General features: G+C 32.0%; 1 protein-coding gene across 1 annotated transcript; it reads right to left on the bottom strand.

Moving 5' to 3' along the window:
- Positions 1 to 24,675: 24,675 nt before the first annotated feature.
- LOC149478360 (cell adhesion molecule Dscam2-like) lies at positions 24,676 to 71,855 on the bottom strand. The gene is made up of 30 exons (XM_089709161.1): positions 71,723 to 71,855; positions 70,625 to 70,716; positions 67,460 to 67,551; positions 66,371 to 66,522; positions 64,786 to 64,876; positions 63,468 to 63,867; positions 62,093 to 62,228; positions 59,286 to 59,405; positions 57,781 to 57,957; positions 55,390 to 55,534; positions 54,720 to 54,868; positions 54,151 to 54,316; positions 53,251 to 53,387; positions 51,433 to 51,585; positions 50,976 to 51,066; positions 49,614 to 49,696; positions 45,932 to 46,066; positions 45,299 to 45,451; positions 44,250 to 44,379; positions 43,141 to 43,319; positions 38,997 to 39,176; positions 38,331 to 38,525; positions 37,608 to 37,808; positions 36,884 to 37,044; positions 35,602 to 35,776; positions 35,002 to 35,119; positions 33,316 to 33,470; positions 32,791 to 32,904; positions 25,397 to 25,474; positions 24,676 to 24,862 (listed from the first exon to the last, which is right to left on the bottom strand). Exons 1-30 carry the CDS (start codon positions 71,853 to 71,855, stop codon positions 24,834 to 24,836), a joined length of 4,320 nt encoding a protein of 1,439 aa, XP_089565287.1. The 3' UTR covers positions 24,676 to 24,833.
- Positions 71,856 to 72,089: the final 234 nt, after the last annotated feature.

The following is a 72,089-nucleotide window of genomic DNA, read 5'->3' as shown; positions in this document are numbered from 1 at the left end:
ATCTTGCAAGACTGATGAATTTCACGTAAAAATGCTTATTATACATTTTTAGCAGGCGATCGTTATTCAATCAGTTTTGTGGCTACCTCTAACTATTCCTTCACAACCTGTATGTATTTATTAAAGAAGGAGAAAGAGAATGTTGAAACAAATGTTGACATACATTCTAAAACGATTATTTATTCCATAGATTACGTGATGTAACAATTCAATAACCATATTAACATTAGCGTAGATATTTGATCAAAACTTTCAAAAACTGCCTGCATCCAAGAGCTGATTCTAATCATTAAAGTACGCTTACTTTACCAATTGGTTTTGATGTTTGCTCAAAATCTAGTAGGAAATCACGTAGTTCTGTCGATTTTAGTGTGGTAAATTAGTTGGATTTGTTATGCATGCAGAAAAACTAAAAATTTGTACCAATATATAACGAATTAAATCACACATATATATGAAAAAACATCCTATGTAATCCGTTATCGTAGGTCGTGGTGTGATCGTGCGGGTTTTGTTACAATAATTAAGAGGTTAGTCCTGTGAACAACCTGTATTTATTTATTTAAGAAAGAGAAAGAGATCAAATGTTGACATACATTCTAAAACGATTATTTATTCCATAGTAATCTATGATGTAACAATTCAATAACATTGAGGTATTATTACTACGTATAGAGAGGACACCACGAACAATAACTGAGCGACAATCGCGGCGGTGCGGGGCGCGCGTAGGGCGGCTAGTTAGTCATAGATATATAAGCGATGTTTGAGACGCTTGGCTCTAACTCGTGTTACAAATAGTGTAGTAGCGATTCCCTCTATATAATAGTACGTAGTACATAGTAACTCAATGTTCAATAACCATATTATTAACATTAGCGTAGATATTTGATCAAAACTTTCAAAAACTGCCTGCATCCAAGAGCTGATTCTAATCATTAAAGTACGCTTACTTTACCAATTGGTTTTGATGTTTGCTCAAAATCTAGTAGAAAATCACATAGTTCTGTCGATCTTAGTATGGTAACTTAGTTGGATTTGTTATGTATACAGCCAACATTAAAATTTGTACCAATATATCTATATTTAATATTATAAAGCTGAGGAATTTGTTTGTTTGTTTGAACGCGCTAATCTCAGAAACTACTGGTCCGACTTCAAAAATTCTTTCGGTGTTAGATAGCCAATTTATCGAGGCAGGCTATAGGCTATATATCATCACGCTAAGACCAACAGGAGCAGAGCACTGCGGGTGACACGCGTGGAGCGTAGCTACCGAATAAAATCACAAATAAATGTATCATAAATGTAAAATAATCAATAATAAAAAAACATCCTATAGTAATGTAAGCTCTGTTATCGTAGGTCGTGGTGGGATCGTGTGGGTTTTGGAACAATTAAGAGGTTACTCCTGTCAACATAGCACTCACAATTTTAATGATATAACAGTCTTAACAGCTTATAGAATAAAGTGAATAAAACACAATATGTTGTGATCATCTTGTAGGGGAAAAAGACACGCACATTACTAATAAGACTAATATAATTGTCAAATGAAAAGATAATAATTTATTAGTCAGTGTAAAAAGGGAGTAGACGCGTTATAATTTGCCCGGTTAAAATAAAATCTCTTTTTTACTCTGATCCTTTAAATATTACGCTTTACTATAATAATTATTTATTCGACCGCCTCCTTGGTACAGTGGTTGACGCGTGAGCGTAGAACCGAGGGGTCCTGGGTTCGATTCCCGGTGGAGACGAAGAAAAAAAAATGTCTCGGTCTGGCAGGACATAGAAGGCTGATCACCTACTTGTCCCTAAAGAAAATCGATCAGTGAAACAGATGTATGAATAATGCATCTGCCCCTTACCCCACTAGGGGACACGGGACTTCACTCACATAATAATTATTGTATCATAATAAACTCTAATCATTATAATTAATGAAATACGTATATTACATAAAGGAGAATATCTGCTTGTTAAGTTTCAAGTAGTTTATAATATATTAGCTAGTATACTAGAAATGGTTCCATTTCTCTGCAGCGTAAGTTTGTGAAGGGACTTTCCCTAATAAGACATGTGACGGTTGCATGGAGTTATAGGTAGGGTAAATTCAATCTTGTTACAAAGAAATGTGAATAATCGAATATTCCTAATAGGTTCGTTATTATAAATATTTGTTGAATCGAAAAAATATTTAAGTAATAATTTAATGTAATATAAACGTTGCGTGGCGTTTAGTAAATCAGATTGCTCTGTTTTTCGTTTTTTAAGTAAATTCATTTTTTAGTAATGCAATGAAACATTAAATTTTTTATCTTTGTTACCTCATATTTGATGTTACTGAAGGTACCGTATAAAGTCCTTTAAAATATTAATACTCACAGAAATACAGAAAATGATATTAAAAAGTAAACCTTAAAACAAAAGTGCACTGTTTTGTATACCGAGTTTGTTTTATTGTAACAGTACAATCTTGTCCATTGCCCTCAACAATTACCTACATATAAGAATTTCCTTTCTTTTAAAATTCTAAGGCGCACTCATTATCAAGAAAACAACAAATATCAAAAACAATGTAGGTATCTTGTCGGGGCCGGACTCTACACAACCAGGGATTATAGAAAAAATTAGAGAAAAAATAGTTAAATGTGTTATTTGCTTTGAACAAAATCTATACATATATTTATAGAACTATAACTAAAAAAGACGTGTGGCACTCGGGGACTGCCGCGGCAAAGCTATTGTATGCTATGCCTTCAAGCTTAGATCATTAAATAATGATCTAAGCCTTCAAGCCACACCTCCGCGCCCGTCGGTGTGGGGAGCGTGAGGTTTTTCGTTACTAAATTTCTGGATTCGGTCCCCACGCTCAAGGCCCGTGATAGAAGCTATGCAATAGCTTAAAAAAACTGCCAAAAGTTGTTAAAATGTACATATCCAAATAATTATTTCTAGTAAAGGTTTAGCTAACCTATTATTATCATTAATATTTTGAATTTCCAAAATCTTTTGACAGTTTTAATTAAGTAGGTATATCCACTCTGCACTTGTTTTGTACAAACTTATGTAATTCTATTCAATCAGACGTACCATATATAGTTTATTACTAAATATATCCTATAACCTAGTTGCGTGATTCAGAAAATGTATGTATGACAAAGGGCCCCCGCCACATATCCATGAGGCCCTGTTGAAACCAAGACGGTGCCTGTCTTAGTCCCTTTTTATATAGGCTTTTGTTTCATTGGAAAAGAGGAAGGCAATGAATGCAGCTATTCACGAATAGGCCCCAAGCCAGCAATTATTACTGTAGCGAGAGACAATGGCCATGTATTGTCTAAATTAAGCGCCGACTTTAGGGATTCAGTTTAATTTATTTATTGAAATTATCTTTTTAATTGTCATGATGTATGTGAGTCATAATTATACGATTCAGGAAGTAATTTAATACGAATGATATAAGTATTCATCATTAAGAGTAATTGTAGCTTAAATTTTTTTCCTAATTCCCTGATCATATTAATTAATTCAGCTGACAAAGATTTACATTCACGATAGCACCAGAGAATAGAAAGTTTTATTATTTGGGTATGTATTCAACCTTTCTTTAACGCTTCAAACCGTGAAAGATATCGGATCGATAGATATCTGTTGGAAATTAGTTTAACAGTTCACATTTCCCAATATCTATTACATTTCCAGTACTTTTAATTAAAAGAATCATATCTCGCAATTCCTATCATGAACAAATTCTTCAATCGTCTTTCAATCTACATGAATTGTTTAGAATGTTGAAGATAATTTCCACTTTCTGTGATATTATTAAACATAGATCTTGATGCTTTTTTTAATCAATCGTTCACCTAACTCTTCAGTCAGAGAAACATTATCCATACCTTATTATGGATAGTCGAGTTGTATTGTTGTTATTAGTAGTAGAGGTATGATTTCTTTATTTTTTTTTACTTTGAAGTTACATGATGTGCCTTATAATTTGTATCATGAATTCTCATTCAATATTTAAAACACTCTGTATAATCACAGAATATTAAGTACAACTGATTAAACACACAAACCTCTCTGCTCATTCCTATCCAACAATCCTACATTAGATACTCTAACTAAGCGTTTCCCAACCTGGGGTCCGCGAGCATATCCCAGGGGGTCCACAGACAAATCAAGAAAGTTACGAAAGCCTTAGTGACCAGATTATTCTGACGGCCGGACTTTGTATTTTTCAGTTTTAAGATGGAAAAATCTGTCAAGTGATGGGTGGCTAAGCTATTTCATACAAAACACTGCAAGAAATCAATCAATTTTTAAAATAATATAGATTGACTTATGCGAATAAGTTTTTTTGGGGGTCCGCGGATCATGATAAGGTGGCGCTAGGGGTCCGCGGATCATGGTAGTGTTCCGCCTTTGGAAAAGGTTGGGAAAGGCTGCTCTAAATGATTCCCAGTAGCACAATGTTCTAGTACCCATAGCGAATATTGCCTTTAAACGATCGTACACAAATGGCTTTGACTTTCTAAATCTGTGCGGAGTTTAGCTGAATTGTCGCCTGCAATGCTTTGAATTGCATCGTTAAACGGAATGTTTAACGGTTAACTATTGTTTAGGCGCTTTACTTTATTAATGCTACTGTTAGACTGGGAAGTTGGAGTTTGTGATATTACAACGTAAAATTATTATGGGAGGATGCAATTGTAGTACTATTGGTGTTTTATTCTTGCCTTGTTTTCGATACGTTAGGTTACATAGGAAAATATGATATTTTGGTTCGATCTTATGAATTGTGCTAACTTGAAATAGTATCAGCCCATATCGTCCCACAGCAGTCGACACTCGACATCTTATGAGGGTTCAGGCCACAATCCACCACACTGGCCAAGGGTTGTTAGATGATTCTGATTCTTCGACACTGTCGGTTTCCTCACGATGTTAATGATATTATAAAATACTTCAAAATGCTACTTTTGAATGTCTTAGTCGTATTAATTAAATATTGAATTGGAAATGAAATAACATCAGATATTCAATATTCTCACACAAGTATAAAATGATCAACTTATTCCACTTTTGGCCCTCCTTAGATCCTTCAGGCAGATAGTATGGAGCGATTTTATCTTACTTTTGCTATTCACTCTAAATGTGAAGAGATTTAAGTTTCATGCGTTTGAGAACAGATAACGGAAGTAAAATTGAATTCTGATTTCTGATTCTGATTTCCAATTGAATGGAAAGGAATTTTGGAATTTGTAAGGGTTAATTTGTATAAATTTATAAATATAAATTTATAAAGAATAGAAAAAATTCGATCACGAGGCGGGACTCGAACCCGCATCCTTTCGCGCCATTCCGGGGCGGATGCCTGACCAATTCAGCCACTCGTGACCCGCCAGAGCAATCGAATTTATTCTATTCTTTCAGTTTTATGTGTCTAGGGACACACCGCGCGCCATCTATTGAGATGATTAACAACCATCTCAACCAATATGAAACACTTTTCAGTGAATACAATATTGTAACGATGGAACACGACCTTTTTTGTTGAAATTGATATTTTTGGTTTTATGGCATTCAAATGCTTTATAAATATAAATTTATAAAGAATAGAAAAAATTCGATCACGAGGCGGGACTCGAACCCGCATCCTAGGGTTAATTTGTATAGGATTCGCATTTACATATTACATATTTCAGTTTCAAAGAAACTTCTTAGTATTTAATCCTTTGAGTGTCTCCTATCCGAAAGTCTAAAATGGCCGAATATAGTGCAAGTAAAATCACCTACGGTAAAATTCTGACATATTTAGACCAGTAGAAACAATAATTTTTACAGATTAATTTGCTTTGTAAAAGTAACATTAGTTAAAAAAATGGCATAGAAAAGAGAACCTATGAGAGTTTTTCTTAAGAGCGCATATTCTATTTAACGCAAGTCAAAAACTCCGCGATCTATTACGATAGATCGCGGCTTGCGCTATCCTTTTACTATCATGAACAGCATAGGTCCGCAGGAGAGCGCCGAGCAACATGTCCTCTCTCTGGAAAGGCTCGCTGCCGACTGATTTTAATCGGGTCGCGCGCAGTGTTTTATAGTACTTTAAAAAAAATTGTAGAAAAATAATAGAGGTACCTTAGTTGATTTTTTAAATTTTATCTTATAAGTAAGACATTCTTTTATTGCAATATGTATAAATTATATTCAATAAAGTCAAATATCTTGGTGAAAATAATCATTTTGTCGACTATAATTTCTAAAAAAATTCACATTGTTCGGATTTTAATTTCGTAAGTTAGGAGTCCAAAATAAAAAAATCTTTTAACTAACTATTTTAATAAGGATTTTTGCAGTTAGTTAAAAATAATTGTGTGTTAGATCTGTCAGCAATTTCAGATATTTTTAGCTTCGAAATTGACACTAAAAGTGAAATCAAGTAATCATCGGCTCAGTTATTTTGATGGTATTCACAAATACTGTATTAATTGAAAAAAACTCTTAACTAACTACACAGACAATAAAATTTCCTAAAATTATTAGTAATTCATATGTTTGTAAGATAAGTGGTTGATGGACAATCTGGTTTGAAAAATCACATATTTGAGCCAAACAGCGCACGGACCGCGTACACAGCCTTAAGTAATGAACTTCGAAAGGGGCTAGTACTGCGACTGTAGAATTTTTTTATTTCATAAAACTTATTTAAAAATTTAAGTCAATCGGTACGATCCTATGAGTTAGAGACAATTCAACACCTATTATAATATTAGTATTGGATCTATCATCTCTTTGTTGCCTGGAAGAGATTACTTGTTAGTAATAAGGCCGCCTTCTGTGTTGTTTGTACTAGTTTAAGTTTTATTGTACCTACTCTTGTTATGCTGGCAGCACAATAAAGTGTTTAAAATAAATAAAATATCACACAATTAACCCTACCGATACCCACAAAATTTTTACTACACCATTCAGAAACATCCGCTGCAAAATCCCGAAAACAAAATGAATATGTATGAAACCATAATGGAATAGGTACTTTTAAATTAATAAACGTGAACCGGTCATCAATATTCATGGAACTATCGAGACAGTCCGCCATCAATTACCTAATGCCTGAGCATGGTCGATGAATATGGGAGTCGGTCGTTAGTGCCCTGGATGTTTGGTTAGGTCAGGGTATATGACACTATAAATTACGAAGTTGTATTGAGAATAGAAGTCGCGAGGTTATACCTGAGGGGTGTCCACGAGAACTATAGTCAAAGTGTTCGTATCGTAATCAAGAGGAAATTTGATAGAAATAAACAAACTTTTCAGCTTTATAGCAGCATAGATAATGACGTCATGCTCTCTATGACGACACGAATACACTTTGACGATTTACTATGGTTTGTCGTGTCATATTCGTAGACATAATAGCTCTTACTTACAACAGTGATAAATAAAGCTCTACTTGTATATTCAATGAAATATTTGTTCTTAAATCAGCTGACATTAACGTGAATGCCGCTAAAGTACTTACGGCCCATCACGGACGAATTTTCTGCTTTTTTCCTCGTCTCAAAGTTTACTTCATTACTCTTTGCAGCCGTTTTGTTTCATTTCAAGATGGATTTAATTGGCATTACCCGGATAAGATAAGTAGTGACGTATTTGTTTTACACCATGTATTTGCTTAAGGTATAAGGAATAATATTGACAACTAGCAGTTCGTTTTATTTAATAAAACTACAGTTATACATGTCAATAGGTATTTATTATATTAATAAAAACTAATAAAACACTCTTATAGATTCATATACTACGCAAACTTATATTATAATGCAACAACTCATTATTTGGCGGCAAATCAAACAAAATGATACAAAACATGGGTAAAACTATATTTGAGAAAATTTATAACAACACAAAACTAAGGAGTTAAGGACAGTCTCAATTTATTTATTAAAATGCACTGTAACAACAAGCCAATCAATAAAAAAATAAACAGACTCTATTTTTGAGTGCATTTATAACAACACAAAACTTAGGACATAATATAACGCAATAACTTTTAGTCTCAATTTATTTATTAAAATGCACTGTGACATGTGACAACTTAAGACTCCTCTACACTCGACCACATGTCGTTTTTCCAGCCTAGTACTTATCTAAATTAGGTCCAGTGACTGAGCATGATGTAATGAATGAAAAGTGGTTAGAGAGGATCTGTAGGACTCTCTAGGCCTTGTTTTTTTACGCTCTAAATGGTAAATCAGGTCGGATTGATAGGTCAGAATGGAAGGGTGGTAAGCTGAAAATAATTTAGTTACCTACTTACTACATGAGATGTATATTTTTGTACTATTCGTAGTAAATGTTATAAAGACGAGGATTTTTATTGAAAACAGATTTCGAGATTCTTGCTTTTTTATGATACCTAGGTACTTTAATTTTCATATAAAGTAAAGAGCCCATTTTAGCGAATTACACAGAAATAAACTGTATTATACATGATTATACTTTATATACAAATAAGGTACGGGAGGCAACCCTATTAATATTTCTTTAAATAAGATGAGTTTTGACATACAATTTCAATGAAACCGTAGATATCGGACACTTAATAAATATGTAGAGTTAATAATAATTTCATTTCAAAGTTTAAAAATACATTAATTTTCCACTAATGATGCAAAAAGTGGTCGTTGTCTATTATAAATGACAGTACCTTCACAAAACATGCAATTATTATAAATCACTCACCACATTTCCCCAAAGTTTAATTAACATAGCATTTCTCTGCGTCTCGACTTTCATCAATCTCCAACTTTCCTATTTAAATCATTGAGTTACATTTACTACGTACTAGAGAGGACATCGCTACTACACTATTTGTAACACGAGTTAGAGTCAATCGTCTCAAACGTTTTTTTTGTTACATTGATTGGTTTTAATTGATAAGTTAATTCATATTTTTTAATATGATAAACAATATTGATTTGTTACATTGATTGTTTTTAATTTATAAGTAATAAGAGGCAGAATATCTACAAAGTGTATGACTCACTAGCAGCCCCGCGCCGGCGCCGCGGCCGCCGCGCTTATCGCACAGATTTTGTTCGTGGTGCTCTCTCTAGTAATAATACCTCAATGATTTAAATGGCTAATTTACAGAACCCTTCTAAATTTAACTTGAGACTCCGGAAGCTGTTTTTAAAGCGCGGGAACATTTTACGTAATTTCCGGTGTATTTACAAACTCATTATAATTGACATTTTGAATAGATTAGTCAATTTTGTAGTATAATTAATGTTCCTAGTAGGGAAAGTTGTTTGAAAACGAGCTTATTTTTAAGTGTGTTACTTGCGTTTTAATAGAATATGATTTGTTGCTGAAGTCGATTTACCATGTAGGTATGTACCTAATTATAATACAGGCCCCTTCTTGTATATTTTTTGTGCTTATAAAAACAATTGTACAAGCTTGCCTTCACTACTTTAAAGTTATAAACAGACGTTCGAACTGGTGCGACCGGACCACCGTACTCGTGCGGTGCGATTGACTCGCCACACGACCGCACCGCACCTAGGGTTGCCAGTATTTGATTTAAGGGTTAACAGCATCAAAAATAGTTTTAGTTATTTTTTACGGGAGACAATTAAAACAGCAATGTTAAATAGAGAAAATTTATTTTTGGCATTTATATTTGCTGTTGGAAGAAACAGCTTTTAATAGCTCTTCATTTTCTAAAGCGAATGTATAAAAATCTTTGCACGATAATTTAAAATTACATTTAATTAATTTGCAGCTTCGCCTTTACAGTTTCAATATGAATATTCAATCGGTTTCGGCTATCCGTCCAGGCATTGCCGCACAAAGAAAATATTCTTTGTTTAAAAATTACGATTAAATTTACGATTTTTAAAAAAACATTTAAAATATGTATTGGAATTTTCGCGGCCGACTAAGATAAATAAATTCGTATAAAAAAAAATAGATACACTAGATAATTTATTATGTTGCTAATATATGAAGTGATTAAAGGCGCAAATTATCCCTTTTTGAAATTTTCGATATTGTCGATAGAGGCGAAATTATTGTAATTTTTACTGATTTTCGTTTTTATTTTTTTATATTATATGCAGGCGTTAGTAGAAGCTCTGTTTAGTACCAAAAGAAACCTTGAACTGAGTTCTACATGTAACAAAAATACCACATTCTAGCCACGAAGTTTTTACAAGATATAGATTTCAAAGAATGTCAGGGTTGCCCCTAGTAAACAAAATTATATATATCATCTATCTATTACCAAGTTTTTGTTTATGTTTTAGTCGTTAGTTATAGTCGATATTTTAATATTATTCAATATATTATTATAGGTAGGTACTTGATCCTTATAATATGTAATAAATTAACTGAACAAAAAAAAATATCTTAGATTTTTAAGACAATTCAATAATATCAAATTAATACAAATTAATCTCCTTTTTTTGTGAATATTTCGAACATTGATCATAGTAATCTCATTAAAAGTCAAACCGAATTCTTTGAAAATCTATTTCACGTAATAAATTCGTGGTTAGAATGTTGTATTTTTTTCACATGTAGACCTCAGTTCAAGGCTTCTTTTGGTACAAGTACAAGTACAACCATTGAAAAGAAGAAAACGAAGAGAAAAGAATGGGCAAAATTATATTTAAAAGACAGGGATTCATTCAGACATATGCAGTCATATCATAAATCTTTGTAGAGTTCTAAAATTTATATTATTAATCTTTTTTCAGTAATAGCCACGTCATCCGACGCCATCGCCATTGATAACGATCGACCGACGTCCGTTTTGTTTGGCGGTAGAACTATGACTAAAGCTGTAATAAGTATATAGTCTATGACTAATGCGCTGTCCGGTGCGATCGCCCGTCCACACGCGCGAATTTGGTACGGTCCGCACCAAGTTCGGATGAAAAAACCATCGAACCAACCGTACCGTCAATAATAATAATTATGTCCGGCGGACCACTGTACACACGATCGAATATGGTCCGGAGCGCACCAAGGTCACGGTGCGGTCCGTACCAAATTCGAACGTCTGTTTATAACTTAATCTGGGTTTCTTACTTCGCACTTAGATGTTATAATAAATAATAATGAATGGTTACTAAATAATATGAAACCATTATGTATTTCTATTTTTATTTTAGTTTAGAAATTTATCTATCGTCTCAGAGAAAACACCTTACTTTGAATATTATTGATTACTTACTCCCGGTAAATATTTATCAAAATATGCCCAGAAGGCTGATGACCGAAGTTAGACAAAGAAATATCATTTATAAAGCACAACAACAACAACAACAGTCAAAACTTTTCTAACCTGATTTCATTTCTTAAACGTCGAGAAAAACAAATTAAACATTCCCAAGTGAATCCCGGTGAATTCTAATGGAAAACTGGAAAATTAACTTTCCAACGACAATATTGCTGGGTTAATTGAAGATTTCTTAATGAGAATAAAGAAAAAAATAACTAATTAGTCGCCTGTAGCTCTAGCCAAGTTCCATAGAAACCGTGTAAAAATATCTAGATTTTAAATTCATTTTAGAATGAAATTATGAACTTTTAAATTTGCTTGCATGTTTTACATTAAAATGTGTAGTGATGTGAAATTCTTATAACTTATTTTTTAATAAAAATATTTATAGAAATACTTAGTGGAAGGTTTTCAAAACATGATGCTTATGTAGGTATTTTTAAAATGAGTTTCAAGTTGGTTTAGTGAAGAAATCTAATTACGTAGTTTCTAACTCAGTTTTTGTAAAGAAAATTGCATTAATGTATGGGGTATAAAAATGTACGAGGTAGAGATTTTACGTAAAGTGCCTATTTTATATTTATATAATTATTTTCAAGGCACATATTTTTACACGCTTTTTATTAGCTTCAACTGTATGTTTGTATGTTTGTTTGTAACTGACTTCTTTGGGCGCGATTTTGACCCACTTTAAACGGCCAGATTTCGTTCAAACTTTGTAGATTTATTGAGAACCGATGAAAATACACCAATTTGATAAAATTATTCCATTTTTCAATTTGCAAAATATGATTTTTGTTAATTTATATAATTTTCATCTATAGTCGATAAGGTAAGAAGATAATTAAAATTTTCTATAATTTTTTTCTACAGTCGATAAGGTAGGACTCGATGTTAATTTTTATTTCCAATAACACGAACACGAACACGAACATGAACACGAACAAGAATACGAACACCGAAAAACGAACAACGAACAACGAACAACGAACACCGAACACCGAACAACGAACAACGAACAACGAACAACGAACAACGAACAACGAACAACGAACAACGAACACCGAACACCGAACACCGAACAACGAACACCGAACAACGAACAACGAACGACGAACAACGAACACCGAACAACGAACAACGAACAACGAACAACGAACAACGAACAACGAACAACGAACAACGAACAACGAACAACGAACAACGAACAACGAACAACGAACAACGAACAACGAACAACGAACAACGAACAACGAACAACGAACAACGAACAACGAACAACGAACAACGAACAACGAACAACGAACAACGAACAACGAACAACGAACAACGAACAACGAACAACGAACAACGAACAACGAACAACGAACAACGAACAACGAACAACGAACAACGAACAACGAACAACGAACAACGAACACGAACAACGAACAACGAACAACGAACAACGAACAACGAACAACGAACATCGAACATCGAACAACGAACACGAACACGAACACGAACACGAACACGAACAACGAACAACGAACAACGAACAACGAACAACGAACAACGAACAACGAACAACGAACAACGAACAACGAACAACGAACAACGAACAACGAACAACGAACAACGAACAACGAACACGAACACGAACACGAACAACGAACAACGAACAACGAACAACGAACAACGAACAACGAACAACGAACAACGAACAACGAACACGAACACGAACACGAACAACGAACAACGAACAACGAACATCGAACAACGAACACGAACAACGAACAACGAACAACGAACAACGAACAACGAACAACGAACAACGAACAACGAACAACGAACAACGAACAACGAACAACGAACAACGAACAACGAACAACGAACAACGAACAACGAACAACGAACAACGAACAACGAACACGAACAACGAACAACGAACAACGAACAACGAACAACGAACAACGAACAACGAACAACGAACAACGAACAACGAACAACGAACAACGAACAACGAACAACGAACAACGAACAACGAACAACGAACAACGAACAACGAACAACGAACAACGAACAACGAACAACGAACACGAACACGAACACGAACAACGAACAACGAACAACGAACAACGAACAACGAACAACGAACAACGAACAACGAACAACGAACAACGAACAACGAACAACGAACAACGAACAACGAACAACGAACAACGAACAACGAACAACGAACAACGAACAACGAACAACGAACAACGAACACGAACACGAACACGAACAACGAACAACGAACAACGAACAACGAACAACGAACAACGAACAACGAACAACGAACAACGAACAACGAACAACGAACAACGAACAACGAACAACGAACAACGAACAACGAACAACGAACAACGAACACGAACACGAACAACGAACAACGAACAACGAACAACGAACAACGAACAACGAACAACGAACAACGAACAACGAACAACGAACAACGAACAACGAACAACGAACACCGAACACCGAATAACGAACAACGAACAACGAACACGCTTTTTTTAAAATAAAATAATTTTTCTTTACTCACACTATTATTAATTTATATTCATTGAAATTTTTAACACTATTTTCTTAATTTAAATTTATTTAAATTTATTTTCTATTTTTTAGTTCGGTTTTCTATAAAAAGCGTGTTTTTTAGTTTTTTTTTAACTATTATTTATTATTATTCAATTACATAATATACTTACGTTCTATTATGTACTAACAGTGCCGAGCGGCAACCCGCGGTGCCGCGGTTTTACCGCACCGCGGACAAGCTTAAGTATTTCTAAAGCTCATGTGTTATGTAAAACCTATATTAACTGTAAAGTTTCATCCAAATCCGTTCAGTAGTTTTTGTTGAAAATGATACAAACATCCATCCTCACAAACTTTCGTATTCATAATATTAGTAGGATATATTATGCATTATTAAATAATTATAATAAACGGATGGTTAGTGATAAAAATAATAATAAAAAAACTATAAAACTGAGGAGTGAGAGTCGCTAGAAAATTTAAAATTCAAATTCGCTTAAAAGCTTTTTAAACAGTATGAAGTGGGGAATTGATAAATTATGCTGAAGTAGAAAATGTGCATTGTTTCAATATTTTGTTATAATTTAAGATCCCAAGTGAGCATTTTTTTAAATTATCTAGATCAGGTAAAAACTAAAAATGGTACAATAATGTGTTGGTATGTATGAAGATAATAAAAACTGAAAAAGAACTGAAAATAATGATTTCATTTTAATGTGATTTATCTGTTCCATATATTTTTTGATTTTTTAATTTACTAGCTTTCCGCCCGCGGCTTCGCCCGCGTTTTCAAAGAAAAACCCGCATAGTTCTCGTTCCAGTGGGATTTCCGGGATAAAACCTATCCTATGTGTTAATCCAAGTTACCTTTTATATGTGTGCTAAATTTCATTGTAATCGGATGAGTTGTATTCGCGTGAAAGAGTAACAAACACACACATACACATCCTCACAAACTTTCGCATTTATAATATTAGTAGGAAGGATAATTACTTAATGCTATTTCAAGTTATTATATTACTATCATATTATTTCAGGTTCAAGGAAGCAGAGTCAGTATCTATACAGTATACATTACATGCCATTAATTTAAATTATATAGTATATGTATATTATTATTATTTAGTTCTAAATATATATGAACAGTTCTAATATTACAAAAAAAAACAATCACAGTCTACTCGCGCCAACATAGGTATTTTTCTCTTAAATTTTCCACGCAAAAAACGCGGGAATCTCCCTAACATAAACGTGACCTTTTCAAGTACATCTTGATTAATTTCCCAGAATCTTCACCCTTTGATGAAGAGGGATATAAGGTTAATAAAGCCGCGGCTTGATACTTATCATTCACATCGATAAGAACTCAGAGGCTCATGAAAACCTAATCGCTGTGTGATCTCTCTCCCTTATGGACTTAGGGTAGGGCTGTCGCTTTATTGAAATTTGTAGGGAATTAATATCGTATATTGGCATCTAAAGGTTTTTCCCACCAATAATGTGCGAGGATGTGTATCGAGGAATGTGTTTGTAATAACCAATCATATCGCTTCATTTAGTTTGAAGTTTGAAGCGTTAAGCATTGGAAGCGATACTATTGGTTATTTAAAGTTGAATAAATATTTGAGTTTGGGCACAGTTTGGCTTTGATTTTAAGTTGATGGTTTGATCGATTTTAAATTGCGTATGTGGTGATTACTTATTTACTTGCGTACTGTACTGGGTTAATTAATGATTCCCATAAAGCTATGCTTTTTAAGCGAATACAAATATTGAGATCAAATAAGTTTTGTATTATGTAATTAACACTATTGGATGGATGGAAAAAATTATTCCTTAATGTATAAACAAACTTGCTGGACATTAAAAGCTCCATATATTTTCAGGGCTGCCTCCAAATAATTAATTCTGTAATTTATGTATGGATTTATTTAATTTATTTCATTAAGACCCAGTTATACCACTTGCTGATAATACCCCTGATCGTTTATTTCACACTTTTTGACATACTTTATGTGTCATTTCATCTGACAGATAAACTAAAGAAGAGCTAGACTACAGTTTACGTAACAGTAAAGCGCGTCACACACGGTGAAGATACTATAATATTTTATCTTAAGATACGGTTATATTTTATATTATAGTATCTTAAGGTATCCGGTATCAGCGTTCTGACCATCATTTTTCTTATTGGCATTGCGTACTACGCACAAAATTTCGGGTCATTTGTAACAGGATGGCGGTTCTACAGGGGTCTTAGTACCTACGCAATGCCAATAAGAAAAATGATGGTCAAAACGCTGATACCGGATACCTTAAGATACTATAATATAAAATGTAACCGTATCTTAAGATAAAATATTATAGTATCTTCACCGTGTGTGACGCGCTTAAGCCTTATGAGTTATGTTATTGGTAAATCAGCATAAACTATGTAAATAAATTTTCACATTTTCGATCAAGCGTCTGTAAGAGAACCTTTGTATTACTAATAAACGTTTTGGTTTAATAAAAATATATACCTACAGGTCTAATAAAGCCTTGGTATATTGTGGTAAAAGTTGTATTCTTGCGGTAACAAATAGAACATTTACTTAACAATAGGGAGCTGCTACAAATATACGATTTCAAAAAAATACCACTTAAAATAATATTATGTACAGAGTACTGAACCACACTTGCTTGAATTAGTAACATTACATACATTTTTGTTATATGATTGAAGTAAATATAAGACTATTTATTATGTTATGCATTGCATTTTAACTGAAAAGCAATATAAAATTAGCTTAAAAATTAATTAAGTACGGATAAGGGAACCGTTGAAAGACATTAGATACTTTTCCTACCTAGCAAAAAAACCTAACTTGTAATTCTATAATGTGTAAGTGACAACCCTAGACCCACGGGCAATATTCATCGGCATGCATTATTCAGTTTCATTACTCTGGCCACTTGAGATCGAACGAAGCTTTCTTTTTTCTGTACCTTTAGGCAAATAGTCATGGAATATCCATTTAAGCTCATTGTTTCAATATCGTTCGCAACTGGAGGTCAGTTGCGAATTTTAAACTTACTTTGTTGAACTGTTTCATTTCTATATTAGTTGAACATCGATACGGGGTCCTTGTCTTGATATCAGATTTAAAAAATAAGTTTATCGTAGTTTTATGTCTAAAATCCATACTATATTATTAATATTATAAATGCGAAAGTAACTCTGTCTGTCTGTCTGTTACTCAATCACGCCTAAACTACTAAACCAATTTTCATGAAATTTGGTATGGAGATATTTTGATACCCGAGAAAGGACAGGCTACTTTTTATCCCGGGAAAATGACGCAATCCCGGAAAACCCACGGGAACGGAACTATACGGGTGTTTCGCGGGCGGAAACCTAGTATTAAAATATAATGAAAACCTTAGTTACGTTGTGATAAAAATTTCGATAACTGTTTATTGCTATTGTATTATTTCATTTATTTACTTATCTATTAGATTCAGCTTACACGCATGGTAATAAAGATGCTACAAAGTCCGAAATGGAAGAAATTCTACCACGGCCCGTAGGAATACCTATACATCCCTCTTATAAAATACTTAGATATTCAAATAGATATAGTACTACAACTACAATAGACTTGTTACAGTGCATGTCAAAGCGCTTGAACTGTAAAGGAACCTGAAATACAAATAATTTTAGAAATATATTACTGTAGAATTGCAATCTTAAATTAACTGATTCCTCGATTCTTTATTGTATCTGCCTCCACATATTCATAAAAATGGAAATAACGATCTCAATATTTATTTGTTACAATAATTGAGATCGAAATCTGAAATGAAATATTCATCTCTTAATGTAGTAAAAAAGCCTGCAATAGAAATCGCTAGTAAGTGCTATTAAGTTAATCGGATTAAAAGTTCTACCACGGTAAAAGATTCTATAGAATTACAATTTTCAACGCATCCAATGCTGCTTTTGTTTTGAACAACGAGTTTGATATCTAACAAACGCAGCAATGTATTACGTACTTTGTAAAATACGTTAACCTTTTTCTTACCATAATGAATTTCTAGAGCAAAGGCGAAGCGAAAAGTAATCTAAGTTAAGTCCATAAGTCGTTTTCCTTTCGATAAAGAACCTACTTAAAGTTAAATTATTATTAAAGAATTTGAGATATAAACGATTCCGGATTTCGTTTTTTTACTGACGAATGTATTTTATTTTGTTTTATATACATAAATGTATGAGATTTAAATATTTATTACGGAGGAAAAAATCGTGGGGCAATTAGGCGAAAGACTTGGGTATCAAATTAGGATAATCAGGGACTTCCAATAGAATTTTTCTGATTATTTATTAATATGTTAAATAATTTTGTATCATAAATTTAACAATAGATAATAATAATTATTAGTACAACAGTTTAGTTTATTTCTAGATCCCAATGACGTAGTATATAGAGATAAGAGGCCAATCCCGCATTTTATTAACATTTTTTTTAAACATTACATATCCTACATCCCTGCCTCTACATTCAAATAAAAATAGCCTTGTACACCGTAGTAGTAATAGTACACCTTGGTATAAAAAATGGTAGGTCTATAGTTGGCAAATAGTTGGTTATAAAAACCGATCCCTGCTACAGATAAAATAAACACAAATTGGCAGTTATTAAAAAGAAGATTTTTTTTAATGGAATGACATGTCAATTTCAATATTCTTCCGGGTCGAAAAACTAGGTTGAGGCAACGTTTTAAGTTGACACCGAAAATCTTCGGTCATTGCCATGATTGAAAAAAAAGTCCTATGGAACAGTATGCTACGGTACTAAAATAAGCGTTGTTGGTCCATAAATTCCAGTTGCCAGTTCAAAAGCATATGTTACTTGAGTCCGGGTCACCTATTTTTAGTTTTACGTAAAACCTCTGCGGAGCAAAGATTTTAGGGGCACCTATAAAAGGATAAAAGCCTTTTTATTGCATTATTTTTATGGGTTACTAGCGGTCCGCCCCGGCTTCGCCCGTGGTACATGTTTACGTTTTCTCTACATAAGAAACATCCTCGTACTTCAAGGAATATAATAAAAAAAGAATTATCGAAATCGGTTCAGCCGTTCTCGAGTTATGCGCTTACCAACACATTTTGCGATTCATTTTTATATATAAGAAGAAGAAGATAAAATCATACTTTTTCTTAGCTTACTTTGTATTTTTTTGGATATTTATCAAAAAGAAAATGTTTCATATACCATTTTTTTATAGAAATTAGATTTTTGAAAGAACATGTTATATTTTTAGTTATTTAGATTCCTAAAATTTATAGCATTTTTTTTATTTAGTCCGCTAACTGGACGTTCGCGGTTCCAACATTTAGAAATACTCAAAATACAATCGTAATCTTTGTGAGTTTTAGTTTCGGCCTTCTAAGAGCGAACACAACATGCAAACAATTATAAACCTACACTTGTAACAATAATGAATTTAGTTTTATATTCAAACTATATACCAGACAATACATTAAGTACCTACTTAATATTATGACAAACTCATGAAAAATTAAAAAAGTTCCGAAAAAAGTGTAAGTTAAGAAGCAAGGGAATCATGTACTTATATTAAATCTTATACGGAAGCTTCATCCTTGAATTTTACAGCCACCTAACGCATTTATGAATAATATTTGCGAACAGAAAGTCCATGGAACCAATGTATGAAGGTGGAAATTCGCGCGCCACTTATTTTTCATATTATTCACTTTGGTTTATTCTTGCGTGAAGGCTGGAAGATAAAGTTTTTATGTTTTACATGATTAAGGTAAATTTAATATAATTTTTGCAGTAAGTACTTCTTATGGATTTTTTTGAAAATTCTATTAATTTGTCAAGTTATCCGAATTTGCAAGAGATTTAATAATATGATAGGTTTTATCCCGGAAATGCACGGGAACAGGAACGATGTATATGACAAATTAACGTGATTTCTGAATTAATTAAAAAATATTGAAATAATGTTTGATGATAATTGGAGAGTTATTCGAATTCCTCGTCCACATAAATACTGAAATAAAAATGATTGTATATGTGTATGTTTGTTACTCTATCACAAAAACCTGCGCATATTTATGAAATGGCAACTTTAAATATGCCACGCGTGCAAAGTCGCGCGCAGAAACTGTATGTTATTTTAGGATGAAAGTTCTTGACTAACTTCTTAATAACTTTCAACTGAAATATAAAAAATTAGAGCGAAATTTTCTCATCTCAACATACGGAGTGAAAATTTAACTTGATTAAAGGCCTTCGTGTGTGAACTTTTAAAATATCATGAGTATTTAGCTAATTTTATTTTATTTTCTACTGAATTGTGTTTTGTTGTAGGTCAGTTCGTAATAACTACACCTAGTTAATAATTAATTGTATAGGTTTCAATATGTAATGTATTTTTACAACATACCAAACTTGTTATTCGCACATTATTAGCTTGGAAATACCACTAGGTACTAAGAAATTAAGATATTTTCAAAATATTTCAGGACAATTTTCACATACTAAGCTTTCGCTTGTGTTATGGAAACCAGATGGCTGATAAAAATACATATACATTTTTTTAAATAAATTCTTATACCTATAGATAATTAACACCCAGACACGGAGCAAACATCTATATTCATCACACAAATATATGCCCCGGGTAGGAATCGAACCCACGACCGCTGGCTTGGAAGGTGGACCTACGAAAGGTCCAAAATTACAGCTTACAGCAGATCCAAGTAATTTAATTAATTCACAAACACTGACAACATTGAGCAGATCCTTAAGTCTAAAACATCGAAATTCCACAAAAAACTGGATCACAGCGTACTTTATTCTCATCTTTGTGCCGTTTTCTTCTTTCTCTTAACCTTACACGTTAAAATAATACAACAAGTAACACCACCACATACAGCTAGTACGTATTAAAAGTTTAAGCCTTCCCAAGTCGAGTTATGATGGCGCAATGCACTATTTTGTTCGGTCAGGGCCAGCAGCAAACTTTACTAAATTTAGACTTTGAAGCACACTTGCGTGAAATTCCTATTTAAAAAGTTTTTAGTTTTTACATTTTTTAAACTTGGTGTTTTAAGGCACTTTATGTTTAGCTAAATAAAGAAATCCCATTTTATACGAAATAAATGTGATTGGGTTTGCTCTAATACTGTTATTTGCATCTACTGGTTTGAGAAAGCTTATTGTTTCTACACTCATATTTTGCACATCACAACAGTCCAGCAAATTAGATTTCTCTAAATTTCGTTACTTTGTGTGTACTTAAATATGAAGTTATTTATTTAAGACCCATACAACCCTTCCTTTTGTTTTCATAATCATAACTACATTTTAAATCACTGTATAATTATTATAAGTGGGAGGACATTAATACTGCTTTAAAGGGTTTTACTGATAATAATTTAGGAATACGAACTCTTATTATTAATATTATGGTTTAAGATTTTTTTACTTAAAAATTACCATGCCGTAAGGTTAGTTATATCCGTACTAATATTATAAATGCGAAAGTAACTCTGTCTGTCTGTCTGTTACTCAATCACGCCTAAACTACTGAACCAATTTTCATGAAATTTGGTATAGAGATATTTTGATACCCGAGAAAGGACATAGGCTACTTTTTATCTCGGGAAAATGATGCAATCCCGGAAATCCCACGGGAACGGGAACTATGCGGGGTTTTCTTTGACTGCGGGGGCGAAGCCGCGGGCGGAAAGCTAGTTCACAATATAAACATTTCAATAAGAAGAATATTCCTAGATAATTTTAGTCTAGTCATTATCATCTTCGAAGCTAGTCTTATACTTTACGGAAGCGTCTATCTTATAAGAATCTTATAAGAAGACTAGCGGTCCGCCCCGGCTTCGCCCGTGGTACATATGAAAAATAGATGTTGGCCGATTCTCAGACTTACCCGATATGCACAGAAAATTTCATGAGAATCGGTCCACCCGTTTCGGAGGAGTATGCTATGTATGTTAGGAGTATGACTAACATTGTGACACGAGAATTTTATATATAAGATGTTAGACATCAAACTCTAGCTTTCGCAATAGTCATTCCGCTTATACACTACCAAACCATTAAAAATCTCAATTGAGTTTTTAAAACAACATTATGCCGGCACGCTCGCAAAGTAAAGTAAAATTGAAACTGAACATTCAGCAGTTCATAGGGGAATAAAACCGTAGTTTTAACTGAAATTTACGGGCGTCTCAACTTATTTATTTACGCTCTGTGGCTGATTTAGGGGGCTCAACGTCTGCTTCACTTGAGTTTTAGGTTAGAAAAGCGGTTTCATATAGACTGCGTTTCACCCTAATAAGTTAAATGTATTTTTACAGTATGTGAGGAATGTTCCTTTGGGAATGGACCCTAAGAGAGCACTAACCGCAACGCTTTCAGCAAAATTAAATACAGTGATTTCTGGAAACGGTAGGTTTCTATAAAACATCGTGTTCTTTGAAAGAAGGCCTTTGTATAATTTACCTGGTATATACATGTAAAAGATATTATATTCAAGTTTTCTTTGAATTCAATGTTTATTATATTGATAATAATTAATTTTTATTTTAATCATGAATCATTTTAATACTTGAAGCAATTCGCAACTCAAAATATGTACTTATGGAAAAAAAGAACTATGGTTTTCAAAACAAAAAGATCGACAGTAAAAAGGCCCTTTCCTTATTAATTTTCCCGCTTTATCCTCCAACGATTACATTATATTTATTAAATTTCGATCACAAAGAAAAAACCCAGGCAACCCAGGTCGAACCACATCCATACCCATACGTAATTTGAAAACGAATTATTCACTAAAAAAACCGACCAAGTGCGAGTCGGACTAAAACCTATTTTTTATTGTGTTGTAACTTTAAATTTTCCTTGACAGACAGACAGACGGACGGACGGAGTGATCTTATAACGGTTCCGTTTTTTCCTTGTCTTGTTCGGACCCCTAAAAAAGGATCGTAATAATTTTTGTCCACGTACTTTGTAAACACGAAGGAGTTTTTAATGGCCATAACATTTCGTACGTGGGCCGGCGTCACGTGTGAGCTGACCCTTACAAAGTTACCGTAATAAAAAGTCAGTTAGTTGCATTAATTCCTCAAGGGTCTGTATGATTTATATTTAACGTATTAGTTCAGTTTACTCGTGGAACTTTTGGGAATTATCACGATTTTGGTATATGAAGTTAGATGTTTGAAGTTTGCTCTCACTTTCATACTTGAAGTTTCTCAGATAAAGATCGTCCTTTGTATAAATAAGTTGAGTTTTATATGTGGTTTTATTACAGTCTTATGTATTATGTTTAATAAATAAGAACCCTACAAGGGCGTACTAGAGCCTCTATAACATACAAATTCGTAAAGTTCATAAATCCTAAATAAATAATACTGTTTTATGCATATGTATTTTTATTTTATACTAGCTTTCCGCCCGCGGTTTAAACACGCGTAGCTAGTCAAAGAAATCTCACAGTTCTCGTTCCAGTGGGATTGCCAGGATAAAATCTGTCCTTTCTCAGGTCTCAAGCTATGTCTGTATCAAATTTCATCTAAATCGGTTTAGTGGTTGTGGTGTGAAGAAGAGACAGAAATTTTTGAATTTTATTAGTAGTAGTCATAATATATTGTCATATTTTCTATATTAACAGATAAGCAAAGGGGATATAATAAAATAAAACACATAAAAAATTTCAAACATTTATTACGACATACAATAAGTAGATTAACAACAAAATACCTATTTATTACAGTGACTAGATACTCAAAGGGTAACATTTTATGTAATGAGTGAATAATTCCAAAATATTGATAGAAAACTAGACGAGTAAACCTATTACAGTCAAAATTAAAACAAATTCTTGTCTAGTTTTCTTCAATATATTCTGTACACATTTTAAATCAGAGACGAAACAAAGTGCTAATAAAAATAACAAACATAAACAAATTTTTCAACAATTAAGTACTTTTCAGCTTTGAAATTAAAAACTTGATTGTAATATCTTTTTCAAACAACAATAGATCAATATTTTGTATAGATAATTGTCGATTAATAAACTAAACTCATATAATAGATAGTACATAATAATATCTACGTAGATAAACATACTACAGGTAGAATCACACAAAGAGAAAATATATAGATATACCTAGAACATAATTAATTTTGTAAAACTGAAAAAATGCACAAAATTGCATGTAAGTAACGTACTTACATTGCATGTAAGTATACAAAATTGCATGTAAGTAACGTACTTACATTGTTCGGTTTTGAAAAACTATTTCGTTGAATTTAATGAAAGAGATATACTTAGACATTATTTCTCATGTTCTCAAAGGCTTTTAGTCGCAAAAGCAAAACTTAAAGGGAATGAAATGAAGCTTCAAAAATGTGTATGAGCGTTAATAGAAACACATTTTACAGATAAAATATGTAAAGTTTAAAATATTTGGCACAAACACATTGTAATACTTATGACTATAGAAACATCAGTCTTTTACAAAGATCATACGATTGGATAACACTACTAAGGATTTTTTTATTATTTACACAAAATAAAACACTAATTTAAGTAGACAAAAATAGAAATAGCCCAAACAATCTTATTAAATCTAAAATCGAATTGAAAAATCATAGAATTCATTTAATACTTTATAAGTATGTTTGAAAAGAAAAACAAATTACTTACTTATCTTTCAGAAATATCATAAGTCAATATTCCGATTTTAAACAATTTTGAAACAAGCCGGAATGCAAAAAAAAAACATTTAAATAATTTTAATTCCTAAACATTTACTTTAAAATTATCGGCTTAAAATTAAATATAAATGTTATATTAACTTTAGTTGCTTATGATATGGTATATATTAATAAAACAGAAGTATATAATATATTTTTATTTTATTTTATTATCTATGGTGTGGAGTTCGGCAGTGACCTGTGAACGAAAAAGATCTAATTAAAAATTAAATTGTAATAAAATTATGACGAGAAAAATATGCATTGTATATAAAATCACTCTTAGAGCGTAGACGCACTATGCGGGTAGCCGCATTGCGGGTAGCCGTCCGGCTGACCGCAAGCACAATTATGTACGTAATATTCATTTCTATGCGCACTGTGCGGTCTGCGGTAGCCGCATCGCAGTGCGCATAGAAATGAATATTACGTACATAATTGTGCTTGCGGTCAGCCGGACGGCTACCCGCAATGCGGTTACCCGCATAGTGCGTATACGCTCTTAGACATACGTTAAAGTGTTTAAAAATTGTTTTTTACACAAAAAGTACTATCGCCATGAAAATACAACTATTTATAAAAAATATAAATAGATACTTATAAATTTTTGACTTATAATTAGTTACTTAAAGTAGACGACTATGCAGGAGTACAGTCAGCAAACTAAGCTACACCAAACAATTAAATTCAAACTTAATGAAGTAGTTATGTACTTATATGAAATATGACTTACGTCTCGACATGGCAGACACAGTTGCTTTCGAAGTACTGTCGCTGTCATCAGATTCAGAACGTGTCTGAAAACTCGTTTCTGTTGGAAGAAAAGCAGTTATTAATTATTAATATTACACTAAATATTTTGTTACATACTTTAAGGGTGCATTTCCACCAATAATGTGCGAATATGTGTAGTGAGGAATAAATAGTATCGCTTCAAACGCTAAACGCTTCTAACTTCAAACTAAATGAAGCGATATGATTGGTTATTTACAAACACATTCCTCGCTACACATCCTTGCACATTATTGGTGGAAAAGCACCCTAAAACCTACCGAGGCATTCTTATCTTTAAAATCCTTATTCTTACTGTCTTTACTAATCCTTACTAATATTATAAATGCGAAAAAATATTTTTTAATTCTTTTTCTTTCATGCCTGAACTGAGTGATTTTATTTTTGTATCTTTTATTATCTGAAGATAATAATATGTAGGAGGGTTAGAGACATAGGCTGCTTTTTACTTTTTTCTTTGAGACATTTTATTTCCAAGGGAATTTCTTTTGAATATTCGTGTAGGATATGACACATGACTTATATAAATGTATGAATGACGTTCGTTTCATGTTTTGGAATTCATTTCATCTATTTCTGTTGATAAAAAACTGTTTATTTTTATAAACGCGGAGGCCACGTGTAACAAGCTCTTCTATATAAACTTTTATTGTACCCATTCAGTTGTATTTGTTTTTCACAAGTACCAATTTTAAGATATTAAAATTACCAGCCTATATATTTATATAATATAATAAAAAAAATCAGCCCACTTAAGAACGACATGAATACGTATCTGGGAGGTAATCACTTAACGATACAACTTCTCCTTTGAAAGCTCTATCATAAAAAAAATCAGTCTGTCCAAGAAATTTCGAGTTCGAAATTAAAAACCCTTTTTTATTTTATTTCAGCCTTATAACGTGTGACTCTGTTGTCTATGAATAAAATGATCGAACAACCTAAGTATTGAGCATCCCAAAAACTCCACACAATGAAGATGGATGGAGTACCAACAATATCCAGGCTCGATCAATCAGTGCTTCAGAAGCAGATAAGGCGCGAAGTAGCCGAGAAGTTAAATGGAACGAACAAAGTCATTAATTTTATTAAATTAGAACAAGATTGATGGAGGGAACGCGTTCGGCTTCTACATTAGCGATATTGTTTACTTTTTTTTGAGACGATGGCACAGATAATGTATACCTACTACCCTACTAGTAGTGGCTTAATAATAATAAATAATTAATAGTGGTAATGTAATAGTAGTTAATATTATTAGGTGAATGTACTTTGTGTTATTGTAAAGTGTTGTCAGTTTTATCGTTCTTCTTAAGTACCTATATGTTTTTACTTTGAGCATTTTAGCTCGAACTATACTTGATGATTCTATAAAATTAATCAATCTAGTTCAATTTAACTAGAGATGTAACCACAACACGGCCGGAGATAGATCTATACATGTTCTGTGGAAAGGTCTGACTCAGGCTGTGAACTTAGACTACAAGCCCGCATATGAAAAAAATATGGGTCAAATGAACCACCACGGGACATATCTAGTACGAAAGAAGAGCAAAAAATAATAAGATTCATCACTATGCCGTCACTTGTAAGCTGTCCAACTGAGTGCAGATGAGAATTGAAAAGTACAGGTAGACTCGGTAAATTTTGGTCATATATTTCTGTACGGCATTCTTAACCATCGATAGATCCATTAAAAATAATAAGAAACCGCTCAGTGCCGTACAAAAATGTTGGTCCACCAAGTCGGAATTTTTATTTAATTTCCGAGAGTTACCGGGGGTAAATTCGGTCATTTGACCATGTACGGCATCTGTGTCATACTATTGCTATACTGCTTTTAATCCATTATTCCGCAACGCCGTACAAAAATCATGGGGACAAGGGGAAAAAATCGAGAGTTGTAATCCCCTCTCTTTCCCCACTCCAGGGGGTCATTTGACACAACACGAAATAAATTTATTTTTAAAGTATTTTATGCATAGATAATATTTTTTCATGTGCCGTACATTTTCGTTGGTTCAAAGGGGAAAAATCTGAAAAAGAAAAAATCCATATAACGAAATGTTTGCTTTATATTTTGATAATAAAATATAAATATACATTAATATTAAGAAGCTCGAGGTGGTTAATTATCACCTTGGAAAGTCGGAGTCAAGTGGAATGGACTCCGTTAAATTGATGAACTAATAAAAAAGCTATGAACGAAAAGATGTGAATTATATGCAATCAGCCCATGAATACAGGTAAAGTCACAAGCAAATGCTAGTAATATATACATATTCAAAATGTACAAGTAAAGCGCTTTCAAATGATACCAAACACGGCATATTTATCTTAACTTTATTTTTTTACTCTGTATGTTTTGTCCGCTAGAGGGCACCACATAAGATTTTGTGAAACCCCATATAGCCTTTAGCTAGCTGGTCGCTGGTTATCCAGTGAACAATTCAGACGCTTCTAATGATATGTCATTTGTCGAATTCTGATAAGTAGTTTAGAAGTTACGAGGGAATAGATGAACATACATACATGACCTGTCAAAACCATAACCCTCCTTTTGCTTTGCCGTAGTTGGGTAAAAATATGTTAATGCCGTACTGTATCAAATGGCCATAAAGCACCCTTAAAATTGTAGCTTTCGTCGCTTTCATCAGCCTAAAAGATGTGGTCTGCACAAAAATGTACGGCATCGTTTTTTCCTAATTTATCTATGTTTATACTATTTAAAACAACGAGTAAAGTGTAGAAAACTATTATATTTCATTAATCTACGATGTTTAAACTTTAACAAAATTTCTGGTTTTGCATTTCTCTATAACTTTTTTTAGAACGGTTTCTTTTGAACGGCAATACTATACAACAATTGAATTTTACAATATCATGTTAAAAAAAAAGTTCCCGTACAGGGTCAAATGACCTTACAGCTCTTTATATCAAGAATTCGATGAAATTAAGATGATTATTAGTATACATTTAAAAGAACAATTATTTTTTGACGGCATTGCTTTTAATAGTACTTTTGAGTGCTAGATAATGTTTTGGAACCGAAGCCGTACTTAGTCAAATGACCCCCTGGAGTGGGGAAAGAGAAGGGATTGCAACTCTCGATTTTTTCCCCTTGTCCCCATGATTTTTGTACGGCGTTGCGGAATAATGGATTGAAAGCAGTATAGCAATAGTATGACACAGATGCCGTACATGGTCAAATGACCAAATTTACCCCCGGTAACTCTCTGAAATTAAATAAAAATTCCGACTTGGTGGACCAACATTTTTGTACGGCACTGAGCGGTTTCTTATTATTTTTAATGGATCTATCGATGGTTAAGAATGCCGTACAAAAATATATGACCAAAATTTACCGAGTCTACCTGTACTTTTCAATTCTCATCTGCACTCAGTTGGACAGCTTACAAGTGACGGCATAGTGATGAATCTTATTATTTTTTGCTCTTCTTTCGTTCTAGATATGTCCCGTGGTGGTTCATTTGACCCATATTTTTTTCATATGCGGGCTTGTAGTCTAACTGTCATAATATAATTTATCAAGGGTGGGCAAAATGCACTGCAATATAATATAAATTTAACCTAATATTTTAAAGCTGAAGAGTTTGTTTGTTTGTTTGAACGCGCTAATCTCAGGAAATACTGGTCCGATTTGAAAAATTCTTTCGGTGTTAGATAACCCATTCATCGAGGAAGGCTATAGACTAAGACCAACAGGAGCGGAGCAATGCGGGTAAAACCACGGGGCACAGCTAGTAAAATATAAACCAACCAAATTGCACACAACTCAAAGTTAAGAAAATTTGGTAGCCTTATACAAGACTCGAGATCCAAAATGCTAAGCCAACAGAGAGCAATTACTTTCAACGTCAATATAACTTTGTTCATTACAGACAGACAAGACAGTTCAAATGGGACAAAGTTTCAACGCATGATGGTTGGGATAATTAATCAGTTAAAACTATAAGTGAGCAATCCAAACTTTTGCTGGTTTTCGGGTTAAATGTACAACGGAGCACACGGGGACGAATTGACGAAGAATTTTAATTACTGTAGTGCTCTTTTAGTTACAACGACATCTAGAGGTGGTACCAAATTGAATAATTTTGATCATTGTCGAAAATGTTTAACTTTCTTTTTTAAGTAGGTGCATAAAATATATAAATTAATTGATTTAATGCTCACTTTAATCACTAAAACTCATGCCAAAATTTGTGCCAAAACTGTGTTTAATGTAGGTGTGCTAATGACAATACAGTTACATTAAAAAATATTATTTCTTCATCACATTGCCATTGCTCACATACCATTTTTCCAGCAAAAGTTTTATTTATCTGTGATTTGATGGAAATTTATTTTCTATCAGTGTATAATGTTACCATCAAGGAAACAATAAAATACTGTTTCTTAATTTCACATGCGGTTTCATCAAGCACTCGCTTTAAAAACTTTAAATATAATTCGTCCAGTCAAACAAAATATTTCAGTCCATACAGTTCACTTTCCAGGGTATAAAGGCAATTTGCCTTTGCATTTTTATAATATACCTACATTTGTAATAAAATGTATGTGTAATATTTGAAGCATATCAATTATGTATGGTAATGCTTTTTAAAACTAGTTATATGACCCGGCTTCTCTTGATTTTACAGCTTTTACTACAATATTTATTTTATTTTTATATCGCATATCAAATATGTACCTTTAAATTATGAAAAAAAAAGCTCATTTGAACAAAAATAACTGCTAACATTTCAACAATATTCACAAATAAATACAATCTACATTAAATTCGTAAAAAATACAACATTATTAAATGAAGATGAATAGAAAAATCGTATTTTTCATGACCTCGTTTAAGGATAAGTTGTATCTTCTAAGATGGCGAACTTTCGAGAAAGCCTTAAATAAGAGGGTTTATTGATGAAATTGTTTCCTATAAGGAAAAGCCTAGAAATTCAAGAAAATCTACCATCTCACCATCTATAAGACTACTGAGAGGACATCAAACACTTATTAATATAATATTGTGTTAGTATCTCTGATTTTTAGTCAAATTGTTTGATAAAGATTCAATTTATCCTACAAAAGAGGACGTATTCTTAAAATTATTAAGACTTTATTATCTTTTGACATCTTTCCTGTATTAAAAATATTCAGGTTGTGAGGGTAAATAGGATATATTATATTATGCAACGATATCTATTAGATCGGTGCAAGTTATTACATAAAGCAGTTGTCACAACGATAACGTTGTTTTAGAACCTTCAATCTTCACAGTATTTCATAATAACATGAGACAAAATATATTATGAAATAACAGCTAAAGTGAAAAATCTATGACCTCATATTCTAGCGTTGCAGACGCGTTATGACAGGGATTTAAATTGAATTGTAAAAAGAAAGTTCGAATATAAATGCTACAGTTTAAACCAGTGTGTGACCCAATTCGTTGACCCAATGCTGAACACTCCACTGCCACTATATCAACTGAATTCTTTTAAAAGCAATCAAATAATAAAGTTTCTTCAGTTCAACAACATATGTGACTTTTCATTGACCTAAAAGCGCTCTGATCAAAATCTATTAACTTTTCTTTCAACGCACTGAGTAAGGCACTAAAACTAATTGTTTCTCAAGCAGCTGTAAAGCGCTTAACTGATTGATTAACGACCAGCCTTACATCAGTTTTTAAAGCGGACAAAAGCGCTTACCGATCAAAGCATACAAAGTGACTTCATTTATAGATTGATTGGCTCTAAACCCACAAATCTCTAGCCAATTACCATTGCGTTTGACCATGACCGTTTAAGTTGGGAACAAAAGCATCAAATCAATGATTCTTTGGCCGTAGCAATTGGCTAGTAAACACGTAATTCAATGTAATACAGCCAGTTTCGTTTTGAATAGAAGGTGGAAGATAAATTGTCGAACGGAGACGGTTATATTTCAAAGCAGACGTGATCCCGTTAGTGAATGCTGAATCAGCTTCGCGGATACAAATACCTGGATATTATCGTGTTGAGGAAACGAAGGGTAATTTACTTTGAATTTATTAGCTTCGACTGTCTTTTGTTCTATTGAGAAGTGGATGTTATATTTGCACTATTCTTGATAAGATATGTGGAAAAATACAAAGCTATAAAAAAGTTATAATTTAACGTATAGGTACTTAGAATGATGATGATGGCTCATTGTAAACAGTTCAAGGTACAGTTCAGTTTTACTAATATATACAAATGCAGACTGCAATAATCGAAAGAAATAGTCGTATACTATTTCATAACATGTCCTCAAGCTTCTATATCTATAATTGCCTCCATTAAATCTGCTATCATTCATCAACTCTTTGTAATCCATAATTACAATCTTGATCCCCATTTAGCCACCAACCAAACCAATTTTTTAGTACTACTAAATTTAAACCATATTAAATTCAAATAAAACAAAGAATTAAGTACCTAGAAGCAACAGATCAATAAGAATTATCTATATATTATATCGTTGAAAATGCACTTATCCCATCCAGTACATAGCCATCCCGAAGTGACAATGTATTCGCTTTTATTACCCAAGTTGAAACTGCAGCGGAACCATCAAGAATATTGAATTTCCGATCGTCTATAAATCCCTGTTCTATGAAAAGTGTTTTATCTCTTGTGGATGCTTTTGCTTTGCGTGTTTTCTTTGTGATTTCGTTGATGATATTATTACTAACCGCTTTAGATGTTAGTAAGTGATTTAATTATGTAGTTAGATATAAGTTACATAATATAATGTAAAATTAAATATTGACATGATTTAAAAAAATAAACCATGGATATTTCCATAATCATAGATATTTCCGAATAGGTGGTAATTGTTAAAAATATGTAATGACGATTCAAAAGTGCTTCTAAAAGAAGTCTAATTGAATAAATAAATATTTGAGTTTGAGTTTATTTTATATCTTAAAGATAGGATGGTAAGGTTAGTAAATGTATAGACTTTAAAGTATAGAGTGATGAATGATAGTTGATCATTTAGTGTTGAATTGTATAGAACGCTTTTGTGTAGACTTGTAGCTATTAAGATTAAGATAATAGATACAGTCACAATACAGTGTTGTTGATGGCTTATTATTATGATACCTATTTAGTAAATTTAGTTATTTATTAGGTAAGTGTTGGACATTTTAGTCAGGGAGTCATATAAAAGTATCATGTTAAATATTTATATGAATAAGGTTTCACTGTAATTCAAAATTTTTATTAAAAAATAATCTAAAAAATATAGTTGGCATGTTTCCATTAAAAACAAACTTATTGATTTAAAATCTACACTTACCGGTATCGAACCTAGGTCTCCCCGGCAATCTGCTGGGCAGGTCTTGGTTCTCCACGTGATCGAATGTGCGGAACCCGAGAGCGAACTCAGCGTATGGACTTATTTCGAACATTTCTATGCAGAATAAAGATCGTATTTTATTTAAATATTAAGAAAAAATGGAGTACCTAACAATTTTTGTAATGAAGATAGTAACAATTTATATTAATAAACAAATAAAAAAAATTATATTATTAAACAAATAAAAAATAACTACATAATTTATAGGTAGTTTAATAAGCACAAATAGCTGCTGCATCCTAGCACATAAGCATATTAATACAGGTTCATATATTTCAGTTGAAACAAGTTAAAAACTAGATAAAATAAGACAATAATAATAAATTAACACTCATTCAAAATGTATAATACAAATACCATTAAAAAAATCTATTAATATTTATTTGTTATCATTTATAATTAATGTATTTTGCGTAATTGCTGAACAATCCAATATCCTATACATTTTAATATAATATTACATACCATTTTTACTAGTTTTCCTTGGATGCACGGGCGATGTATAAATCCTCGGCGTATGCGCATATCTCTCTTTATGTTCGGAATGTGACGCGACGCTTTCGTTTCGCGACTTCGCTTCGTCCGCTATCGAGTGATGGTATTGGGAAGAATATGTTTGCCTAGAAATAGGTCTTAATGAAATGTTCATAGAATTTGCACCTATAGGTTGTTGTTATAGAGTCGATTATTGTATAGCATTGTTGTAAAGGACATTTAATTTACAACTGTCAGTTACGTTATAATATGGTCGATAATTGCGTGTTCGGAAGAGTATGTTTGCCTAGAAACATGTCTATATTGAAATGAATATTGAATTTGCAACTGTAGACATATTATTATATAGTCCATTTTTGATAGCATGATTGTATTGCTTGATAAATAATTATAGAATATCTCTATGTTCAGTTTGGGACGCCACGCTTTCGTTCCGCAACTTCGCTTCGTCCACAATCGAGTGGTGGTATTGGGAAGAGTAGGTTTGCCTAGAAATAGGCCTTTTATTTAACCTTTTTTGAATTTAAAATATAAAACTATTGCTATAATGACGATAATTGCTAAGCATTACTTGATTAATAAATACACAATTATCACAAAACGTTTCGCTTCTGTTTTTTAAATCGTTTTATAAATAAGTGATATTGTAATAGGGGGTTGTAAGAAATTGTCCCTGATAGCCGTATCTGATAGATAACTTTTAGATTTCTGCTTTTGTATATCCTATCTCTCGTTTTAACTGACAGATAAGCTAATCAGAACACGTCCAGAATTTGTGATCCGCTATAAATATCGAAAAAGTTAGAATAGTAGTTGAAAAGTGCGTCCAGATTTACAGGGATTTTCCAGTGTAATTTCCGGAGCTAAAGATCGGATTTAAAATTCTTTCACTAATGGAAAGCTATACTATTTCCGAGCGTTGAAAGCAATATTTTAAAGGAAAAAGTTACTGAACTATGCTAGCTTCAAATAAATCTCAGATACATTAGAAATAAAGTATCTTATATTTTATATAATCTATTTCCCGTAAAAGATAACGAGGCGTGAAATACGAATCTATTTAATACAAAAATGAAAAGGTCAAAGTCAAATTTAAATAGTAAAAATATTTCTATTATGATTTCCATTCCTTCTAGAAATATGATGAAATATAATAATTAGTTTTTACGCGTGAGATTTCTTTACAATTTTAGTTTTAGTATTACGTACGATTTGTTCAACTAGATAATCCTGCGAACTATGGCCTTTAGAAATTTTCGTTTTCTTTCGTCTCATTTAAGTATTCTTTTTAAAGTGAAACTTTTATTACATCGTCTCAAACTTTTTGGTCTGTGTAGCGCATGTCGCGTGTATCGCGGCTGCCGAGTAGGTATACCTACTCGGCAGCCGACCGTCACACGACATGCGCTACACAAAGCAGTGTTCGGAACCGTTCGAACAGTTTCACTTTTACCGTGGTTTCATAAAACCACACAACATTTTTTTTAAACGATATCATTAAAAACCGTGTCTATTGGGTTATAAATATAAAGACTTATATAATAATAAATACATTTTAAATACAATGACAGCATATCCCTCTGATGAAAAAAAAAAAATAGAAAACATCATAATAATAGAAAGTAATACATAAAATTTAATTATTTTATAAATTACCTGTGCCTCTTAAACAGTATACAGATGAAAGCCAGCAAACACATAACAAGAAGAATGGAGCTGCATATAATCACCAACATGTTGAGATCCAGGAAATCTGATGGTGGTCCGATTTCCTCTGTTCAGAAAATAAAATTCAATATTTTACTACATGTGTAATATTCCTATTTCTTCCCTGGGTATACACATATTGAAATAGGCGGAAAGATTATTAATATTAAAAAATAGTCACATTATCGCCAAGAATGTTTAAACAAATTAACAGAGAAAGAGCAACTATAGTTTCTTGCCGGCTCTTCTCTATAGAAACAGCTTTCCGAAGTAGTAAATATCAATATATTATTATCTATAATGGAAATTCAAATGCGCTTCCAAAGGAAGTCTAGTTGAATAGATTAATGTTTGAATTTGAGCTAAACTAGTAGTGGTGGGTGTGAGAGACCCAACCCGATGTTTGCAAGTTTAGTTTATAGATGTAATATAATTGAGATGATATACATAATCTTGCATAAGTTGGTTACTTTTCATTAAAATATGTATAATAAAGTGTTATATAAAATAAAATAAATAATCTAAATACTCTATCAACAAACTACTTACCTCCATCTAATCCCTTAGTAGCATACGTATACAATGTAGTAGCAAACCCAGCATCATTAGTAGCTGTAACTCTCAACTGATACCACGTGGCGGGTGCGAGAGACCCGACCGCGTAGTTGGAGGGTGCGGAACGGAGCGAGTAGTCGTAGCCCCAGTGGAGCGGCATGTCCATTGTCTAGATACAATTGTGGGTTGTTCGTATCATAATACTATCTTACGTAGATATAACTAGCTATTGCCCGCGGCTTCATACTATGCAATAATAACGTTACGACGCAAAAGTAAACAAACACACCTTGACATTTAAAATACGATATATACGATAGCTTTAATTAGGTTAAGGGCTCGAACGCATGGTCAAAAGAAATTTCTATGAGATTGAAATGTTTTCATCGCGCTAAAAAGTATAAATAACTTTCTAGTCCCGTATCCAGATGTAAAAATAAAACCATACACTAAAATCGCTCCGTCGCGACGGAACAGACAGACAGACTTACAAACTTTGCTCATTGGTAATACTAGTATGAACGTTAATAATATAACCTAATAGTAGATCGAATAAAGGATACACGTCCTAAAAGCGAATACTGGAAATGAATCAGAAATTTCGTCTACGCTAATTTTCCTCAAAAGGATGTCAAAATACGTTATTATACGGAATTTCAAAGCAAGTGGCGGTATTCGCTTGTTCAAAGTGCTCCAGATCTAGTGGATAAATGGAAATGTGATCATTTCACTATAACAATTAAATCTTACAAACTTTCTAATAATTTTCAAAAATTGTAATTAAATTATTAACGCGAAAAGTTGTGAGAATAGATAGTTTTGATGGATATTTATAATTATTCCAAGCTGTTGAACAGATTTTGATAAATTTTTGAAACATAAATTGGTTTATTTGAAGGCAACATGGCTGAATATATCATTAGCTAACGGAGCATCGCGTTTCATTGCATTAAAATATTAAATAGCAGTTTATCAAAAGAATGAAGAACTACAATTCGTGGTTGCCTGGCAGAGATCACTGCTAAGTGATAAGGCCGCCCTTTCTGCTTTTATTTTATATGTATTTGTAACCTTTATGTACTTAATATTATATTCTTGCACAATAAAGTGTTAAGTAAATTACTAAATAAATAAAGAATGCGAAATTCTCCTTACTAAAATTAATTCAGAACTGATTAACCTTTGATTGATTTATAATTGTATTTTACTCAATTCTAAAATAAATATTATATCCTCCTATTCTGAACTGAAACTGAAAATTGCTACAGATACTCACAGCTCTATTATCAGCTCTATGCCACATATTGGAGCCAAGTGGTCTGTAGTCTACATCCCATTTGGTGACGTCACAGCCACCGTCATCCCACCCACTGAGTTGTATGTAGATATGGGATGAGTTGCTCCATAACCAGTCAGTTGTGGGGGGAGATATAGGCGCTATATTATAGGATATTACATTAATTTGCAAAAAATATTAATAATCTTAATCTTAATATATTACCTATATATAAATCTCGTGTCACAATGTTTGTCCTCAATGGACTCCTAAACCACTTAACCGATTATAATAAAATTCGCATACCATGTGCAGTTCGATCCAACTTGAGAGATAGGATAGTTTAAACATGTAGGTACTACGTGCGAAGCCGGGGCGGACCGCTAGTATACCTATATAGTAAAAAAAAATATGACTTGCTTTGATGTTGTGTAAGGTTTCTGTAAACATCATTGGATATTCAATCTAACATCATCAAATACTTTGAAAAATACACATATCCTCACACAAACAGTCAATGAAATAATATGGCCATAATTATGTTAAAATAAGTTTTAGTTTTAGTCCCACGGCTGAAACGAACGAACGAACGAAGTTTTAGTTTTATTTAAATTATACAAAATTGTTTAATACTTAATTTTAATCGCTTTCCAATCTAAATAACACGCCAAGTTAGCTTGTAGCCTACATCTGTAGTCTTTATATAGACTAGTTAGCTACTAACCTCCGCCAAGTGTAGTAACATCAACATGCGCAGGTGCCGAAGTGCCCACATTATCTGTAGCGGTCACTCGCACAGAATACTTCGTTCCGCACTTTAGCCCGGACAGCGTGTGTTGCTGCAGGCCGGGGGCGCGGTGCTCCCGGGCGGAGGGCCAGGCCTCTTGCCAGGGACCGTCCCCTTCGCGCCATGTTAGGTTGTAGCCTACAATATTTGTGTTTTATTGGCCAAGTAACGAAATATGTTAAAATTGTACCTGAGGCTGTACTACTAAAAATGCAACAGAAAGAAAGATAATGACAGAATAATTGCTCTACATCCCAATGTTTACATTTATATTATCTATGTATCTGTCCGTCCGTGCAAATTGATCTATAGAATGTTATGTAATCGACCTACCACAGTTAATTAAGAACAAGTTATATTATAAGATGAAATTTTCCAATGGTGTAATTTGAAATCGATTCAGATGTTCTACAACTTATCAATTAGGTACAAACATATAAAAAATCAAATCTATCCTCTTAAAATAATATTAGAAATGTAAAGAGAATCGTATAGATCGTAAGGAGAATATTTAATAATATATATTGTTTAAAAAAATGCGAATCAGAGATCAGAGAACAGAATAAGTGCACAATGCAGTTCATTATGACAATTTAACATTATAAACAAAGAAACACGCAAAGAAGAACATTCTAGAACAAAAATAAACAAAGTACTCACTGATTCCATAAGTCAAAGTATCATTACTGATCTTCAATTCATCCCACTCAATAAGTATGGAGTCCTTAAACGGAGTGGCCCTTAAGCTCGGAGGGTCCGGGAGGGGGAGGACTCGTATAGTGTATACTACTGAGTCAGAACCGTAAAGGTTTTTGGCTAAACAGGTGTAGTTACCTCCTAGGGATTGGTCGATGTCTGAAATAATTATTTTATGTACTCTGGAAGTCGTAAATGACGAAATAGTGCACTTTTTCTGAATATTTATTGCTTAACACCATGCATATTAAGTTAGCTGACAATTGACGACATCATTTTTAAAATAAAATGCGTACGATTATTATTTCTTATTTTTATTACGTTTAGTGGTTGTTATATTTACTTAATTGTCATTTTATCGTGAATAACAATTGAAATAAACGCAAACCATTTCCAAGAATATTCAATATCCACGAATATTAAATTAATAAATAAATTTACCATCGACAGGAAATTGCTACAACAAAGATACGTTTATTGTTAATTAATTAATTTGATTTAAATACAGATAGCTTAAATTGTAATAATAGCAACTTATAATGACATTAAATTATAATTATTAACTATACATATATTCACAATATAACAAATAAACGACGTTCAACCTAAATCCAAAATCCAAATACTCACTCTTTATAAGCAAGCTATCGTCCTTATTCCTCGTGTATCTCGGATGATGTGTAATTATATAATGGTTATGATACCACACAGTGCGTGGTGGTGGTACTCCCACACTCCGACATGATAGCACCAGAGACCCACGCACTGGTACCACCACTTCACCACCGAGAGACGCTACTCCCGCTACCACTAAGGGGAGAGAGAATTATTGTTTGTTATTGTAGACAAATATATAGATGAATAGTATTTGGTAATGTTTCTTTTATTTTAGTTTAAGTATACGAATACACACACGCACATACACTCATGCACAATGCACATTCACACGCTAACCATCGCATATTATACACGCGCCTTACATACTAGTGAGTGCTTGTCGTATACACATACACATATTAATATAAGAACAGATATGCAACGTGTTCTAAAAACATATTATACCTGCCTTATATATGAATTAATAGGTAGAGATGAAATTAAATTCATTTAAAAGTTAATAAATACAAAAAATATATTAAAATTATGTGGAATTGTAGTTTTTTTTTAATACTTAAGCGAGCAAACGAGCAGACGGGTCACCTGATGGAAAGTGATGCCCGCTGCCCTTCTTTTGAAGGTTTCCTTGTCAAGATTATAGTTACTACTGCAAGTTAAAATTCAATCTTCCTATTGTAACGGCTCTCCAGAGTTTTACTGCTCATGTTGTTATGAAATTATGAAACATACATTCCACAAAGCTGCCTTGTAACGGTGCATTTACATATTCAAACGGGCGAATGCTCATTCTTACCCCAATATGTCAAATTACTTTAGAGTATGTACAGGCGTAGAGCATTATTTCGTTGTTCTTAGTGCGTTTGAATTGAATGCAATATTCTAATACTGAACAACGCTGAATATGAGTTTTCGTTTACACTTAAAGATCACGAAATAGTGCTATTGCTATAGGCCTCTAGCTCTATGTGCGTTTGATGTAAGTGCACCGTAATACGAAAAATCTTATATATATAAAATTCTCGTGTCACAATGTTAGTCTGCATACTCCTCCGAAACGGGTGGACCGATTCTCATGAAATTTTCTGTGCATATCGGGTAAGTCTGAGAATCGGCCAACATCTATTCTTCATATGTACCACGGGCGAAGCCGGGGCGGACCGCTAGTCTTATATATAAAATTCTCGTGTCACAATGTTAGTCTGCATACTCCTCCGAAACGGGTGGACCGATTCTCATGAAATTTTCTGTGCATATCGGGTAAGTCTGAGAATCGGCCAACATCTATTTTTCATATGTACCACGGGCGAAGCCGGGGCGGACCGCTAGTATCTTTATATTAATGGAAATACAGACGAAGAGGGAACATTCTAAAATAGGTATTAACAGATTGAAGTGAAAATGAAGAAAGCTGGCACGGTAAAATGAATAAAATAAATAAATAATTTATTTCACATAATTTTTTTTACAAATAGGCTCCTAAGAATGAAATTTATTTATTTCTTTTTTAGAAGAATGAAAATTAATAATTTACTTTTCATCATTATTAACGCTCTTCTTTTTTTAAATATTACACGTAAATGAAAATAAAACAAACCTACGCAATTATTAACATGCAAATACACATCCTAAACGATTCAATTGTAAAATCACAGCATAATTCTGTGGTGTTTTCGCTTATTCACCATTGATCAATTATTAAACGCTGACACAAATACCAAATAGTTAAATTGTTAATTAACAGTTAACGCAAAACTGTACAGCATTTATGCTGTTAACAATATTAATGTAAAAGTCATAATTTATTGATATTAAAAAAAACAACCTTAAATTACGCGAAAGACTAATGAAACTTATAACCGATAGACCTTATTAGATTATAAAATTAATATAAAATTCTCGTGTCACAATGTTAGTCTGCATACTCCTCCGAAACGGGTGGACCGATTCTCATGAAATTTTCTGTGCATATCGGGTAAGTCTGAGAATCGGCCAACATCTATTTTTCATATGTACCACGGGCGAAGCCGGGGCGGACCGCTAGTATCTTTATATTAATGGAAATACAGACGAAGAGGGAACATTCTAAAATAGGTATTAACAGATTGAAGTGAAAATGAAGAAAGCTGGCACGGTAAAATGAATAAAATAAATAAATAATTTATTTCACATAATTTTTTTTACAAATAGGCTCCTAAGAATGAAATTTATTTATTTCTTTTTTAGAAGAATGAAAATTAATAATTTACTTTTCATCATTATTAACGCTCTTCTTTTTTTAAATATTACACGTAAATGAAAATAAAACAAACCTACGCAATTATTAACATGCAAATACACATCCTAAACGATTCAATTGTAAAATCACAGCATAATTCTGTGGTGTTTTCGCTTATTCACCATTGATCAATTATTAAACGCTGACACAAATACCAAATAGTTAAATTGTTAATTAACAGTTAACGCAAAACTGTACAGCATTTATGCTGTTAACAATATTAATGTAAAAGTCATAATTTATTGATATTAAAAAAAACAACCTTAAATTACGCGAAAGACTAATGAAACTTATAACCGATAGACCTTATTAGATTATAAAATTACTAGATTTCCGCCCACGGCTTCGTCCGCGTTTTCAAAAAAAAATCCCGCAGAATTCCCGTTCCTGTGGGATTTCCGGGATAAAAATGCCTATGTATTCTGGGTCTTCAGCTACCTACATTCATTGTAAAATGTGTGTACCAAATTTCATTGTAATTGATTCAGTAGTTTTTACGCGACAGAATAACAAACATCCATCCTCACAAACTTTCTCATTTATAATATTGGTAGGATAATATAGTTTAATCGAGGTAGAAGGAAGTTTTAGTTTTAATCCTTAGGGATATAAAATTCAAGTCGGCTAGATACTAAGCGCAGTTTCTAGGAAGTTTCCCAAGTGTCTACAAGTCAATGGATAGACTCTGCTAAATAAAAATTTCAACGCGAGTTTAAAATATTATGAGATAGAATTTTGCAAAAACTTTTAGAGACCGCTTTTATAAAATATTTGTTCTTTAGATTTATTTTGAAAGCATAATGTTTGAAATAAAAATAATAATATGAGACTTTTTAAATAATTGATAGAAAAAAAATGTAATGGGCGATTCGAGCCGACATTTTACTATCGTAGGTAATAACCTACAATAGCAAAAAGCAATATTACGAATTAAAGAAAGAAAGAAAGAAATTTCAATAATGTTACCTAATTAAGAACTTATTGAGAACGTGTTTACACAATCGAATTAGTTATTATTAATTTTCATGTACTATCAATTGCCTTTTTTTTACTCATAAATATAAAATATGTAGTATCAAATATACTATTAAGCCTTTTCATGCTTATATCCAACTTCCTAGTATAACAAAGTTAGCATATAGGAGTTAGGTGCTTTTGTCATTGGAATATGGTTGTAACAATATATGCCTGAGGAAGGGCAGTGCAAATAAACGTACATTCATAGTACACTAATACAATGATGTGTGGCAAAATACAGTGTATACATCGGCCTTGAATCAGCACTTTTAACAGCCTTCTACTATCACACTAATATTATAAACGGAAAAGTAACCGTCTGTATTAAAAGCTTAAATAAAATTAATAAACTTTTTTTCAACAATTTTGATTATGGTAAAATTTTAGCTTGAGAAAGGACGTAATAATATATACCTTTTGTCTTATAAATGAAATGAAACGCAACGAAACGAAATTGAATGAAACGAACTTTAGATTTACTATCACAATGCAATACAACTTACTAAAAGACAATTAAATAATTATTCAATGGGCAGCTTTATCGCTTCCAAGCCAATCAATTCCAAACTACACAGAAAAAAAAACATAAAACATGACAAATAGTATCAATTCAACACTTTCTCGTGGAGTGTGTTCAGAATGATGGTAAAAGAAAGGACTTGAAGGAAATTCTATGAATGTTGGTGTATATCATAGCATTCTAGCTGCACCACACCCTGATGCAGCTAGAATGCTATTCAACTTTAAATTTCAAATATAATATAGATTGTTAAGTGTTAAATATTTGTACAAGGTACGATGGGATTGTCATCGCCTAAATAAACAAAGATTAAAAATAGTATCAATATAAAAGCATTACAATACCTCTTTGCTGTGGAGCATCTGTAACTCGTCTACTCTCTGGCCCTTCCCCTATAACAGTACTAGCAGTCACCCAAACATCATACTGCTTGCCTTCTTGAAGACCCTTTAGTTCGAGTGTTTGTGTCTCTTCATATGTGGAATCTTGGGCATCTATTCTGTGAGATTCTGGCCCGTCGTTGCTATGTGAAAATGAAATAATCTATACTAATATTATAAAGCTGAAGAGTTTGTTTGTTTGAATGCGCTAATCTCAGGAACTACTGGTTTGATATGAAAAATTATTTTGGTGTTAGATAGCCTATTTATCGAGGAAGGCTATATTATATAGGCTATGTCATCACGCTAAAACCAACAGAAGCGGAGCAATGCGGCTAAAACCGCACAGCTAGTATGATTTTTAGAAATGAGTCTTTTTGCTTATTTATACGCATTTGGAACTATGTATATGAAATATTTTGTAGTTATTATGGATCTTAAGTTAAAAATGAAGATTTTAACTGTAACATTCATGAAAAATATAATCCTCTTGTTTCGATAACCCTTTGATACATTTTCCAAGAATTTACGAGCAAAAGGTCACTTAAATGAACTTACATTTTAGAGGTTAATATTTTAAGATTTTAATTAAAGTTAATCCTCCGAACTACTTACTCGATATCAAAATTTCAGCCAGCTCCGTTTTAATTAAATATAATGAGCTCATTTAAATGTCGATTTTACTAAATTACTGTTACTATATTTTCTTATGCTTATAACCTGATGAAAATAAGTAATATGTATTATTATCATACGTATACGTTAAATAACTACTATCAGTATAATAAATCAATGCGTCTGTCGTATGTGTTTTATTATAATAATCGTGCTGAAAGTTGTAATTCCTTCTATTTAATTTTATAACTACAAAAATAATAGTATAGGAAAATTTTGAGGCGTCATTTACTCGCAAAATATAGTTCATTTACTATAATAAATATATTTCTACCAAATTATAACCCTAAATAAAACGCAATCACAAATAAACACACATTAGAGGACAAATTTGAATCCAGTCAACAACCGACTAAATATCTTTAGCACAAAGGAAATAGAACCTTAAATCAACTTACCTTGAACTGGCTTTGCAATAAACTGTATAATGGAGTAGCTTCCCATTTGGTTGTTTCGGTCGCTTCCAACTGACTAGCAACGTGGTCGATGATTGAGAGAGAAGTTTTATTTCTGATGGAGCTTCTGGGACTAAAATAGGTTTTGGAAAATAAAATTTCTACAAGTATTGTGAGGCATGTATATTAATATTATAGAGCTGTATAATTGTTATTTCGACGAGCTAAGTTCCTAATTGTTTGGTTCCAAATGAAAAAGTATTCTTCTGTTAGATAATATTATTATAACCAAGATGTTTGATGGATGATCGAGAAGCATAATAAAATATAAACACAAAATCGTATAATAAATTCTACGTTTTCGATAATAATCAGATTTCTGATTTATCAATTGAGTAATAGACCTAATTAGAACGTGTAGGCAGAGGAAAATTTATGGAAAATTAACATTATTATAATATAGGTAGATACTGTTCTTTATAGGTATCTAGTCTTATTTGAATATCATCGTAATTAATCACAAATTAATGTTCACTAATTAAATATTTTAAAATTATTTGAATATAATTTTATATTATACGATGATGTGTACGTTCCTCTTTGTGAAATGAAATAAATATTAAGTGATACATTTTTGTCAATAGTCGTCTAATTTGTAAAGATAAGATATTCATATTGAAATCAAGATCAAATCTAGATTTGTATTTTATCTCTATAAACATATAAGATATAATATAGTACAGTAGTCAGAACTGTAGTCGTATAAAAAACATCTGCGTGCATTTACATCAAACGAGCGAACGCTCATTCTAACCCCACTATGTCAAATTTAAGTGTAAACAGGCGTAGAACATTCTTTCGTTGTTCTTAGTGCGTTCGAAATGATTCTATGCAATGTTTTAATACTGAACAACACTGAATACGAGTTTTCGTTTACACTAAAAGATCACGAAAGAATGCTCTTGCTCTAGCTCTATGTTTGTGTGATGTAATGAATTAATGAATGAATGAACACTTGATGTAAATGCACCGTAAATGAACAAAATTCTTACCATCCTGCAAAGTCGAACACACGATAGGAAACGAAAACGGTCCAACACCATAATTGGAGAATCCCGCGACTTTGACTGTATAATTGGTGTATTTATTGAGCCCTTGCAAGCGAACCTCTGTTACAGGTGTGCTAGCGTTTAGCCATTGACGACCTGATAGAAAAATTTGAGTTGAAAAATAAAGAATTTGTATAGAAAAGAAAGATGAAAGCTGTAACTTTTTACAGCTGCTTTTTTAAAGGGCAGCTGCTAATTACAGCTGCCCTTTAAAAAATATTTTTTTTTTACAAACATAGTGAACGAGGTAACTAATATATCTTTTTACATAAACTATATATAATTATTTGCTGTATACCCCATATAAATGTGCCCCCCTATATACTTAATACGGTGATGTTATACGTGCCGTAATTCTCTATGATAAGAATATTAATGGAATATTTTGGAAATAATGTAGAAATTAGAAAATTTCTTAGATACCTACTATTGATAACATTATTATAGTAGAATGAAAACAGAATTAGTGTAGAAGTATTTATAACTGGCTTTGTTTGTCAATAAGGAAGGTTTTAATATCTACATAAATAATTTGTGAAAAGTGTCCCTTTTAAAAGCAATGAAAATGAATATTACCTTGTGCAGCATACAATACTGTGTAACCAATCAGAGAGCCAGCTTGCTTGTGGTGTGGTATTGGCTGCCAGCTGACTCGCAGCGCTGATGACGTCACACCACCACACTCCACGGATGTGGGACCTTCTTCGGGAGCTATACGGAATTGTTTATTTATGTTTATAAACACTTGGAATACATTTTAAGTGATTGGAATAAAGAGATAGTACAATTTATTTGGTGGACTTAACTTACGAGATATTATGTACTATGAATGTCAAGTTAAACTAAATCATAGTTTCTTAATTTTGGCGGGAAGAAAACAAATATTATAGAGTACTAGTGGTCCGCCCCGGCTTCGCCCGTGGTACATATTTCGCAATAAAAGGTAGCCTATGTCCTTTCTCGGGTATCAAAATATCTCCATACCAAATTTCATGCAAATTGGTTCAGTAGTTTAGGCGTGATTGAGTAACAGACAGACAGACAGAGTTACTTTCGCATTTATAATATTAGTATGGATTTTATTCAATGTATTTATGTTTATTTCCTCGGTAATTGGTATACATATGCGTCCGCGGCAAAGTCATAAAACTTTCGATTAGTAGCCTCTTTTTCAAGCCTGCTAGCTTAGCTTAGAAGCTTCAAGTTTTTATTTATTTTAACAATTTAATATACCACACCAAGTAAAATATTTACGTTACGGATTAATACGGTAGGTACATAAGGCGACGTTCAAGTATGGAATGTTCTTGTACTTACAATGGAATTGTAAATTCGATAATGTTTTCAATTCGATGTGTGTAATCTGTTGTTGTAAACAAATGACACCAATTAATTTAATTAAAAGGCTACTGTTGGGTATTGAAATGTGATGATTAATCGTTTGAATTTGACTGGATAATGAGGTATTGGCCAAATGTAAATAATTGGCTAAATAATTGCTTTACCTGTACCCTGTAGAAGATTGGTTGTAGGTACCACGTTTGCACACTTTGCATTCTCATCAACACATGGTCAAATGTATAGTTTGATTCTATATAATATATATATATATATTATTATGACATACAGACAAACATTCATTTATATACAGATAGATACCTAGATATTACTTATATTTCGTTTTACAACTTTTAATGTGACGAGAATAGAATTAATAGCAGATTTATAATGAGTGAGATTTATTCCTCGTTGCTACGGAGCTCTAATGAAATCCTGAACAATACAATGGTTACATAAAACAATAGATCCTTTTAGCACTATTGTTACTTTTTACAAACAACTCGATTATAAAATTTTTATTAAAATATAATCGATTCTCCTGTAGAATATTTGTTTTCTAATTAAACTGCCTGCCTATTTTCCTTGCTTGTGCCTTGTTACATACCCAATTCTAATGAAACAGATTTTCAATTATTAGTATAATTATATCCATACACCATAACACGATTTAAAGACTTAAGTAAATATTCCGAAACACAATTAAATACACTAACATAAAAATAAACGCATTTAAAAGTCATAACAAAACTCTTTTGTTTCTTAAAGTAATCTTAATATCTCGCAAAAACTAATTAAAAACACCTCTCAAGATATTATTACAATAAAGGAAAAATTAAAAAGACACTTAATGTACAGATTAAGCTCACAAAAGCTCGAAGTTTGAACAGTGGGCGTTAATTATGTTCAACTGAAAAGAATAATTAAAATTAAAAAGGTGAAAAGCAATTTAAATTGAGGAAGTTTGATAAAGCTACGACTGGGGTTTTAACAATTGAGTTTTTAGTGAATAAAGGCATAAACATTCATATGGAATAATCATATGTAAGAAAGTACTTATAGTAATAAGTTTAGTATATAGAGTTTATGCTATTTACAGGCTGGATTTTTTTAAATCATAATGAAGTTAGTGTTAAGTACGTTTGAGAGATTTCATCATTATAATTCATAAGTAATAGCACAGATAATATAAAACTATAGGTAGGTAGTAATAGTAAGATTTTTTCGATTCCCGGGTGTGTCAAGCAAAATTTCGAAAATCTTTGCTGCAGTATACTTTCTTTTCTAATTTAATGGAATGTTTCCTTTGAGTAAATTCTTCTAAAAACGACTTTAATTCGTTCTGTAATAAACGGAGTTAAAAGACGACTTATTCAATATTCAGTTTGATGAGAAGCGTGATAACAACTTTGGAATAAGCGTCAAGACATGTTACATCTCAGTTTGCCGTTTGCTCAAAGTGTTCGAAACATCGGGATGAATAAAGTAATTAATGAATGTTTTAAATCCGTTAAAAGTGTTACTAATTTTCGTCTTTAAATATATCTAACTGCGTATAAAAGAAACAGGATTAATCTAATAAATATTGCTACGATATTTTAACATTATTTTTAGCAGAGACCTATAAAGTCTTGTTAAGACTCGACCGATATCAAATAAAAATTTTGGAAGTTTTCATTACTAGCCTTCATTATATTAATATTTTTTTTCAGTGACCATTTGTAGTTTTGAAGTCGGTTTCATTTACTTATAATTATTATGGGGATAGAAATTTTTTATCGAACTCTAGCGCTATATATAAAAAAATAAAATGAAAAAGATACACCCTGTACATCGATACTTATCGATCCAGTCCATACGAGCTAAAAGGCAAAAAATTACATAGTCGAAAGTGCTCGCTTTACGATATTAGTGCATATTGGCCTAGATATGCAGTTTCGTGAGATATTTGGCACATTTTGCAAGTAGGTTAGTTGCAACACCCTGTATGTAGAAGTTATATGCTAACTTGCGAAATTTCACGTTACTTTTTTAATATCGTAGTAGAGTATTTTTGAAGTTTGTATTTATTTAAAGCTTTGGAGTCGTAAGGAGCTTTTTCCAGCGTTGAAAGCTTACTTTATAAATAGTGTTATTATGGTCTTTTGTATGTTTTATTTGAGGAAAAGAAGAAAAGTACTGCGCAATATATTAAATATTTTATAGACTCCTAAACAAGGGAAAGCTGAACTAGATTATTACTTTCATAGCGTTAACCAATTTTGATGATTCTTATTTTATTTGAAAGCTAGGAGTTGACGAAGACCGTAGTTCCTAGGACCACAGATTACTAAAAAGTGACAACATAAGTACGGTACCTAAATTAATAAACAATATAAATTAAAAACGTTATTATAATTGAGTAGAATCAAAAATACTGATTACAAAATTAATAAAAAAGATAACCTACATTTTCGTCATATTTTACGTACAAAGTAAGGTAAAATTAAAGCTCATTCATTACACACGAACTCCCAATTTGCAACATATTTTATTGCAAAAATAACTTTAATTTTATGTAGTTCCGTGTCAGTTATTACGTAAGATTATATTTTAATTAGGCAGTTTGTTTATTCAGAGGTAGATGTGATTCAACGTTTAAAATTGAAACCCGGGTGGAAAAGATTTAAAAAAAAAGTTTTCACTATAGGATAATCTTAATAACCTAAAAACCTTGTACTTTATTCGAAATCAAGAAGTAATTTAATGTAGGTTCACACGAAATGTATTATGAAAAGGTATATTGACACTTTGATCAAAATAAAGCAAAATGAATTAAAAATACGTTTTTACAAAATAATCTAAATGTACTTAATTCACAAACTGTTACATCAATAAATCTATAATTAAATTACATAATATATTTAAAGTAGGTACTTACCTCCCTCCCTTGTGTCTTCAAACAGTGGAATCGAAAAGGGTCCATTGCCAGCACTATTGAAAGCTGCGACTGATATCGCATACCTTGGGAACAAAAGTAAAAAGTTATAATTTATATTTAAAACAGAATAACACTTTTGATATGAAATAACCTATATTATGTTGTCTTTTAATATAAAAATATTTAAGGGAGCTTTTCTTATAAATTTTCAAACAAAATCGTTTTTTAGGTATTAATGTCATTATACTTTAAGAACACACACTATATTGTAAGAACTTTCTATGTGTGTGTAAATTGAGTAGCCTGTATGAAAGTATCAGCTAACTATTGACTCATACTTTTTTATAACTTAAGAATCTGTCTTGACGAAGCACTAATAATCGAGACATAGAAATAAATTTAACACGTGAAAGTAAATTGATAATTGTAAACTTTTGCAAACATAATAAGGTTTAATTTTAATCTTTAATCATAAAAGTGAAACAAAATAGATTCGTGGAAACGGAAATTTAAATACAGTTCATAATACGTCCATCAAAATATGATGTTTCAGTTTTAAAGGTCAACAATATATATTTTTCATTTTAAATTTATTTCATGAACAATTGGATCAAATGATCGAGACGTTATGAGTTACCAATGTTTATAGCAGTAAAACTTTAATTCAATTTAGGTTTAAATCGTGATTACATATTAGAACTATCTATTTTCGTAGCTTGATTGATTTCGTTGAAATTAAATGTTATAGTTATTATGTTTGTTATAACGCACCAATAAACTTCAACAGATAATTAAAATTAGAATTGATATTATGATTAATTTAGTTATTTCACTGCTCCGCAAAATAGTTGGCAATTAAAAATATTATATAGATTATAGAGCGTTTACAAATGCAAATGTCGAGACAAATTAACAAGTAGACTTGAAAAGAAACTGATTTTTATTTAAATTGCAGTTTATTGTTTCAGTTTAAGGAATCTCATAGACTTTTAAATTATTATGTATTTTGTTGTCAGTTTGTCTCTATAACAATTATTGTATAATACATTCAAAATAAGTAATATTTATAATTTTGTTATATTGTAAATATTCCTTCATATGAATAATTATAATGATGTAGCTATTATTTTATACTAGCTTTCCGCCCGCGGCTTCGCCCGCGTTTTCAAAGAAAAACCCGTTCCCGTAGGATTTCCGGGATTAACCTATCCTATGTCCTTTCTCGGGTATCAAAATATCTCTAGGTATACCAAATTTCATGCAAATTGGTTCTGTAGTTAAGGCGTGATTGAGTAACAGACAGACAGACAGAGTTACTTTCGCATTTATAATATTAAGTATGGATAAGAAATGTTCACAAACCTTACTCCCTTTAGCAGACCAGTGATTATCGTTTCTTGTTTGGAATAAACGGACGTTGTTTTGATTATTTTATCGCCGCTCTCAGGAGATTCTGTTAAATTAATAAATTTATTTAGGCACATTTAAAATGATTTATGTCTTAATTTGACCAAATTATATTATAATATATGCCCCGGATTGGCGTTAAGGACGCGGGTTTGAATCCTGCCTCTGGATCAAATTTAAGTATCTCTACTGCGTGTTGTTTTAAGTTTTAAATTTGTAAAACAGTTGTACGACTATTTTCATCAAAGGTACCTAAATACTTAAAATACGTATTCTACAACAATTATATAATAATTGTTGAAATGATTATTAAAAGTTATAATCGTTATTTGAGAAAGTTATTATCTCAAGAGGTTCTCAAAATAATTCACATGCTTTATAAATATAAATTTTTAAATTATTTACATCTTACCTTTAATTCCAGTCAACTGAGGCACAGCCCGTATCCTATATCCCAGTATAAGCCCATTATGCGTGTCAGTGGGGGGCGGCAGCCATCTTGCTAAGAGCTCACCGGGTGAAGACGTTTGTTCGAGCTGAACTCCAATAGGTGGTGATGATGGAGCTATAGGAAGTTACTCTTTTAATGAGTGGTATAATAAAAATAATAATAGTTTAAAAAAAAACTAAAAAAACACGCTTTTCATAGAAAACCGAACTAAAATATAGAAAATTTTATCAAATAAGTGTATTGTCATCGGTCCTCAATAAATCTACAAAGTTTGAACGAAATCTGGCCGTTTAAAGTGGGTCAAAATCGCGCCCAAAGAAGTCGGTTACAAACATACAGGTGAAGCTAATATCATCATCATCATCATCATTCCAGCCTTTCAGGACGTCCACTGCAGGACATAGGCCTCCCCCAAAGATTTCCAAAACGCCCGATCACCAGCGGCCTGACTCCAGCAGCTCCCCGCCACTTTGATCAGGTCGTCTGTCCATCGCGTTGTAGGCCGTCCCACATTGCGACGTCCTGTACGTGGTCGCCACTCAAGAACCTTTTTGCCCCAACTAATAATATAAAGCGTGTAAAATAAAAAGTGGTAAAAAGAGTTATTTTATTTTTGCCTTATTGCTCTAAAACGTTACAAAGATAACCTGATTATAAATTAAAAATTTGACAGTCTTGTTGGTATATAGCTAGGTACTTCTTACAAATAACCAATAAGTCTGTAAAATTTATGATTCATGTGTTAGGTACAACTTATAGCGATAAATATTAATTATTGATTTAATTTTTTTAACCAGACGTAGGTACGTAAGGAAATGAAGGAGAGGAGTAGCATCTATATGTATGTATGTACATGTAAATAAAATGAGATCACGTAAAGTTGTCCTTACTACTTCCTAGAATAAATTAAAAGACTCAATTAAATATCTCTTATTAATTAGGAGCCCGTAAAGCTATCAGATTTCTCTCTGATTATATCTAGTTACCTATAGATCGAATTATAGCAACGTCGAAAGTGTATTTGCTTCTTATAATTGTGTAAATATAGTATATATCTCACATAGTTCTAATCGACTTTGGCCGGAACGCTTGTTCAGAAGAAAGAAACTATAAAGTTTTTCCTCCAAAAAACCACTGAAATCGCTTCGCCATTTCTTCGAGATTGACTCAGATTATAACAGTCCATTATATTAGAGCGACATTTTTAAACTCTCATTCTTGATACCAAGGGAATCATCATAGGTCAATGTTATCATGGAATATTCTAGCAAAATAGACCGGGATTTATTTGATGTATTACGTCATTCCCAAGCGGATACAGTGAACTATCCTGACATTGATAAATTAAAGATACGGAGTAAGACGAAATCTTATCTCCTGGGAGCCAGTGTATTACCGAGATGGAATATTTAGTATCTTGTAGGTACTCTGGGATTCGGATGTAATTGACAAAGGACGTTGATACTGTCCCTGTTAATTTTGTGGCGTAAGGCAAGATTGGTTGTTTATTCATTTGGAAGGTATGTGAGTATTTGCAGGACAGAAAAAGTTAAGAACGAATGAACAAGTGCATAAAATATTTTTACATTTATTTTTAGGATAGCAGTGTGAATTAATTTTAACTAGGTTGTAAAGGAAAATGATTATATCGGGTAGGTATTTTCTTAATAAAATAAATAGAGTAAATATGTACTTATATATTTTTTTATGCTTTGGTTTATTTGTAAGTAACTAAATTGAATCAATATGTATAATATATAGGTAAGTGGTAATACAAACCTTCTTCAGCAGTAGTGAATCTAACAGGAGTACTGTACGGGCTGAGGTCCGCCTGGTTCCCTCCCGCTACTCTAGCTGAGTATCCCGTCGCTGCTTGCAATTGATCTATTTCTAGCGTGTGACGGATTTCGTCCGATCTGATGGAGTTGTTTTATTTAAGAAATTTATAAAAAAGAGCGGGTGTGCCACACGTGTCAGAAGTGAAACTTGTTTGACTAGATGCAAAGATGATATGCCTTACTGACGTGACGGTATTGCCATGACGCGACCTTGAAATGTTACTCTCAAGTCTCAACGCGCCTTAAGTAGTTTCACTTCAAAAACTTTAGTGATTTTAGTAATTTACACTTATAATACCTTTTTAATTAAACACTCGTATCATTGATACATATGAATTATTTCTATATGTAGTATAATTTGTGAGCTTTAAATAGACTAATAAAATTTATTTACAAAATTAACTATAAAAAATTTACTATCTACCTTTGAATAACTAATTTTAACAAGAATTCTAAGAAATATCTTTGGTTACCCGCACATTCCGTAAGACAGGTCCGAATTCAGTTTGTAATTGTCGATTTTAATTAAAATACTCAATATTAAAAAATTGTTTATTTTTAATTATCCTTTTAAACTCGAACAATTGTTAAAGTATAATATATTAATTCATCCTAGTAATGAAGACAAGTTTTACTAAAACTTCGTAATATACTCATACTCATAGGTACTAAAGCACCGTATAATTTATGAACATTTGATATGAATGACACGAATATTTTATGGATAACGTTTTAAAAATCCTATAAAATCATCAAAATATCACACTCATACTTATAAAAAGTCACAAATAAATATTTAAACATTTACATATATCTAAAAATTCCTATATTTCACACTTACCTCGTAACATTAATACTCCTAGCTGTATTCCACGACAATCTCTGCGTACTTGTTATTTGTATTGTGTAGTATTGAGCTAGAGACCGAGTACTATCAAGCCATGACAGTTTGACGGAACGACTCTTGACTGAGTCCACTGAGAGATCGTTTGGGGGGAGGGGCGGTTCTAAAATATGGAAGAATATTATCATATTCTGGTCTTTTTAGAAGCAATACATGTTAATTTAAATAATTTTGTAAATTATTCTGAGTGTATGTATAATATTGAGGTCTTAAGAGACCTCATCAGCAGATTTTTTTTTATGAAAAGGGCAAAGTGTATTAAATTATGCAATATAATCGATGATATATTAAGCTTCTCGTGGTTACTAAAAATGATTTAAAATAGGTACATCAAATTTCATGTAAAATGCAATATTTACTGTATGATCAATATTTAACTAATTAAATTATACAAAAAACTTGAAAGAACGTTTGTTCGTTCTGTCCTAAATATACTGTAATCATTGAAATAAATAAATTGCATCGAAGCATTTAATCTAATAACCTAAATAACTACATTCACTTACCAAGTATAGTAAGATAAACAGTATACACATCAGCTCCAAAAGGATTACCAGCCTTACACTGGTAGAGGGCCCCATCACTGACTTCAGTTTGCAGTAGTTCTAATACACTTGTCATGCCATCTTCTGTTTTCATTTCTGATATCTTCACCCTATATTTAAGTTAATATTTGTTATAATAAATATGAAAAATCGTTATTTATTGTTTAATTTAGAAATCAAACAATATTTAATAACGACTTTCAATTCATTATATTATTATTCCGTTGTTTCAAACACTCTTTAGAGCGTCGGAGGTCTTTATATAAGTCGTTATTTAGAAATATTCTACTTGTGAAAGTAATATTGTAGGCGGAAGGTAATATTATAAGAAATAAATGAATCTATATAATGAGAATTCTAGGAAGCGGAATCTATTTAGTAAATTATACTGGGTACAAATTAATTTTCACTGAATAAACAGAATAGATGTTCAACAAACATTGTGATAATATTTAATTAAATTACTTACATAGAAAATGTGTTGCTACCAAAATTGGTTTTAAGCATTATAAATTGTATCTTTAAGAATAGTAATTAAAACCGAAATGAAAGGAATAGTAAAACAAAACAATGGCAGAGCAAAGAGACATTCAAACATAATATAAAAATAAAAATTTAGAATTATAATTACCTCTGTGTTAATGGATTGATAGGTTTTCCGTTCCTCGTCCACATCATGCGAATAGGATCATCTCCTTTAGCTACACATTCTATTGTCACTTGCTGGCCCAGTTTAGCTGTTATGTTTCGTGAGGAGACGTCAAACGTGATCGGTTCTAAGCAAAAGTTTAATACATAAGAACTCTAACAATGTCCAACACACAAGTTGCATAAATAATACGAAGGCAATTTGTCATTTTAACTTCTTCCAGTTAAAACTCGTATATAGTATGGATATCATGAATGTAAATAAATTCAAAACGCAATTTTAATTGTTTTATGTTAATTTTTAAAAAGGAGCCCCAAAACAACATAATCCGGCCCTGTCTATGTCATTTACCCATCGATCGTTTAGTAAAACCATGGTAAAACTAACATTTTCGCATAAGAAGGGTTTTCGTAGAGGATATTAAATTAAACGTGGGTCAAAGCTTGCGACTACGTGATTAAATTCCTGGATGGGTTATCACGGTCATCTTTGTTAAAGTGAGGCTATGGCTTTTATACAAAACTTTTTGGAACGAAGTTCCTTATCGCGCGTTGCGGAAGGGGTCTTGATCCATCAAGAATAAAAAATAAAAAATAAGACCAAAAGTTGTAACGACACTTATTTCTATAGTTGTAACTTTATACAACATAATATTTTATTTGGCGCAGTCACAAGGCTGTATTTTTTGAAAAAGTTTTCAGCCTTGTGAACGTAGAATTGATCACTTAAAGTATATTTTAATAAAATTAAAAATAAGTTCCAAAGAGACAAATTCCATGTCTTCTTTTATTATAGGTAGGTAATATTTCCATGTTAGTTTAAAACTGCATTAATGGAACTTGCGTCATAGCGCTCATTTGTTTACTACAAAACTGAGGAGGCGGACCATGACTGCATAATTAGTGTTTATTTATGGATGGGAGTGTTCATGATTTACTCTTTAGCGTGGCTAAATTAGTTTTAAATGCTTCTACTAGACCGGGAGATACTGACACAAAATTTCGAGTCATTTGTAACAGGATGGCGGTTCTACAGGGTTCTTAGTACGCAATGACAAAAAGAAGAATGATGGTGTGAACGCTGGTACTGGCGGCTTAGTCGCGTGGGCGTTAGTCGAACTCGTCGGAAAATAGCGAAAGTCAAACGATTTGTAACAGTATGGCACTTATTTTTCCTGTAAGTTTGAGGATCAACGAATATAAATACAAAATTTCAAAGATCTAGGTGTTGGAAATCTTCACTTATATAAATTAATAATAAATTTATTTTTCAAGTATGACAGCACTTTTTCCCCCTACTAGAAGTATGGCAAATATAATAATGGTCACATTTTATCAAATACTCTCCAAAAAGCCAAATGCAATACTGGTACAAAAAGATAGGCGAAATAAAAAAATTTTGCAGATTTTCGGCGGTATGGCGACCATTTGGAATCGTCCGAAAAGTATGGCATGGTGATTTTCGTAAATGGCTGCACGACGATGGTTACCTGTGCAAAAGTTAGCTTGGTACAAATGGTTGAATAATTGTTTTTTTTAAATCAACACATTCGCGTCGGTATGGCGGGCTGTAAGTCATACCGGAAAAGTATGGCATGACACTACCGCCTACTTCTTTTTTATGGGCTATCGGTAAATTCTAAAATTTTTGTGTTACAAATCGTTTGACTTTCGCTATTTTTCCGACGAGTTCGACTAACGCCCACGCGACTAACCCACCGGTACCAGCGTTCACACCATCATTTTTCTTTTTGTCATTGCGTACTAAGACCCCTGTAGAACCGCCATCCTGTTACAAATGACTCGAAATTTTGTGTCAGTATCTCCCGGTCTATACTATTTACTTCTATGCAGTCCCCTGCATAATATGTTTGTAAATATTTATGAAGTAGTACTTAATAAATCAACGAATTAACTCACTATCGAACGACATGAATCTGAAATTTTCTTCACACCTTATTATTTATTATCACGACATTCATATAAATTTTGAACATTACACGTTATCTAACTTATAACTATAAAATATATTATATTATCATTATTACATACTAAATAAGATTGTACCAACATCGAACCACATCAATCCTTGAAATTATTTAAATTTCCTTCGCACCTTATCTTTGACTAGCATCCATTCAAATTTTGAACGTCACAAGCTATCCAAGCTTAACATTTTATACCTAACGTAGAAATTTCCTACAAAAAAAAATTAAACACCAAACACCTGAACGTATTCATATTCCAATAACTTAACAAAACAATTTAACAGGAATTTATACAGTTATATTTTGACATTCATCTAAATTCCTATCATCATAATCCATATATATTAAAAACTAATCATCTTAACATACAATAAAAATAAACTTACTATTAACAGAGATCCACACAGTTTTGCTCAATGCTTCGCCTACACCGTTCTCCACATGACAAGTGTATAGACCAGCATCAGAGAGCGACACTGAGTCGAATATAAGGGACCCGTTGGACAAACTGAGGACCCCACCACCGGCCACTTCTAGCACTGGTCTCCAGGTATCTGATACCACTGTTAGAATGGAATCTTTACTCATCTATACTATAATTTTAATTTTATATTATAAAGCTGAAGAGTTTATTTGTTTGAACGCACTTATCTCAGGAACTACAGCTGGTCCGATTTGAAAATTTCTTTCTGTGTTAGATAGCCCATTTATCGTGAAAGGCTTATAGGCTATATACCATCACGCTTAGACCAACACGAGCGGATAAAACCGCGGGGCAAATCTAGTAATTGATAGTTTAAAGTAAGTAATGTTATAAATTTATAGAGGGGGGATTCGAACCCGCGTCCTTCATGCTAAGAAATGCTTTTTGAAATAGCTTTTCTCACGCATTTTCTCATTGAGGAAAATACTATTTGTATATAGTCGCTTATGCAGGGCATTGTCAGCTCTGAAAAAATTTTTTAAAATATTTTTCCCTCTTTTGAAACCTTTTCTTGCGTCTCCGTCTCTATTCCGCCAATATACAAAAATACGTATATAAAAAATATTCTAATCCATTTGCGCACATTATTGTTTTTACAGAAAGAGACTTAAGATCAGTTTTCCAGTTTCTGTGTTTATCCATTAAAAATAATCATGCACAATATTAGGATAATAATTATACCAATGGCTTGAATATAAGCTCATACGTAAAATTATAGTATTTTATGCAATCGTATATTCAGTTAATCCGATTATATACAGAGCTTAGCGAATGGACTCCACAAATTCTAGATATACACATAGGTATAGATATCTATTTAGGTTATGCAAGTATCATTGAGGTAATCTAATTTCCAACTAGGATTTAGGAACATAATTTATGACCTATGTTTTAACTTAATAACTCAAGTAAACAATTCTGTAATCTCCTATACGCAAGCTTTATTAATTACGGTTTATTAAAAACAGCATGAACAGAATTTGTTTTTATCGTGTAGAAGGGTTATTATTTTTCGTTGCGTATTTTTTTCGATGAAGCAATCAATCATGGACCAAGGCATTGAAAATTAGAAAAACATTTTCATACTTGAGTTAATATAAATAATAAACATGGATATATATAGAGATTATATAATTATATAAGTTGATGTAAGCTTGCACATTTTTGACGGTATTTTAATAATCGTAAGTTTAGTTGTGTAGGTATACGTTAATAACATACCACTTTAAATTAAAGACTATAACAGACTTTAAAAGCGATATTATATGACGGATTACATACACACTCGCTGCAAAGTGTGCGAAACGTGGGCTTAAAATATATTGAATAAATCGCGTTTAAAATCCGTTAAAGTCTTTAATTTCTTATTGTAAAGTTTTCTTGTGTTTGATTTTCATAATAACATACCATCTTTCTTCAACCAATGTGTCTGAGGTTGCGGGTAACCATTCGCCTTGCAGGACACATGCCCGTTCCGGCCCAGGAGGAGAGACGTGTTCTGTGGCTCTTCGCTCCATTTTGGTGCAACTGTCGTGGGTTATTGTAAAGATTAGAATATTATATTATGTTGTATGTTATAATATTAAGAGTTAATCTTGTGTATATTAAACGCAAAGGACGTTTTATGTAGGAAGCAATTAGAACTCTTTAAATTTATAAAAAAAATATTGAACGAAATACAATACTGGATATTGTGGACATTTGTGATCATCTCACTCAATCAGATTTGGCTTAAAGGTCTCGTAACCAGGCCATTAAATCTTTAAAAAAAAGCAATACTAGATAATGGTACCACTTCGAATAAAACAAATGGGTACATAATAAAAGTTCGTGTTTAATCAATTTATCACTATTTTAGCACTATCTATGTTGTTCATAAAACCTGTTTATTATAAAATCTTCTCCACTAGTTCCCTTTAAGTGCAATTACGTAGTCGAAAATATGTCTCAATGAAGCTGCGAACAATATTAACTTATAATGTATCGCACGCATCGTACTCTAAAAAAAAAACGGACATGCAAAAAATACCAATCTCAACAAAAATAAAATTAGCAAATCATCAACTCTAGGTCATTCTGCGTCGAGTGTTAAATCCTAAAGTACGTCATTAAGACCTCCCTTGACCTAAGTATATTCAATAGCTGTTGAGTTCCAACTTATTTTATCGTCTCGGCTTATTTTTAGAAAATTAACGTTGAAATTTCGATATTTTAACGAGATAATTTAAAGTGATTGGAGATTTTGAGCGTAATGAATGTTGTTATTATTATAACTTCCAAATATATGCCTGAAAATTTAATTATACATTTGACCTTTCACAAATATTTCAATTTAAGATTTTGAAATATTGTGTTGATTTAATTACAAAATTTTTAGTACTGTAAATTAAAATATTGTTTTACGTTTCATATACTTATTCTTTTTAATTTATTTATAGCATACAACAATAAATGAAAACATGATTTAATTGCTACAACTAACATGCATACCTTCATGTACAGGAGCCAAAAACAATATCACATTTTCCATTATTATAATATTTAAAGCTAATTAGACATTCCTTCATTTCCGTCAGAGCTAATATACCAGTAATTTACGTCCAATATTTGCAATCTATACAAATATTATAAAGCTGACGAGTTTGTTTGTTTGAACGCGCTAATCTCAGAAACTACTGGTCCGATTTGAAAAATTCTTTCGGTGTTAGATAACCCATTTACCGAGGAAGGCTATAGGCTATATATCATCACGCTAATACCAACAGGAGCGGAGCAACGCGGGAAAAACCGCGGGGCACAGCTAGTATTAAATATCTAAAGCCAATTAAACAATCTGTTATAGAACTAACATACCAGTAATTCACGTCCAATATTTGCAATATAAAATAAAAATGAACGTTCATATTTCGGGATTATTTCTTGCAATACCTGACATTCGCGGAATGAAAATATCCGACATAGATCGTTATGAGAGTCGTTTGCAATGCTTTATGGCGCCAACGGATTTACAGATTAAAAACCGCAATTTATTTTTATATGTGTCGATTTGTTTTAGATTAAAAAATGTAACGTGCATTGTTTTAACGATTGCTATGTTTGAACTTCGCTGAAATACTATGAATTTGTAATGTCGGTGATTTAGCAATTTTAACTGTTATAATACTGATGAATGTTCGTATTTCGGATATCAATACTGTTTGTGTGTATAATATTTTGTATTGAAATATAGTTTAATTGATTGCATAGAGCAGGATATCATGAAATATACATGTTTTTTTTGTCTTGTAGTGCTTTTGTCTAGTTATTTTTAAAGCCTTCTAAGCACAAATTGGAATTTGGAAAAAAAAGTATTTTCACTTTAGTGTGTTCGAAAAATAACGTGAATACACGGGAATATGAAATAAATAAAACAAAGTCTGTGGACTTCTGTAGAGCTGGTATAAATATTAGTTATTTTTATTTTTATTGCTTTTTGGTCGAATAATTTCATTCACATGAATTAGCTTCTAGAAGTAAGAATTTCTGGCAGTAAATTAGAAAATATTGTACCAAAGAACAATTAGTATCTATTGAAATTATAAACAATGTAATTAAACAACGGAGTTTATTTATAGAGAAAGACGGAGTTTATTTTAAAAGTGTTCATAACAAAACGAGCTTTCCGTCCGCGGCTTCGCTCGCGTAGTCAAAGGCATCTCATGGGAATGAGATGTTTCACCGTGGTAAAAGAAATATCTCTTTTTACTTTTACTATTTTCAGCAATAAAATTATATTATAGAAGATCAATCCGTTGCGATGTGTAAGAAAAACAAATAAAAATACTTTCACGTCATGTCTACTTATCAATCTATATCTACATACATACATATAAACTAAGCATATAAAGCAGACGAGTTTATTTAATCGCGCTAATCTCAGGAACTCCTGATCCGATATTTTTACATTTTTTACAATTCCCTGTGTGCAAGTGTCTTTACTAATATTATAAATGCGAAAGCATGTTTGTGTGTCGTTTGTCTTTTTATCACGTCACAACAGAGCGATTTTAAGTAGAGAGTTAGTGGTCTAGAGAGTAACATTTACTGGTAAAATATATATAAGTACATATATTTGTTTTATAAATGTCTCAATGTTATTATAAGAATGTCCTTTGAATACCCGAGCGAAGCCGTGGGCGCAAAGCTAGTATTAAACAAGGCTAAAGATATCTCACCTTTTATATACAAATTGACAGTCCGATTCACCTTCGCGACATGGTTGGCGGCTACACAAGTGTATGTACCACAATGGTCCAATGATACATTCTTGATTATAAGAACACTGAATACTTCTAAACTCCGCTCGACTATCTGTTGAAGAAATTGTTTATAGTCAAGGAAACTAGATAAATCATAAATATGGAGAAATGTAGAAAAGGAAGGGTTTTCTTATGAAGGATAGATATACGCTTTAATACATTTACAAATAAAGCATATTTTATTGTGTTAACGTAAATTTATACACGATTTACTTTCCATACTTTATAAATTATTTAATAGTGGCTTTTGTATTGTTAGTTTATGAGAAAATTACTTCTTATTTATTTTATGTTTTATCATTACACTATAAACAAATGTACATATGTACACAATATACAATGTACATAGAGCAAATTATTTTTAAAATAAAACTATAACATCCTATCACATTTTAGGGTTCAAAAAAGTTTTATATTAACCACCTACCACTGTCGTAGGTAGCAACTCTTTCAGTTCATGTCAAAATGCCAAATTCCTGAATGATAAAACAAATGAATCACCTGCCTCACCTGCCTCCAAAGCCGATCAGTTATTTAACAAAATGTCATTATACCTTCGCTAACAGCAGATAAGGCAGACAAATGAATATCGTAACACACACTTACATCACAGTATACAGCTACAACCAGCAGGGAAGCTTCATACAACACGTTCGAAATGGCTCACGAACACAAGCAAGCGTGTTGACGATAATTGTAAGGGTATTCTTATAATATATGAATTGTGATAATTATCTAACGATTCTTGTAAATACGCTTGCTTGTGTGCGTGAGCCATTTCGAACGTGTTGTATGAAGCATCCCTACTGGTTGTATCTGTATACTGTAGTTACATAATCGCTAACAGATTAACCCTTATGTCGGTATTAAATTTGCGTTAGATAACATCATGTTTGGAATATTGTGTACGGTAATTTAGGTTATGTAATGGGTTACAATAATTTCTGGATTTCCCAACCGATATCTAAATATTTGGCATTTCGGTATTGATTTTGGATCATGTTCAACGAGCTGTACTATGTACTTTGGAACAATTATTAATATACCTAACGTTTATAAAAATATTTGTGTTTTAGTAATTTATCGAAATAAATTGATGTTCAATATTAAAACAAACGGCTACATGTAATTAAACATAACATGAATTTTAAAATAAGACCAAAGGTAGGTTTTAAAAGCTTAACATAAAATATAAATAAATCTACTCTCCTAAATAACACTCCCTCGAATACAGAAAATTTCACGACACAAAATTTAAGACGGAACAGAATAAAGAAGAAAATTGTCATACCTTCAAATGCGACGGTATTTTCCTGCCATCTTTCAGCCACGAATAATAAACCGGCGAATCACCGCTCTTCAAATTGCAATGTATTTGCACAATCTGACCTTCTTGTAGGTCAGGAGCTAATAGAATATCTTCCAATTGAGGAGCTTCCACAACTTGCAGATCAAACGAACGTTTGGCCATTTCCCCAGACGGACTCCTGACTATACACGCGTAAGATGCCCCATTCTCAGCTTTACTAACTTTATTTATAACTAAAACTCCATCATTGTTCGATACATCGCGCTTTCTTAATTTGGGCTTACGGCCGTATATTTCTACGCTCAGTTCTGTTTTGTCGGATCGCTTGTAGCGATTCTGTTCTGAGGTTATTTCTTTGCCTCTGTACTCCCAAGTGATCTCTCTAGAATTTAAGTAAATGTTAGAGAATGTAAATTTAAAATTGTGTAAGGTATTTTATTATTCATGGATAGGTAAATGAGGCTCGTTTGCATATGTGTTAGAATTTTAGTTTAAATCATGAGTGCAATATTAGAAATTATAGACAAATTATTGATTTATTCAATAATTTGAATATTGATCAAACTATAGCTATATTATATATTTTTTCATATATTCAGCTATGTGGATATTTCTCCTTCACGATACAGCGTTAATGGTGAATAAAAATAAAATGTGTACCTACTCAGATTCTAGTGAGTTCAAAATGTACGATCAATATGTAGTTCTCTAAATAGATTATAAATTCTCTAAATTGATTATAATTTATAGATAATAATCAATAAATCAAAGTTAAAAGTCTTTTGATTAATAATAAAGATCTACACCTATAATAATACATCTACAATATTTAAAAAAGAAATATACAAAACGAACGGAATACCCAATATTTTTCCTTTATAATAAACATTAATTAAAACCAACCTCTGTTCAGTTATCTTTTTTAATTAAATGAAAATGGTGAGATAATATTTTTTATTCATAAAAGCTTTTGCTAGACACTTAAACTCGTAGTTTTTCAATATAAAATAGGAAATTTTTATTAATAGCAGATAAAATCTTTGATAGACGTCGAGGCTTGAACTTATAAACTTTTGTAATTAGAATTGAAACTAATCGATATTCTGTTTCTTTCTTTCGTACGTCAAATTGCTTAAATATGAGAGAGACGGAAATACGAGAAAATTAATCAATGTCTGTTTATATAAGTGCGGCCAGAAAACAATTATAACTGATAAACGAATGTTTGAATTTTATATGTACGTTCATTTTTCAATAGAAAACTGAACAAAATTTTATATAATTTATCTTAAAGATTCACCTTATAGGATATCCATAGTACGGGCATTTCAAGGTCACGCTTTGGCCACTTTGTACTTTGATGGGAGGTAATGTTCTTATATATGGAGGACCTAAAACAAAAACAGCATTTTATTTGTTACGCAATATTATGATGTTCCTACTAATATGCAATTATACCTTGAACCAAAATTTAAATTTTCAAAAAAGATTAACTATACCATAGTAAACGGTTAAATATAGAAGTCTTCAAAGTGACTAAAAGATTATAACTTTAAGGTGTTAATTTTAAAACATCGGTTCACAATAACGTAGCAATAGCGTAGCAATTGCTACGCTACGCTACAACGTTACTGCTACGGTATTGCTACGAAATAATACGTGGATTAAACGTGAGTTATTCATGTACATATTATTTGCTATTCTAGCGCCAATTTGGTAGGTTTTTAAAAGTGAAATTCATCGATAAAAGCTGGACACTTTTTCAGCTTTCTACCCATTTTATGTGATATGAGTTCCCTTTTTACTTATACCCTCTATAATAGTCTATTCTATAACATTTGAAGATCAAGAAATATCTGCCTTCAACACTAAACACAATACAATATTATCAAATATTTTGTATGATTTTTAAGTCCGAATTTTCTCTTGCAGATACTTAAGGATACAGGAATTTAACGTTGGAAAAAATAGTTTGTCCAAAAAAGTTTTTACTAAGTTCTACTACGAAAATTTATTTACTTCTACCGCCACTAACAAAGCATTTTGATATAATATTTAGTTGCAGTATGGTATTATCATAATAAAGATGTCATTCAGTACAAAACACAGTAAATACAAAACAATAATTTCAATACAATATTCTATGGAAGCATTCCTTTGTCAACTAATTAAATACAACTTGAAGTTTATAAATAAACAGCAGGAAACTTTTCCAATACAAAAGTGTCTCCTTTCTTTAGAATTCATTACCATTTAAAAATTAACTTTATTCAATAAGGAATAGAATACAGACTCAAGTATTATCTGTTTGCATTTTTATCGTAGCTTTTAATACATTCCTTGAGTCGTCTGGATAATTTCCTATGTTTGTTTAATTCATCCTATGTTATTTCGTTTATAAAACATGATATTAGATAATGTATTTTTTACATATACATATTTGAAGTAAAACTTCTTTATCGGGGTTGGCAAAAAAATTTAGTGTAACATTTTTTCGTTACGCGTGACATTTTTCCGTTACGCGCCATCTTTTTCTTATCCCTACCACGCGTGATTCAACGTATTTCTGTAAAGTTGCATATAGTAAATATTTTTTTGAAAAATAAGGTCATAAAGAAGTTTCACTTCTTAGGTGTGTACACTAGTACACACACGCACACATTTTTATATATAGCATCGCATATTAATCGGCTCATTAATTTCCTATAGGGACCGGAATATAAAGCTTTAGACCTTTGCCTCTTCATTCTTCTTCCATATTACCTAATAAGACTATCGTTACAAGAACAGTCTATAGAAATATCAGAACAACTGAAACTTACTTCCTTATTACCATAAGTACCTATAGAAACCTAAAAAACCATCATATATATTCAAAAACTCACCATAAACATTAATCCTATCCTCATGGCTTACAACAGTATCCCCATGATGGGCCACACATGCGTACCGTCCGCCATCATCCACTCGTATATGAGATATATTCAGTTGCGTGACCACTCCACCATCCGCGGCCATCGTTTGGCCAATCGCGTACCTTTGAGGAGAAATTAATACTGATATATTATACACAAGCAAATACTTAATTGATACTGATGATTTAGTAATAGGTATTTCTTGAAAAGTACCCTGTAAGTTGCTGTGTATTAAAACGTAGCGTTTTATTACACTATTAAATAAAAACAATATTTATTTTTGTGCATTTAAAATAATATCTAAATCCATACATATAGAACTAGCTTCTGTGCTTAACTGAAACTGAGTGCTATTCTACGAATGACAACTGAGTTCACGTTCATGCTGCTTTTTAAGTCTTACAAATTTTCATATTAAAAATAATTTTAATCCATTCTTGAGTAATACTTTAGTCGTGTAAGTTACTCGACTTTCTGTTACATAAATACCGAGTTTATTCATTGATATTTCTGTGAAAGCAAAGCGGGCAAGCATGAATCGTAATCGTTCAGGTTGAAAAGATTGGATTATTGATTCAACCTTCAATCCTATATTTTCAGTTACAAAACAACGTAATTATAAAATAATCCTCATCAGTCATCAATACTTTTGTATTGAAAACTTTCTTAATTATTCCCAAACTTAAGTTATAATTATTCAACGATTCGAATAAATGTTCGAAATTATTAATTCCTTTTGGTATTTTGGGCATCCTGTTTGATGAGAACTTACTGTGGTAGAATTATCCTCTGATTTCAAAACTCGACCTTAGCTTTTTTTATATCGACCTATACCTAATATTATGTTAACTATATTATAAACTATATTTACCTACGTATTTTTCTACCTTTATAGTAGACGTGAAATGAACACTTAAAACTCATTAATTTTTTTAATGTACGAGCGAAAAATAATAAAAACTCGTTTCAGCTGAAATATACAGTCGAAACTTTCGCGATTAAATAAATACTAAACGTCGAACTCTTAAATAATTAACTACAATAAACACTAAATCTTACCTTGAATCCGTGTTCGAGGATATAACAATACCATCCCTCTCCCAAATAAACCTCGCCGGGTGGGGGCCGTTGACTACACACTGTAAATTCACCTACAACAAATAAATTCCGACCTTATTCCAATTCACATAGAATTGATTATCCGGTACACTTCACTAGTCCTTCGAGTATAATTACATTCGTAATTCATGAAAGTGAGCCGTATCTTGAGAGGAATAAAACACAGTATTGCTTATATTAAAAAGCTCAATTAGGTGGTAAGAGGCTGTATGGTTTCCATTTATTAGATTCCAGTCGATTTAGTTTTGTAATGTGTTTCGTATTCAAATCTTTTGTTTGATTAAGCCAAACAACCAGAATTTAAACGATTAAGGCCCAGTTTCATCAAGCTCTGTTAGTTAGTTTAACACGCTGTTAACTCTTTTAACGGGACATCAATGTAAGGGAGTGTCCCACCATGACCTAATCGAGGATTAGTTTCCTTAACACGGCATTATATTTAACCCGTGGCATAGAGGCTCTTTAAATTTTTAACAAGCGATTAGAAAAAATGATTTGAAGTTTTCTTGCTGTCAAGATGGACTCTGCATACTATTTTATTTTTGAAAATGAAGATGTGTTGGATGATTTGTATAATTTGGATTATATAGTGCGACCGCGACGGCCCAGAATTTATAAAGACGTCGTCATTGTTTCGAAGAATATGATGATGTTGATTTTAGTACAAGATTTCGTTTATCAAAACAATCGGTTTTGGAAGTATTGCAATTAATTGAAGATAAACTCGAATAACCGTCGGACAAAACTATCTCGTAAGGTAAATGGTAATATTTATATTTATGTGCATAAAGGTTCCTTCCTACATACTGTATTATTTTCAATTAAACCATAATAATCCTGTGAGTCATGTCAAATCTAGTATTGAATACCAATATAGGTACTTAAAATGTAAACTTCACCACTACTCAGGTAAGGCTCAGGCCTCCTCATGATTATGAAATGTACTTATCTTAATTTTAAATTCTGTTTTAGGAATCTATCAGTTTCACCTACAGACCAACTGCTTATTGTAGTGCAGTGCAGTGATGGCTCAGTGGTGAAAAACATTGTGAGGAAACCGACATATCATAAGATAGCGTGGTGGATAATGACCTGATCCCTTACCATGTTTAAGTTTAAGTTAGCACTACCAATCCCATGTCCCAGCAGTGAGAAAGTATATGGGCTGACGATGATGATGATCCTAATTTAATTTAAATGTGACATTGTTATAGAAATATGTAATTTTTCATGTTACCTAAATAAATAAAACTTGTGTTTTTATAAAACATTTTTATTGTACCCTTAGATTGTACCTATCAACATCATTCAATAAATAGGTTATAACAACTAGATACTAGGTTATTACAAACAAGAATTTACTATTAATTTACTTTAAATGTATCTTGCTGCTTCGTCTTTATTTTTCTTGTTTTAAGCTCTTTTAGTATGAGATCTCTCGCACTTTCCTTCGGACTCCGAATTTTTTTTCGTAATTTCAACCAGATCCAGTTTACCTTCGACCAAGTGAAATTGAACCGCGATTTTTCTTCAACATTATTGTATTTATTTAACTCAAAATAAAATTAAAATAACACAAGAAAAATCACAACAAAACAATCTCCAAATAATATCAAACATTTGTAACCATGGTAACGACCAAATCGTTTGACATATAAACCAGCAAACGTAAAAGTTTCTACATGATTATTAAATTGTATACTGTGTTAGAACATTTCAATTTAGTCGAATTACCAAACATGACAGTTATTATACAACTAGAACAAATAGCCCCAACGTGCGAAACTATGGCATTGTCAACTATGAAATTTTGTTTCGGGCGGTTTAAAATACGAATGAATGATTCGTGAGTCGGTCAGTTAATGGTCGATTTGATAATCGGCTGTTAGATTTCCTTCTTGGGACCTGTAGAGTTGACAACGATGTTAAAATACATGTTTAATTTGAAGCTCGATTAATAAATGTCTGATTTAGAAAATATTGGTGAAACTGGGCCTTAGGATTTGTCTTGTCATTTACACACGATATACGAATATTATGTTTTCTTTCGTTCTACATTTTCTTTGGAGACATCTTGTTATGAGATTCGTTTATATTTTGATACTTTTTGTATTCTGGGTAATGACAGTACACACATCTTAAACTTTATTGTGATGTGATAGATTTTTGTCCTGTTTTAAACTGCAATTAAATTGATCTCACATTACCCCATTGTAATAAGTTATTTATATTATGTAGAGAATAATTATTGAGTAAATCAATTATTCTATGAAACAGTCATGTATACTTTTATTCCGCAATTATATTTAATTAATTATTTTGAAATTATAATTCATCGCAAATTATATTCAAAACAAAAGGCCTATATTTATTGTAATTTTCAAAGAATATTGTGTACAAAATATGTATAACAATAAAATAATTGAAAGCTTCGATTTTCCTCACAAACTATAACGAGTATATTGTTACCCAAACTACAATACACTAAATTTGAGCAACATTTCCTGCCTCCATCCACAAAGATGAATGTGATGTCGACCTCAATTTTGATTATATCGGATGAACGTCTCTAACCAAATTCAAAATACTTATGTCTAAGCGTTTTTGAACAGTTCAACATGGGAATCAATCAGTTAAATAATATTATTACTACTGTACTATGTACTCGTATATTGTCATAAAAAATACGTTCTGTTGTGGGGATACGGGTACATTGATTTCACATCTGTTTTGTAGCAGAGTATATGATTACTCTCGAACGGGAATAGAACTCAAGACACTAATAAAGAAGTGGTGAGAGTAATCAATACAAATACGTATGAGATTTGAATCAAATACGATTCAACATTTAAATTTGCTAATGAACCCAACATAAAATTATGTGGTTATGTAAAAAGTAGTGTTGAAATAATATGATGTAACATTAACATTTGTTAATGAACTCAATATAATATTATGTGGTAACTTATTTGGAAAGCAGCTTTATATTTGCTTATATAAAGATGTATATAATATAATATTATCATAAAGCTCTATTGAATTTGCGAAGTTATTTAATAATTCCAAGACATTATAATACAAAATAGCAGAAATATTTCAACTTACATCAACACCGGCGGTGACTGTGGTCTCTCTGAAATATTGTGACAGCATAATTGGCACGTTTCTCTTAAATCGACTGAACACATTTTGCGAATCTGTAACAAAAGGAACGGTTAACTAGATTGATAAAAACCTCTTAGCTTATACCTTGTGTTTTGGGGCTGATACAATGTACGCAGGTAAAAAAAATAATTTATTTCTATTTCTTATAGTAATAGTGCGTATTTAATAGTTGATTTTTAGCCTATATTTTCTTGGTTCCATTTGCTGGTTACCACATTTTAAATTATGTTAAAGATTTACCTTTAAAATAGTAACTATCAGAAAAACCATCGAAAAATTATGTTGAATTAATGAAAAATACGAAATGATGAACAAATCGTAAAAAAACAATTACATAAAATAAATTATAATTTAATTACTGCCAGCTTGCATCTCTTTATACACTAATGTCTCTAGTGCAGAGACTTTAGGCTTCCTTTGAAGGCTTGTGTACTAATACTGGAGCTTAGCTTAGTACCCTGGATACCATCACACATGATATTATCCTACTCAGTCTAATATGTACACTTTAAATTGACCGACTCGAAGGACCTAGAAGACTTAAACTTATTTATGGTTTGTTTCTTTAACAATATAAATTATTCACATATCGCTGTCATAAAAGAAATAAGGATAATAATACAAGTTATTAAATCTCACAAAGATTTTACATGAATTGACTTACTTACCTTTCATTACGTACAAAAAGATTTTGATTCGTTTTGAAGAGTTTGGTTAATTCTATATGAAAAATGATATCATACAAGGTATTTTAATTTTAGAAATGAAAAGAAAAATATCAATTTCTATCTCTATATTGTAAATTTTAGAATATCATTGTAAATCTGATTCACATTCTAAAATGATACGTAATAAGAGATAACAACACAACATAACCCATATTCATCAAAATTGATGAAACTCATATCCTAGAAACAGTGAAAATTTTAGGTATCCATTATCCAATGTTATAGTAATTACAGACAAATTGGAATGCTCAATCGAAATTAAAATAAGCAGAGGCGCTACTGAGAAGTAATATTGAATACAAAAACTCACCGTATTTCACATTTGCTGGAACATTCGATTCGCTGTAATAATTCTTGTTAAAACTGGATATTGATCTGTAACAAAGCCCGAAGCGGCAATTATTTTTAATGAAAACGTAATCGACACTCACTTCAGTGTTCATTATTTAAAAAAGTTCGCGCTATTTGAATATTGATAAAAGTTATTTGCTGGAGCTGATGATTTGTTAATGGGTTTCCTTTTTGGGACGTTTAAAATGTCGTATAAAATTGAAGGTACAAGAAGTACGGTACTCAAACTATAAATGTAACAGTTATGTAGGTCTATCAATAGCTTTTCCGCATTGTCAAAAACATAACGAATTATATACTCCAACCTTCCTTAAGAACAACTATAT

The sequence above is a fragment of the Colias philodice genome, chromosome 22 (genome assembly GCF_061535455.1).
Source record: "Colias philodice isolate Cphi_HAF_F1 chromosome 22, ilColPhil1 Martin Lab GWU primary, whole genome shotgun sequence".
Lineage (NCBI taxonomy): Eukaryota > Metazoa > Arthropoda > Insecta > Lepidoptera > Pieridae > Colias > Colias philodice.
The sequence above is the reverse complement of the archived record's forward strand: the minus strand, read 5'-3'. Positions and strand labels throughout refer to the sequence as shown.

Bases quoted from the DNA above. Each gene is read 5' to 3' on its own strand.
- LOC149478360 (XM_089709161.1), bottom strand. From the start codon at position 71,855: ATGAACACTGAAGTGAGTGTCGATTACGTTTTCATTAAAAATAATTGC. The intron at 66,523-67,459 runs GTAAGATTTAGT...TTCTCCTCAAAG, and splicing joins TCCTCGAACACGGATTCAAG to GTACGCGATTGGCCAAACGA. The intron at 59,406-62,092 runs GTGAGATATCTT...AACCCACGACAG, and splicing joins TGTCAATTTGTATATAAAAG to TTGCACCAAAATGGAGCGAA.